Genomic DNA, 59,369 nt, shown 5'->3' with positions numbered 1-59,369 from the left:
GATGTCGAAGTGGGCCGTCCGTTGCTTCCGGTCCGGTACCTCGAGAGGCCCATGCAGCTCTCCCCCCTCCGGGCTTCCTCCGACAGCCTCGACGCGCTCATCTCCCAGCTCCAACGTTACGCTAGCGTTCAACGTGACGTGTCCGCCTCCTTCCAGTCCGAGGTTCAGCATACCCGCCGTATTCTCTCCGGCCTGGCGTCCAGTGTTGCCGGCGTGCACGATCGTCTTTCGCGTGGCCGTGTACGTTCCGGACGCTGACTATTCCGGCATTCCGCGTCGCCTTCAGTTCCCTCCGGCGCGTACTAGTGACGATTTCGAGGATGCGGGTGTCGAAACCGAGACCGAGACTGATTTTGATGGATGAGGGGAGAGTGTGCGTGAGGAGTAGTTCGTTCCTATACCCTCCGGTGCCGTCCAGGGCTGCCTCCGGTTGCCCTAATGAGTTGCTTTCCGGTTGTGCTGCCTAGGTAACCTATCCTTCGACGTCCCTTCCGTGTAACGCCGTCCGTTGTCCTTTGTAGTTGTTTGCCTTGTATCCGTTGTGGGGCAGGGACGTAGCCCAGCCCCGTAAGGCAACATATAGTACAAGGAAAGGAACGGCACAAGGAACCGGCGTTCATTCAGAGAGCTACGAACGACTACAAGCCCAAGGGTACACTCGAAACAGTGTTCCCTCCGTCGAACATCTCCGGAACGGTGATGTCGATACCTTCCGGGCCTCCGACCGAACTCTCCTCCGGATCGACGTTCCCTCCGGCAGCACCCCCGAAAGCACCTTCCGGTTCGGTGATCAGGCGGACGGAACGGCCCAAGTCGTAGATCTCGCGGACTACAAACCCGACGTCGTTACGGATATGACCGGCAGAGGACCGCTGCTCGCTCATCAACGCGCCCATTCGAGCATAAAGGGAGTCTTGGTTATCGGAAGCAAGCCGGAGGGAAGATAGGCGGAGTGGAGGGTCTATGAACTGAGGGGGAGATGGCGGGGGAGGCTGTCCGCTGGACGGGTCGGCATGGACCCTGTGAGGGGACCACGCGATGGCAGGATACAAGGCGGTCCGGTACCGATATCGGAGGGAATGCCCTCAAACACGGCGTCAACGTAGGCGAGCAGAGAGGCCACGGAGGGAACACTGCGGGGACGGGAGCGACGCGTTGCCGTGGGCCGTAGCCAGGGAGAACGAGTCGAAGAGCATGCGCTAGGTCGAGAGTCAAGCGGCGGAAGGGACAAGCGGGGGCATGCGTACCAGAAGCCAGCGGACGCCGTGACCCCATACGAGCCAGGTCCCGGGCGAGGTATAACGCCCCTTACTCACGCCGTGATACGCTGCACCCAGTCTCTATTCCAGAGTGGTGCGGTATCGGTGACGAGTGTAAAGGAGCTGGAACTCCCACACTCGCTGGCGCCGTCCTTAAGGGACGGCGCCTACGCACGCGATCGTAGATACATTATCTGTCCTAATTTAGTAACTACGTGAATGTAACGTAGCCACGTTACACTCTCCCCCCTTGGACCCGTCCACGGTCCACAGCGATGTACAGTAGAATAAAAATAGAAATACAATTGGAGATGCGACGACCCGACGGTGGTAGCGAATGGTACGATGAGGACGACGCTGTACTGTAGACAACGACTCGCGAGTCGCGTCAGTGAGCAGCACATCCGCCATCGTCGTCACACATAACTCGAGGGAGTTATGCGACCTTGGATACGTAGCGGGCCAGCGGCCGCTACATGTCACGCTCCGCACCCGGGTCGTCCGCCTGAGTGTCGTCGTCCATCTCGACGTCGTTGACTACATCCGTGGGGATGTAGACGTTCGCAGGGATGGGGGGCATGTCGTTGATGTGGACGACATGCTCATGGACCACGTCGCTTCCTACGGACGGGTACGTAGCATACGGCGCCGCGGTATCAATCGCCCGGCCCTCGTGCTCGTTCCTCCGACGCCGATAGAATTCCTCGAGGAATCCTACCTCGTCCGGATGGTACCCCATCCGCGAGAACCAACGGGCGACATCAAATATAGTGATGTCGGCCAGGCTCGCGGGGAACGTGACGGTAGCCCGTCCAGCTCCCAGCGGGTAAGCTCCTTCCTGTACCAGTCGTCGGTACAGGCCCGGGATGGAGAACAGCCGTCCCGTAGCGACTTCCCAAGGACGACGCGACTGCGTCGTCGTTGGGGCCAATCGACGCGTGAGGTGCAGGGCCTCAACGTCGTCGACGTTCGGCCGTCCTCCACGGTCGACTCGCATACCCAGCGGTATGCGGTCGCGATTGACGCGGTACCACTCGCGCCATTCGAGTGCCGTCGACTGGTTCGTCGGCTGGGCCAACCCGCCCCTCAACTTCTTCTTGGGCGGGGCGGTGGCCGCTCGTCCCGCCGGCGACCTGGCCCGCCGCTTGCTCGACGTCGCTCCCGTATTCGACCACGTCGCCGTGGTCGTCGACGAGGCGGCAGGGGCCGTTCCCGCTGAGGGTCCCGCCGTTGAGGCCGCGGTACGACTCCCCGACGGCCCTGCGCCCGCCGTTCCGGCTGGCGGTGCATTCGCCCGTCGTCGATGCTCCTCGCGGCTCTCCTGCATGGCCCGGGCCATGTTGCCGACCTCCTGGTCCTGCGTCCGACGGGGGGTTGCCATTGCTGCATCAGCCAACGCGGCCCCTCAACCGCTCCTATCCTCTGGTCCACCTGGGCCTGGTGGATAAGGTCCCGCACCCGGAACCTCGCCTGCTCGTCTACCAGGGCCCGTCGACGGATGATCTCCGCCTCGGCACGACTACGAGGGATGTAGTTGTGCCACTCGCCCGCCTGCAAGACGGTCGAGTTGTCGGGGAGTGGAGCGGACAGCGGCCAGTTTGGGGGTGCCTCCGGTGGTGCACCAGTACTCGCCAGAGTACTGGTGTTAGTCGCCCGCGCCTTGCCCTTGCCCTTCAGGCGATGGCTGACGACGGCTTTCTTGAGACAGCGACTTTCTTCGTCGGCGTCGGCGTCGTCGTCGTCGTCGTCGCTCGGGTGAAAGTTGTCCCAATCCGCGGTCATTGGGTCGTGCGGATGGGCCGGTGGCATCTGCGAAGATGCCTCCAGTGTTGGCCACCTCGATGGCTGCGGGGGCAAGGCTGGGATGGGCTGCGTCTGCGAAGACGCAGCCTGGTTGTCCTGTCGAGCCTCCTTGGCGGGCTCGTTCGTCGCTGCGGGCTTTGGCGACGGAGGAGGGGGGCTTGGCGACTGCTGGCGGTCGTCCAGTCGTCGTGGAGGTCCTCGATGTCGTCCACGAGACGGCGGGTGTGCTCGTCCCTTCGTCGCACCCAGGCTTCTTCGTCGGCGAGCCGCCGCCGCATCTCCTGCTCGGACTGCGCGGCGTACTCCACCTGTTCGCGCAGTCTCGCGATGATTTGGTCGTTGACGACCGCCTGGTTACGCAGTGCGTCGACCAGGTCCCTCCCCCCTGCAACCAACCCTCCTGTGTCAGAGAGTGTGCCACGTCCGCCCGCATGTGGACGGCCAGACTCTCCGCGACGCGCTGGTACTCAGCGTCGCCACCACCTCGGGGCAGGTGGTGGATGAAGGCCTCGCAGACGCTGCAGAGGCTGGTGGGGTGTGTCGCCAGCGGCGTCACGGGGAAGTACGGCACCCAGTTGGTGCCAGAGGGTGCAAGCAGCAGGCTGCTCGTGGTCGCAGTACCAAACTGGTACTGCGACGATGCGGTCGGCCGGTTACGGTCAACCTGCATCATTGTAGCCGCCTCATTGCTGAGGACGACCGGCTCGTCGAGGTGTGGGGGAACGCGCAGCTCGGACAGCGTCGGCGACGTTGGCGGCAAAGCCGACGACGGCGGCGACGTCTGTGCGGGCGCACCACCGTCAGGTGGTGCGTCCGTGGTGTTGTGAGGCACGGTGAAGTCGTTGGTGCTCATGATGAGGCGAGGTGCGGTGAGCGGTGAGGTGGGTGGTAGTTTGAGTTGGGGAGTGGCGGCAGCAAGAGTTGTGGCTTTGTTGGCGCCTGCCGCGGTCACCTGACTCCGAGCGACGTGTCCGTGCCCAATCCGGTAAGAAGTCCCGCCTTCGAGCGTCTCCAGCCACCAATCGCCGCAGCCACGACCACCACCTCGGTGGTCGTGCCGCCCTGCCTGGCCATCGCGCACCACTACTTTGCAGTGGTGGTACGTCTACTTGGGACTCTTCTTTGGAAGAGTTCGCCATGATTTGGCGCCATGTAAGGTGAGGTACTCGTCGAGTGCCGCTAAGTCCTTGCAGTGGGCGTACGGCTCCCAAGATGTGTCGCCGAGCGTCCATCGGACGTGGAATTCGACACGGTTGCCGTCCCATCGATGACCCAGTATATCGTCGACCAGCCATTCCTGCTGGTCGTCGTTGCCAAAGTCGTAGAACGACTTGGCTTCCCGTTAGGGAACAGACCGTCATCGTTGGGTTCATGTCTCCTAAGCAAGGAGACATGGAACGTCGGGTGTATGCGCCGGTCCTTCAATTCCTGCGGCAACTCCAACGTATAGTTGGAGGTGCTTGGATTGCACGCCGTCACTGTATACGGCCCAATGAATTTGGGCATCAGTTTCCGAGCACGACCCTTGGGTAGTGCTAGGTTCTGCGTGCTCAGGTACACTTGAGATCCTGTGTGGAACTCTGGTTCCTCTTGTCGATGTTTGTTCGCGTGGAACGTTTGGTGTACCCAACTCTCAATTAGAGCGTCGTGTGCCATTTCCAGATAGTGCCGTGCTCGCTGGGCAAATTCACGGACTCCTGAGTACTTGGAGTCCGTGGAGAATCCGGCCATCATGCGGGGCATGTACCCGTAGTTCAACTCGAACGGCGCGAATCCAGTGGATGCACTGGATGCTGAGTTGATAGCGAACTCCGTGAGGGGTAAGCTATCTACCCAGTCGAGTTGGTCCGGTGAGACCATTGACCGCATTATCTGGGATACCGAACGTATCGCACGCTCAGTCATGCCATCCGTCTGAGGATGGAAAGACGTCGACATGAGTAATTTCGCTCCTAGGAGCCTATGAACTTCACGCCAGAATTTTGACGTGAATTTCGTATCTCGGTCGGAGACTATGGACTCAGGGAGTCCATGTAGTCGTACTATCTCGCGAACGTAGAGTTCAGCGAGTTCGGCGGCCGTAGTCGTCGTTTTGATAGGTATGAGGTGTACCATGGACGTGAGGCGGCATACAACTACCCACAGGTAGTCGTACCCATTGACTTGCGGGAACGGTCCTACGAAATCCATGGACATGGAAATCCATGGCCTCGTAGGAATTGGTAGCGAGTGCAACCACCCTGCTTGTAGGTGGTTGCGCGGTTTTGCCGTCTGACATGTTCCGCACGTTACGCAGAACATGTCGACATCCTTACCTATTCTCGGCCACCAGTACCAACGTCTGATGTATTCGGACGTTTTCTGCGGCCCGAAGTGCCCCAGTGTGGTATGTGCGTGGTCGATCACTACCTCAGTGAGCGACCGTCGTTTTAACGGCACCCTCGGTACACATAGAACCTCCACTCCTTGGCGGTTCTTTGTGTAGATCAGACCGTCGCGCACTGCGAAGGTCTTGAAGTGCTGGGGATTCTCCAGCACTTTACGAAACGTATGGTCGTTTCGGTACCCCGACTTCACTGTCTTGATGAAGTCAACGTCTCGTTCCACCTTCGTCCGCAAGGGTGGTCCCGACGTCAAGGCCTCAGCCACCGTTGGGTTGCTGAGGTCGATAGCTTCGTTGCTAATGTCCTTGTTCTGCGCCGCAGCCATTGCTGCTGCCTCAGTCTCACGTTTGTGACGCTTCTCGTCCAACCTTTGAGCTGCCATCTGTCCCATTCTCAGTTCGAGAATGCGATTGGAAGGCAGGTCGTCTCGCATGGGGTCAAGCCGTTCGTCCGCATTCACCATGTGGTGAATGGGGACCACGTCGTCCGGCGTGTCGTTCTCGTAGTACCTCGACAAACAGTCGGCAACCTTGTTGTCGCTGCCTTTGATGTACGATATCGTACAATCAAAGCGGGAGATGTACTCATACCATCGAACCTGCCGGTTCGATGGATTGGCGACGCCGTTGAAGAACATCAGGGCCTTATGGTCCGTGACAATGTTGACTTTTCGGCCAAGCAGCTTGTCCTCCCATTTGAGGAGGGCTTCCATAATTCCGAGTGCCTCCTGCTCGTACGTATGGTACGCACGTTGTGCACTCGAGAACTTCTTGGATAGGAACCCTGCAGGTCGACACGTCTGCCACTCGGGTCCTTGACCATAGACGGCTCCGACTCCGAAGACGGAGGTGTCTGTGACGACCCAGATGGGCTCATCGACCTTCGGGTCGATGGGCTTGAGTATGGGTGCGCGACTGGCAAGTGCTTTGATGGCTTCAAAACACTTGTCGTGCAGCGCACGCCATACGAATGTTCGTTCATTGCGACACATCTCTGATAACGGAGATGTGTAACCACTTATCTCGGGCAAGAAGTGCGCGAGGTAATTGACCAGTCCAAGGAAGCGCTGTACTTCCTTGTACGATCGCGGGGCTCGCCATGTGCGAATCCTCTCCATCTTGTCACGGTCGGCGTGTAGTCCTCGGTCATCTATTAGATGACCCAGACAGTCCATGCGCCTCGAGTAGAGGTCGCATTTCGTTTGACTGAGGTAGAGCTTCGCCTTCCTCAGTCTCTCGAATACTATCCTTAGATGTTCTTCGTGTTCTTCGATTGTATCGGAGAACACGAATATGTCATCTAAGTATACGTGGACGAACCGGCCGATACAGTCCCGGAATATTGTAGTCATCAGCGACTGGAAAGTCGCTGGTGCATTGGCGTCACCCTGTTGCATCACCAGACTGATGAACGTGCCGTATGGGGTGGAGAACGCCGTCTTCCAGACATCCTCCGCCACGATACAGATCTGTTCGTACGCGTCGGACAGGTCAATCTTTGACCTGAACTTCGCCCGGGCCACATCCATACGGATCTGGTCTTGGTCAGGGAAAGGCGTCACGTCTTTCCGCGTGTTGTCGTTGCGTTTCCTCGCATCGATAACTGTACGTAGTTTGCCCGACTTCTTCGCTATGCAAAGAAGTGGGGCTGCTTGACCATTCGGGATCTGGGACGTCTGGATGGGTTGCCACCATCCTGCCGCCGTGTACCGTTCGATTTTGTCGAGCAGTTGCGGTTTCATGGCCTCCGGACACCTGGGCAGGTGGTACCGGAGGGACAGGTCAGGGTCGATGAGAGGTATGCGGTGGTTCACATCTCGAAACGGCGGTAATTCGAGAGGTGGGGAACACATGATGTCCTCGCACATTTTCATCCATTGTTCCCTGTTCGCGACGACCTGCGGGTCGTCGTCGAGTGTCTGCCGAACTTCCTCATCCTTGAGGAAGTTCAGTATGGCTCGGTCTACCTCATCGTTTGTACCCAATGGGTCCAATCGACCAAGTGAGTCCCGACGCGGTTGTTGTGCTGAATGTACCATAGGTACATTGGCCTCCGCAATGTCCGGCATTGCGGTGTCGTGTCGGTTACCTGTTCGCACCGGTACCTTCCGACGGTTCACCACCTCTGGTTTCAGACGTGGTGGATCGGGTACTTCACGAACTTCCAGTCCGTTTTTTGTAATGTTGGGTACCACGTCCATACTAGGGCGTGGTACTTTCATCTTTTTCACTGTTTTCTCTGGTACCACCTCCAACTTTGGACGTGGTATCGATTCTTTCGTTGCTATTTCCACCAAGGAATCGACGGCGACGTCGATCCCTTCCCCCCTTGAGACCATAGGCCCTTCCTCAGCGAAGCGAGACTGGGGGGGTTGCACCGCGGTGGATCTCGCCGCGCAACCCTATTGCTTCGATGATGACGCGAGGCGGAGCTGTGCCGTCAGTCGCGCACTCCGTGTATCCCGCCGATGCTCCAGAACTTCCGCTTCCTGGGCCACCGTGTAGGCCGGCACTGCCACCCCATCGACCCAGATCTGGTGGGTGCGGAAGTCGAGGACCACGTTGTGCTTGATGCAGAACGTGGTTCCCAGAACGACGTTGTACCTGTCGATGTCAACTACGTCCATGTAGTTGACACCGTTCACGGGGCCGACCTGGATACGGGGGCGTGCTCCATAGTTGATGGTGGTGCGACTACCCTTCGTACCTAGCTGTAGATTGAGGGGCTCCCTCAGATCTACCCTGTCGGCCTTGGCCAGGAACACCAGTTCCGGGGACATGGCATCGGTCGTACACCCTGTGTCGAACAGCGTGTACGCCTTCACGCCATTGACGTCGATCTCCGCGCAGAGCGTCCGAGTCGCTTCGGGACTGTGTTCTGGCTGGTCCGCCGGCTCGGAGGTCCTTCGGATCTTCGAGTCGTACAGCCAGGCCGCCTTCATGGTACGGGCTGGCGGTAGCATTTGTATCGCACTCATTCGAGTAATGTCCGTCATGGCGGCATTATACGATGGGTGTGCCAGGTTTTCCTGGCTCACCCGAGTCGACGATCGGTGTTCCACGCGCATTGCTCGGAATGTCATGAGCCCGAGCTGCGCTACAGCTCCATCCTCATCGTCATACTCGTCCACAGGAGACTCGTCTCCTGGGTCGTCGTATGCGTATTGCGACCCGCCATACTCAGATTGAGGATGGTCGGTCACATTCCCGTTGTCGTAGTCTGGCACGTCCACCGTCTGGTCGACGTGCTCGTTAGACTCGGGCTGGACATGGACGAATCCATCATCCTGGTCCTCCCCACTGTCCTCCGCAATCCGTGCCGCATACATGCGACCCGTCTTGCTGGGCGGCATTCTGCCACCGTTCTTACACTTCTCCTTTTCTCGAGAAGTGTGTCTGGGCTCGCCGCAACTCCAGCACACTATGGTGCTACCACTCGCGCCAGTGGTCGTTTTCCCTGCTGGCGCTGGTGTGGATTTCGGCGGACCCTTGTCGCTGACCACCACCGCTTTGGACACCGGTGGTGCTGGCTTCGACACCACCACGGCCCCCACACTTGGTCGGGTCATGAATCGAGCGAACGGACCAGTCGTCCTGGCTCGACCGGCCAGGACTGCTGGGGCAACGGGCTTCGATGTACCACCACCATCTCTGGTGGTGGTGGTTGACGGGGTCGTCTTAGAGGCCGCCGCCGACAACATCGCAAACTCGTAGTCGCTTGCTGCCTTCACCATCTTACCGAACGACGATCGTTCGGGCGAGATGTAGGAGACCTTTCGTAAGGTCTCCTCCATGTCTGAAGGTAGTGCCGCTAGGAATCGTCGCTTCCATTCATAGTCCCCAGGACGCTCCGTCATGCGGTCGGCGTACTGGGACATCCTGTCGAGTAATTCGGTGACCCCACCACTCTTGTGGTAGGTCACCTTATTCCACGATTCGGCGGCCTTAATTTCACCATCTTGGTGAATGAATCGCCGGTGCAGTGCGGCGATTGCTTCCGCGAACCGCCAATGTCGCCTCGTCCGTCGAGGAGACTGTACATGACGGAAATACCAATCTTTGGCACCGTCAGTCAACACATTCCCGGTGAGCCGTAACCGGTCCATGTCTAAACGTGGACCCGTTATCCGGAGCACTGAGAAGTACGTTAATAGTTCGAAGAGCCATTCTTCGAACCGGTATAGGTCATCGGTGCCGGCCCAGGTGGACGGCTTGTCCATCTTGGCCGACCTCAAGTAACCTGGTGCTTCACCGTCTGGATCGTCACTCACCAGTTCCTCAATCATGCCTAGGCATCGATCGAGGGAGCGACTGGTGTTGTGCGCTGGGCCATCCATGTCCCTTTTGGATGTGGATGGTCCGTGTTCATGAGTACTACTACCTTGCATGTAGGAGTACATGCCTTGGTAGTCGTACTCATGGCTCGTCTGTCCAGACGACGAACTGGAACCCCCTACTCCGGGTGGGAATGATACTCGTACTCCCTCTCGGGAGTACGTGGATCTGTTATCAGGTTTGGGTACTTCCCCGCGGAAGTACCTCCTGATTTCTTCGCGAGCAGCGGTCTTTTGAGATGCGCTGGCCTGCGGTCGGACGCCCTCCGTACGAGGGGTCGTACCATGCTTCCGTTCCGCGGGGGATGGGGTTACTGGTTCAGTGCCCTCATCCGTCCCACTGCTGCTCGATACCGACGGTCGCCTGAACGGTGGGACCATGGTAGGAGAGGGCGATTGCGGTGGGGCCCGGTAGTGATAATGGATCTTATCATACTCAGGCCCTGACGTCCGGTAAGGTGATCTTACCTGGCGACTACTACTCGGGGTAGTAGTCGTCCGTGTCGGTATCGGGATCCTGTCCCTTGCCGCCCGACGTTGTTGGTACTCCTCTTCTAACTCTCCTCGCTGGCGAGGGGAGTTGATGGCCTCCGCGGCTGCCTTGAAAACCGGGTCCTCCTGGTCCTCAGGTTGGGGTACTGTGTCCCGTACCCCTGACGTCTGTATCGATTCCGTGTCACTTACTGCGTCGGTATCGGACATCTCAGCTGCCTGGCGGACAGTTGTCATTTTCTGGTTTGCGTCTTCCAATACTGCAGCCAACTTCGCGTCGAAGTTGGCCGCATTCTGGCGAGACTCCTCGCGGAGCTGGCCCAGCGATATCTTGAAGTCGTCAAGTACGCTCAAGGCTTTCGCCGCCTTACGGGATCCCGTACGGGATCCTGTTCGAGAACCGGTTGCACTGGAAGCTCGGGATCGAGGTTTGTGCTGTTCTGTCCTCGATCCAGCAGAATGCTCCTTTGCAGGCGCATCCTGTGTGTTGGTCGTATGGTAGAAGTCGCTCGTCGAGATGACTGAGCCCTCCTGCTCGATACCCCTTCTTCGGGCCCTAGGTCCTCACGCTCCTTCTTGGTGGAAGGAGACGACGAGGTCCCATGTGGTTGCACTGGGGCCTCGACCTTACTGGTCGAGGCCTCATCACTTGGGTTGCCTTTCGGGGCAGTTGGTGACGACGTATTGGTCGTCATCGAGGATGCTTTCTTTTGAAAGCGGCCGCGGCTATCTCTTTGTGGTAGCGGCCTGCCTGTTCGGTCGTACTCCGTGATGGAGTGATGTTTTGTTATGATAGATCGCGCTCGACGTTCTCAACGTCGTATTCGACCGCACGCACTTCTGTGTAGAAGTTCGAGCTTTCGAAGGAGCGTAAAAAAGTATAACGCCCCCTTACTCACGCCATGATACGCTGCACCCAGTCTCTATTCCAGAGTGGTGCGGTATTGGTGACGAGTGTAAAGGAGCTGGAACTCCCACACTCGCTGGCGCCGTCCTTAAGGGACGGCGCCTACGCACGCGATCGTAGATACATTATCTGTCCTAATTTAGTAACTACGTGAATGTAACGTAGCCACGTTACAGATAATGTTGAGGAGTCTCTGATCTATACGCGTGATAGCCATAGTCGAATAAGCGGAGGGGATGGGGCGAGCAAGCGACTGAAGCAGTGATGAGCGACCGTAAGTGGTTGAAAGAGACGGAAAGCGCGTGGGAGGCCGACGCGCGTCTTATTGCAATGAAGCGCCCGTGGCTGGCCCACGCGGTAGGAATAAGTAGAGATGTAATTTCGAGCGCAAGTACTCACATTTATGAAGAATAATTGTGTGATGCTGGATTGTGTACCTGTTCTGGGATTACTCTGACGTAGCGGAAGCAGGTTTAAGCCCTTGACAAACGCTTGCAGCTCATTGATCGGCTCCAATTATTTGAGAACGACATTGATTTCATTCATCACATTTACACGCCTCACTCACTAGATACATGGAACAAGGAAGCCGTTTCGCCTGACCTCCCAGACCTCCACCTCCGAGCGCTGAAGCTCTTCAGCAGCCCTCGCGCTCTCGACGTACGGGATCTCCTTGCCTCCTGGGAGAACCTCCCAGATTTCCACCGCGCCCGGCTCCTCTATGCCATCAGCAACAGCCATTGCGCCTTCACCATCTACCGCGTCTGATCCGTCTGAGTTCGAGTCCCAGTCCCAGTCCGAGTTTTCCTCTGGCGGAACGAGGTCTTCCACCGTACACCCGTCTTCGCCCATGAGAGGTCGCACTGCGACCGTTCCTTGGGGGCTGCCACGGTGCTCAATTCTCCAGTCCGCCTTGAAGCATTGGCGGCGCTGCGGCATGTCCACGGGGAAATAGAAGTCGAGGGCCGTAAATTCCGCCTTCATTGAGCACATGGGATGGAGAGATTTCATGCCGCGAGCGTATTCGGTGGCATGCACGGTAATGGATACCGCCGTGTCTTTGAATACAGGCGTGTACCGCAGAGGTAAGGTGAGGCGGAGGGAGACTTGGGGGCACAAACACGCGGGGATAAACTTCTCGGTGTCGACGTGGAAGAAATCGAAAGTCGCGTCAAGTGGACCTCAATGACTCTTCCACACGTTGAGCCCGCGGAAGAGCTGGATGGTGAGGGGTTGATCAAGTGAGATTTTGATCTTGTCGCCGTGTATCTCCCATATGAGAGGGAGCGACATAGGAGCATGTCCGTCCTGAGTCAAATGGCACAGCGTGAGCTCGACGAAGCTAGATAACAGAGTGTGACTCACCATTGAAGGCAAATACCAATGTCTCCACAACTACTTTCACAGACGGCCCCTGCAAACACTTCGGCATGAAAGCCCCGACGTGACTCTCTAGTATCGACCCCAAGAGTACCCATCCGCCAAGCGTTGCTGGAGGATCCAACAGGTCTATTGCGGCCAGAGCCTGCATGCGATCCTTCCTCGTCCCTTGCTCGTTGCTGCGCGTGGCCGGACAGACGGAGCAGTCGTTCTTTACGCACTAGAATTCAATTGCATGTCAATTCATCCGAATGTACAGAACAAACTTCACACACGTAGTCAAACAAAACTCCGAAATTCCTTCTCTGCAGGCACACCACGGTGACGTGATTGAGTTCGGGCCCAACTCGCAGACATGGTTGGGAGTAGTGAGCAGTGATTGCATAGGTTGGAAGAGCAGGAGCGAGCAGCCGGAGCACTCGCGGATCCGGGCGAACCATGACGGTGAGGAAAGCAAGCTGAACAAGTGATTTGGATTGTAAGCACGAGGGTTGTTGTGTAAGCAGCACATCCAAGTCTCAAGAAAGACGAGCTGTCTGCTGAAGTGGGAAGTTGCCGGAGGAGTGTAAAGCAGTGTCTCGCACTATGATGGCGGCGAAGTTGCGGTCACAAGCGCTCGCAAGCAAACCTAGCGGTTTCTCAAACAGTAGAATACAATTATGTAGATACAATATACTACCACAGTGTCTGATAAGCGTACATCCCAGCCCAATTATTCAGTAAGAGTCGGTTTGCCTCGTCTAGCACGTTCTCCGAGGTCCAATTTTGGGGCACTGTACCTCGGGACCCGTCGGGGAAGGCGGGCACAAGCTGACACGACTGACGTATCTGTGAGAGCAGAATAATCTGCCCAGGTGGAAGGCCGTCAGAACGTAGCGGTGGTCGATTTACAGTGTACATGAGGTGGATGGGATCCGCGGCACTTGCAAATCTCGAATACCACTCGACGTAAGCCAGTGGTCCTTTGGGCCACCATGAGGGTGAACATCCGCCGCCTTGGCGAGCCAGGAGCTTCTCAGGCAGCCTGAATATTACCTTCAGTCTTCCAGCTTGTGTACCTACAACAGGCCTTGTGAGCAGCACACCCGTGACGATTGAACCGCTGGTCCTACCTCTAACCCCTGTGGATTCGGCTTCCCCGTTCTCAAGAGCAATGACGGTGTCAAACCGTGCCTTCCTTCCCTTGATAGCTGAGCCGGGGATAGACTTGACGATGTCTTGCTCCTCTTTACCGTCGGACAGCGCGAAAGGACTGAAGCGGGCTTGGTGGTAGACATCCAGCCGATCGAAAGGTAGCCACGTTCGAGAGAGGTCGTGGCGGTTCAGTCGAAGTTCGGATGGCTGTATATTGTTAATGAAGGCGGTCAAGGCGGTGGAGAAACCAGGAGCATTGTGCCGCTCCTGGATACGAGTTAGATGCTGCTGAGGCGCTGGAGGATACTTAGCTGTCTTGACATTGTTCCCAACGTCCACAACCTCTTCTGGACAAGAAGCTGCCCCTTCTGAGTCCTCAGGGTTGCCGTCTAAGTCCTCTGATACCTCCTCCACTAGACACTCCTTTTGAAAGGCCTCGTATGCGGCCATCTTCTCTCGACGCGTGATCCATTTCATCATTTGGGGGAACTCGTCCCGGTGATTCGAGGTGCGCCACACCTTTTTCGCGAAGTCGACGTGGAGACGTTCGAACATCTCCGTGTTGTAATTGTCGGTGGTGCCGAACTGGCGGATGGAATCCACGTAATGCATCAGCGAGTGAAACTTAGGGATATTGAAGTGTTCCCGGATTCCAAGCTTGATCAAGACATCTTTATTCTTGTGGTACGTCTTCAGAGTGTCCGTCATATATCCTAGAGTGGTGTCGTCGTGAGTCGGGTACTGCGCTAGGTAGATGAAGTCGAGAATGGACCGGAAGGTGAGCATGACCGCCTTCGGTATCTTGCCAACAAGACAGGCTAGGAGGATGCGCACCATTTCCTTCCTTTCCTTGCCTGACACCTGGGCCAGCGACGAGATCCCGTTCTTCAAGTGCCGAATGCCGTACGCGCCTGGGAGACAACGGAGACGGTTGTCGAGCTCCTCAGGGCTGAGGAGATCCTGGCACCACGAGACCAGGTGTTTGAACACCCCCTGGTACAGCTGATGCAACACATCCGGGGTGATGGACATGTGGATGTCAGTGTACGGCAGGTCCGTCCAGAATGGTGTCTTCACACCGCCGCTGACCTCTTGTTCCATGCACAGGGTGTCGGCGGCGGCGGGCATGTTTCCCTCAGCTCGTGCCTCCCTGATGATGCGCTCCGTCTCCTCGGGGGTGCGCGGGTCCTTGAGGGCATCGTCTTGCAGCTTGTCTGCGGGGCACATGCACTTCGGACAGGTGCCGTACTTTGAGCACGCCACCAGACATTGTTCTGGATAGTCAGCCACGTAAGAAGCCAGGATGGGGTGCACATGGCGGACGGAGCCATCGCCTCCGGTGACCTCGATGCCATCCAAACCTGCGCGCACGAGAGGCTGAAGAATAATACACATTGCCGCATGAAAGAGTCTCTGACCCCTTGCCTTGCATTCCCGCTTGCCAAGCTGCTTCTTTCCGATCTTGGTCACAGGGAGATATCCCAATAGAATGCAGGTGTGCTCTGTCGGTTTGCGACGGATGGCCCGAGGGATGTTGCCAAGTGTGAGATAGACCGGGTACGCCGCTTTGTTGCCCGCAAACTGAGTGAGTTGTGTCTTATCGGTGGAAATGATGATGGGGGCGACGGCGTGCTCCCGGGGAATTAACTTCTGTTACTCGCTCATCAGAATTGTCTGTAGTAATACAGATAATCAGATTGCAACTCACCTGCACCGCGTTCCACCACAGTCCTGTCCACATCTCCGTGAAAATGTGCTTTGTCCTCGACCGATCCGTGAAGACATGCTTCAGGCGATACACGATGTACTTCGCGTAGGACGGGTTGCCCAGCAGCGCCTTGATTGCTTCAAGGATGTCTCGGTATCGAACGAGATGCTTCTCATCCGGCCTGTCCGGGAATGCGAGAGACGATGTCTTCCACACCGCCATCTCCGGGATGGCATCAATCTTCATGAAGAGCTCGCGTACGTCTTTGAACGTAAGACCGAGCTTTTCAACCACCTAAGATCCATCACTCGGAGTTAGGGCTGGTCCAGCATAGTGATATGGAGAGACACGTACACCCGGTATGCTCAGAAACCGATTGAGCGACTTCTGACCGACATCCTCTCGAACAACCCACATGGCTACTCGCCAGTCGAGCTCGGACGCGAAGGGTCTCCATTTTTGGTTCGGGTCTAGCGGCTTCTGAGCCTCATCTTCGCCGTCCACGTCCATTCGGTCCTCTTCGTCCAGGTCCACTCCTTCTTCGTCCTCTCCGAAGTAGGCCCTCCATGTCTTCACTATTGTTTCCTCCATTCATATCACCTTGCCCGCGAGCTCGTCCTCTTCTTCAACTCTGGTATTGTCATCATCGTCCAAGGCAGGTCCGGGTGGATTGGGAAACGGCTGAGCTGCAGGGCCCCTGTGGATGACGACGACGAGGCTTCACCCTCAGTTGGAATGGGTGAGTGGACCGAGGTGGGAAGTGTGAACCGGAACAAGTCCCTCATCTCAAGGACGTCGCGGAAGTCTTCCACGTCCACGTCCATGTCCATGTCTGTAGCAGGAGCAGCCTCGTTTACCAGCACTGGGATTTCGCACCTTGGTTCCGGATTCTTTCCTTTCCTGTACCACTTGCAAGACTGAGCGGATGATAGGTGGGCCATGAGCCCTTGAGCCGATTTGAGAGGCTTGTCGCACACTGGGCAAGTGTTGTCCTCAGCGTTACCAAGGGGAATATGCGTCGAATGGCATGACTTTGCTTTGCCTCTTGCCATGAGCTTGAAATATGGCTGTCAATACAAAGAAATATTAGAACACGGGAGTGTAGTCGCTGGAGCGTGCTCACATGTGGTATGGAGAGGTGTTATGTCCTCCCAAAGGAATACATAGCGATGCTCACCACTCTCGGAGCATGGTAAAGTCGCTTGTACCGGTGTCTGATCCCCATTCATTCGAGTTATGAGGTAAAGGTCGCCGTGCTTTCTCGCCCATGTCATACTTCCCTGGTTTCCGCATCCCATCCATGCCATTACCTTCTTAGCATTCACTGGACCGTCTATGAGCGTGTTCCTCGAGTCTGTGGTAAGTCTTTCATCCTGTAGGGATCGTCAGTATCGGTTCAGTGACAGCGTCAGTTATTCAGTAATTCACTTGCATCTACCATAGATGGACTATGGTCTGTACTCATGAAGGATCGTCTGACAAGCCACGCTCATCAATCGCTGCACCAGTAAGTAATGTTGCTGTCATTTGCCAGGGTGATATTCGTTGAGGAGAGTTGTATAGTACGCACTTGCCTTTTATGGTGTGTGCAATGTGTTGCACACTCTCAAGGGACGGCTCATGAGAGTCCATGCATGGCCCCACGGCTTTCCCATGGCCCGTGTACCCTCCTTAATACTCATAAGATGGTGACTCATGCATCTTGTGCACTCAGATGGGTACGTGCTGATCTGTTATTGCAGTTGAGATACCAACAGTGGTTCACAGCGGTACGGCGGACCTGCCTTTTTTGGCCTGCATGATGCGTCAAATGTCGCGCTACCGCGATGCCCGACTCCCGCCCTATTCCCTTGACATAACACATCGCCGATGATTGTCGTGAGGCAAGCATGCCGCGAGCCGTAGCAAGGCTGAATCGGTAAGTTGCATTTCTGAATACCTTGACGGAGAGACTAAGACCGTGGTGGTACATGTTCCGGTTTCGGAGTTGTAGTGTGTTTTCCCCGGGCTGTTCCCATGGCCCACAAGTGGCTGACGAACCTACGCTCTTGACTTCGACGCAGGCTGCCGACTCTCACTATGTCTGGCCACCACGATCCCCCCGGCGCGCTAACTACGGAAGTGATTATGACTCGGACTACGGGTCTGCGCCGTCGGTCCCTGACACAAACGACAGCATTCACTCCTATGCGCCGGACTCAGACATCTATTCCCCCAACACCTCGTTCGGTGCCAACACCTCGTTAGATGAACATGACCCCCGCGGTCAGAATATGCAGGTCATCCGAGACCTGGAGGCCTATGGTTCTGCCCAGAAGGTTGGCGTGGCCTCCGCTAACCGGGGGATCCCAGACGATTTTGGGACCTCTTCAGGCGGGTCCTCCCAGATGGTGATGAGCAGGAGGTCGTGCGCGAGGCCTTCATGGCGATTTGGGAGCTACAGAATCAGTGGGTGGCTAACAATCGAGACGGGCTTTTGATGAAGGTAGGATAATCCCATCATGAATCAACCAATTCTCGCTCATTCATCATGTATTTCTTCAGTCCATTACGGGGATGGCGGAACAACAGTTCTGGCTGATTCAAGATGTTTTGGCGAGGAGCTGGCAGTGGGACTTGCACACCGGCATACTGAAGCACTGGATTTCTTTCATCTGTTGCTTAACGTGAGTGGGCGGAGTGACATGTGTTCATGATGCTTGACGTTAATGTGACACAGTCTTGATTTCTGGCCGCAGGAACACAGAGCGGTCGCTGTAGTGCCAACGTTCGAGGAGGAGTTCGCCTTTCCCATCGCGTCCACTGTCAAGAGATACATGTCCGTCAGCGGGATGGGCTGGTCCAAGGTCACGATGAGTGTTGCACCCCGGACAACAATCAAGAACTCTGACGTGCAGTTTCGCATCAAATATGGCGCGGTCAGGCTCAACGGACACGAGAACAAACTCGGTAGGGAGGTCTTCCTTGTTATGGTGGCTCAGAGCAGAACAGAGTTCTTGTACCAAGCAAAGAAGGTAAGCCATCTTGTGGCGCGGCAGCTTATGTTCTCACAAGGACTATATAGATGGCCGCCGCCGTGCCGTCCCTCAAGAGGCTCCAGGGCTTCATGATCGTCATTATAGGAGATCTAGGCGAGGGTCATGACGGTCTCGAGTTCATACCGGCCTCGAGCTTCGACCCCGGTACACGGATCGAATGCTGCATGCTGTCGTACGAACGACAGGAGTTCGTCATGTTCAATCATCGAGCTGCGAGTGCAGTGGGGTTCCAGGATTGGGAGAACGATCCCAATTTCATGGTCAGTTCGAGAGGTCATATACGCCACTTGCACAGCCATACTCATCTCGTTTCGAACAGCGGTGGCTGGATCTCATTCAGCCAGGATCAGCTTCACCGAAGACGATGCCTCCTGACGCATTCCTCACATTCAACGCTCGCATGCAATCTATCCTCACCTGGCACTACCTCCATCAACTGAAGCCGCAACAGTGGACGAAGCATCCCCCTCTGCAGACTCGATCGAAAGATTGGGGAAACGTTGGCGCAGATCTTATGTCCATGATGCACGCGGCGTCGCAGCAGATCGCCGGCGGACTTAGTGGCATAGGAGGCCACGGTGGCAAGGCATTTTTAGGCGGCGGTATCGGACCATACGGTGAGGTCGGTCTGTTCAGGCAGGAGATGTACGACGGTGAAGATTGAGGCCACTCACTAGTCATATGTATATTACTACTCATATCCCATCTTCACTGATGCATGTGTATCATTATGAACCGAGTTTACGCGTCTTGCCAGGCATCCCAGTGGCGTGTGCAACGTGTTGCACGCGCGCTTACCTTAGTCCCGCGGTCCGGAAGCGCAGAATACAAGAAGCAAGGATGGACCGATACAACAAAGCTGTCAATTGTGTCATGGATAACGCCGATGGGAAAGGCGTGTAGATGTAGGTGAGTACAACTCCATCCCAACACTCTTGTACTGAACTCAGAGCCGCCATGCCCAGCCATACTCATGAGGGGCTCATCTCGTACTTTCAACAAGTCTTCCACTTCCTCTATACCTATGCCTACCTTCATGCATCCAATAACGCCCATCTCTACTCCTCGGGTCAGGTATCCGGCCTCACCTCGGCCAGCTCGTACTTACTTCAAGACGGCTCGGGCGGGTGGATCAAACCCGATCTGTGCCTGCTCATTTTCTTAGGTGCAGCGGCGCATGTCTTGGTCTTGCTCGAGGTTTGCGTCTCCCAGTCCGCCCCCAATATCATGGGCAAGGTGAGTCCTTGTACCTATCGCTCATTCACCGCTAAAACCATCCTCTGCAGATGGAGAAACTCCTGGGTGTTACGGCTCAGCCTGCCCTCTCGATGTTCTTCGTCTTCGTGCGAGAGTCAAAGATCAAGTCACCTAAGCTCCTCACACACGTCTGGGAGAGAACTTGGGTTCACTCCAAGACTCGCATGGCGACCCCTAGTGGCCTCTTCAAGTACAAACCCGCTCGCAAAGGGTTGGGGAGGCGATGGGGAAGGGGGACGACACTGCAGAGAACGCTAGTGTCTGAGGCAGGCGGGTTTCGACAGATTATCAGGACCAACGATCTCACCTTCGCCCCCGCCGTTTACTGGAGGAGGGGCACTGCAAGGCCGGCGGTAGATCAGGTGGAGTTGGACAATCTGGTTCTCCACGGAGCAGCTCGAGCCTATATCGTTCTGGCACACCCATGGGACTTCCACAAGGTCCGACGCGCCAGTATAGAGAAGCATGCACTTCCCCGAGTACTGCAAGACTTTGTTTCTTTGGTGAGTTCCAATGCCTCTGTACTCTACTAGATCTCACTCCATCTGGACGTAGGAGATATCCCGTGATGTTGGCAAACCATGGGTTCGCTCCCCCTATGCCTCCCGGGCAGCTGTAGCTCGTTTCAGGGACGAGCTGCTCAAATCACAGGTTCTTGCTGTCAAAGTGTTCGCTGCCATGGCGGCGCATCCGCCCACCTCGAGGATGTTCTACTCGCTACACCACGGCATTAATGCCGTCATCCTCAATTTTCTCAGTAGGCACCTCCTGGGCTATCCAAACTAGGAAGTCGACCTCAACACGTATCCCATTGCCCAGCAACTCAAGGGTCGAGTGACGATGAAATATGTCAAGTCCATGGTCACACACTGTGTTGCGGACGTCAGAATGGCGGTTATGACGACCGCTGGGGATCACTTGAGGGATATCGTGAAGGGGGAGCCCGCGGTGCAAGGTGTGTGGGTTCCAAGTGCCTACAATGTATAGGCAGTGGCAGCTACGAATATATAAAGGACACATTACGTATAACAAATCTTCGTATGTATGTACATCGTTTTTGCCAAGGTCAATCCAATCTTCTTCCTCTTTCGCCTGGGTGAGGCTGTCGGTATGGGCATCAACAGATGTCTTCGCTGACCATGTCCGACGACCCACTGGCAACAGATCCCTGCCCACACCCCATGATTAATCTCGTTCTCTCCCTAACTGAGGCAACTGCTCTCGAAGCGGTTCTAGAGCAATGTCCACTGGCTGACCGAATTCTCCAATCAGTTCTGTGGTGTCTTTGGGACTCGGCCAATGCCCAGGGAAATTGGCTTGGAGCTACGGGCCGAGCAGCACCCTCGACACGCTCTAGTACACCCAGCTTTCCCGACGACGAAGGAACGGGAGGGGTGACAGGAGTAGAGTGGGAGGAGACAGGACAGCCTAGTGAGTGCACGTCTCGATGCATACTCCGGAGTACAAGCTAAGGACACTCCAAGATGCGAAAGAGGTGACAGGAACAGAGGATGATGCACCGCCTGAGACCAATGGTGAGTGCACAATTGTTTCCATATCAGTACTGCTTGCGAACAGACTACCAGTCTCAACAAGGCACACCGCGAGTCGCGCGCGTCATCAAGCAAAGCCCAAGAAATCCAAACATCATCGACGTGCTGACTACACTTTTGGAGAAACTTGTAAAAAGAAGACAGGCGGAGCAGCAGTCAGAAAGTGGGTTCAACGCAATAGGACGGCGATGGCTCTGGCCCCGTCTGTAGCACCTTTTCTGGCACGACTTGGAAGCGCGGTTGTTGCCAATTCACTGCAAGAATGTACAACATCTCTCGCTGGGTTGCTGAGAGATGGGGACGTTGGCGAAGGCTTCTTCGATGACAGTCTGCCGTCCATCCTGCAGCGATGCAAGCGAATCGAACGCAATGGCACCACAGTGAGCTTTCTAACAATCATACACTATCTCCAATTGCTATGCAAATGCACAAGGCAGGTTCCGTCACCGTCACTGCAGACTCTCATCTGACAGTTGATTCAGTCTGCATTGTCGTGGTTCGCTGACCATATCAGAAGTTTATCGCCGTCATGTCCGGGGACTTGCTGGAGCCCCGCCTCGTCGCACATTCATGTATTGGATTGCGGCGGCCAGCAAATTTGCAGCCGTTGCCCTTGGAGGTATATTGGCTTTACCTGTTAGATCTGGGACATCAGGAAAAACTGCCCGCAGGGCCGGAGCTCTTAGAATTGATTTGAAGATAGCCAAACCGGTTTGAAGCGACCAAACCGCTCAAACACGACTCAATACAAGTACCCCTGTTTAAAGGTGTCAGAAATCTATCAAACCAGTTGCAAGATTGCCTCGTTTGCTTGAATCAGGTTGTTGTTGTTTGGTCCTTACTATGAATACATCCATAGCAGCGCTCTCCGCGGGGAACATTTGAGTTTGGTATGATTGAAATGTCTTCAGAGAATAGCAAAAATATGTTTAATGACTTTCTTGTTCTCTCTCATTTGATTCAAAGCACACGGTTTCAGGGCCGCTGTTCCCTCAGGGTTGTTATTCCTCAATTTATTTACCCGCCCGGATAACGCACATTCATGAATTAGCTGTCATAAATATATCGATTTCGTACATGGGCGTGATGGGCGACGGTACACAGCGGCAATCCTACACGACGGGTATGCGAATGCGGTGGACATGGATACAACGTGAGGGGGCTGGATATCATTGGAGGGCAGCGGAGAGCGGTACAACAACAGAGCACAATAACGCCAGCGGAGATGATACGCATGAGGATGACGCCAGCAAAGACGATGCCAGCAAAGATGAGGAGAGAGGGGAAAGACAGTATCTTACAAGCGACCCTCCAACATTTGAGCCCTGTGGATAGCTCAGTCTTGCAACCTACTGATGAGATAACCCACGCACCTAGGCCTTATCCTTGGACGCAGCATTGGACGGCCCAGCCTGAGCGTTGTCGGGAGCACCACCCCTCGACCGCCACCTCGCCTTCACCTTCCCAGCGTTGATGAGAGGGTCTAGGTCCGCATTGGACTTCTCCTCGCCTTGCCCACTCTGCGAATCCACCCGAAGCCCAGCGAACACCCTGAACGATTGTTAGAAATGTAATCAAATAAAGTCAGCCGCCTACCTGATGTTCTTGGACAGACTGGCGTTCAGGGACTCCGAGAGGTTTTCCCAGCCCTCGTCATAGTCCTTGTTGTTCGGATTGGCCAACCGACGGATCATCTCCACGCCAGACAGCAGGCGATCGTACCTATTGAGTGTCAGAACTATCCTGTGAGATGACTGTAATATGTGGCCTACGCTGGGGCGTACACCTTCTCCTGGAATTCCACCGTGTTGTTGTCGTTCATCCACTCGTCCAAGGCCACGAGAATCTGACATTCGGATCGTCAAGCTTGTTAATGGCACATCAGTAGGCATAATTACTCACCGCACTGCACGCCAGGGCAATCATGTTGCTTGGGATGGTCTTCAACGCACCGTCAAGGTCAAACCGTTCTTTGCACGCCGGGCGAAACACGTCCGGGTTCTGTCCGCGGAACCATTGGTTAGCGATGACCTCGGCCACGCACAGACCATGGAACGGCATGTCCAGGTCTGGCTCCTCCCACAGCTGAGTGGCGTCAGTTAGCAGCACACCGCGAGCTCAAGATCGAAGACTTACCGATGGGTCAACCTCGGGATCCGGTAGCACAAGCTGCCCGTAGTGAAAGGTGTTGTTGTCTTTCAAGAACTTGATGCGATTCTCCCGGGCTTTCTTCACCTTCTGGTTGCGCTCGACAGCATCCACCGGTTTACCGTCGGCCCCAACCTCGGGCAGCCTGATAGACAAGAACTCTTTCTCCACCACGCGCTTCGCCTTCTGCTTGAGCTCCTGCCGAAGCTGGGGTGCAGCCTTGTTCACCTGGAAAACGTGAATATGGTTAGTACTGAATGATGAGGGGAGCTAACACGTACGTATGCGATGATCTTGTTCTTTGTCTTCTGGAAGGCCCAGTTGGGCTCGAACTTCTTCTGGAAGTCCTCCCTCTGGTACCTGACATTGCTCGTTATGAGCCGCTCAACGATGTCGGCAGTCGCCGCATGCTTCTCGGAGACGCCTTTCTTCATACGAGGCCAAGCGTTCTCCAGAGCAAGGTACACCCTAAGCTCTTGTTGGGCTTTCCCCAGAAGACTGCGGACGTCGACGTCCTCCATGAGCTTCTCATACGCGCCAGCGGTAGGCTCATTCTTGCCCGCATCGGACTTCTTCGCGTCGGCCTTCTTCCGCGGTTGCCTCCTCTTCTTGCCCTTCGACTCGGACTCTTCCTCCATCTTCACAATCATCTGACCGAGAAAGCTTCAGCCCACAGTTCAACTGGCGGAGATGGCTTACCTCGTTCGGAGCTTCCTCGTCTTTCGACAACAACTGGTCCGCGCTCTCATCCTCGTCCTCGCCATCGCCGTCCGAGCCCTTGTACGAAGAGCCTTCTCCGTCCTGTGAGTCATCCACGTCCATGGGAGATGGCTCTCTCCTGCTGGAGTTGCCCTTTGCCACACGTTTGCCTGTCAAACGTCTCTCAACCTGTCGACCATATGGAGACACCTTCTCCGGAATGTGTTGTACTCACCTTCAGCCTTCGATGAGCGTGTCTCCTTCCCTCGGGGATCCCCCTCCTTGTCGCTGGTCTCCAGCTCATCCTCATCTGTGCTGTCAAGAACGATGGGAGCGGCTTTCTTCTTCGCCTTCGCAGTCCTCGAGCCTGATAAAATGTTAGGCTACTGAAGTGCGGACGCTATGCTCTCTCACCAAGGTGTGCGGTCAAAGATTGCTCATCTTTCGGAGCCTGCGTTTTCGGCGGAGAAGTAATCGTGACCTCCACGATCTTACGCTTGTTACCTGTTGATAGCTCTTATGAATGATATCTTACCAGCACATGCGCAATCCTGAAACTTATCTGACAAACTCACCCGCTGCTGTTGCCTGTTCCGCTGACTGATCCTGACGTTGAGTCCTGGTCTTCTTCTTCTCGGGCTTCTCTGACCCAGATTCGCCATCGCTGTCCTCGTGGTCGGAAGAAGGCACGTTTTTCCTCTTGCGCGGCCTGGTAATGGGTGTGGACTTGCCCGGTGACCCTGGAGCAGCCTCAGACCATCCCTCGCCACTTGAACTGATTTTACTTACTTGGTTTCTTCCCTTCGCTCTTCGGCGGTATCACTAGCTCATCGGTCCCAGACCCAGCACCGTCGTCAGATCCCCCAGCCTTTGACCCTTCCTCAACAACGTCCTCATCCTCCTCCTCGGCCATCATGGCCTTGCTCTTGGCTTGGACATCTGCATCTCTCTGTAGCGCTGTGTACCGTGACAAAGTAATGTAGGGGACGTACCTTCCTGACGCTCCTTCTCACCAGAGACCGCCTTGGACCCCTGAGCCATGGTCGACCGAGCCAGTGCGTCCAACTCCTTCTCCGTCATGTGCGAGAATGCGGGTCGCAGCCCCTCCTTCGTAACCTTGAGCCGAGCTGCATAGCTCATGGCTGGTACAGCACCAGCTTGAGAATCAGCTTTGCTGGTCGAAGACTTGGCTGCCACCCCTGTGCCAGCAGACTTCTTCGCCGCAGGGGTCTTCGCCTTGCTCGCCGCCGGGGTCTTGACCTTGCTCGCGGCCGCAGATGATCGGGTATTGCGCGAACCCATGTTGTGAGACGATGAGCGTGAAAAGATTGAGCAAAGATGATGAACTAGGGGTTGAAAGTCTACCTTCAAACTTTGGCCATAACGCTAAACCTTGAGCTTCTGAACCGGAGACGCGGAGATGCGCGGAACTGAGGTCCGCTCTCTCCGAAGGACCGACGAAGGGCTTATAGTCTCAAGCGATTGCAAGAGCTATGGGCAGCGGCAGAGCATGAGGGCGGTTTTCCACAACATAGCCAACGGGCAAGGAGACGTGGTTTCATTGCAGGGCAGGTAATCAAGGTTGCCCAGGGCATAACGTACGTACAGGGCGCTAAGGTTACCGAAAATGTGAATTGCCGGCCCAGCCGTTACGGCCTTCCTTTGTCCACCTGTCTATCTCTCTGTCCGTGTGCAGAACAATGGACGCGCGACACCCGGTAAAGTGGAGGTTGAAGTGAGTAATGCGTGACGAAGGAAATGCAACAAAGTCGCCATTTCGAAGACCGAGGGCTAGGCCGGGCTCGTACAGACAGAGCTCGCCTCCGTCGAACTCTCCAACCGCCAAGACGACACAGAGTGACTTATCTTGCTTGTCTCTGTGAGCCAGAGTGGCCACGTTCAGGTTGATGACAAGTGACAGGAAGGGATAGACCAGAGAACTGGCATTCCCAGGTAATACCTCCGCGTCCATGCGTAGGTCTTCATAGTCCAAGCAAAGCGTTTCCTTGAGCTGTATATATATTTAACCACTCAGTTCAGTGGGTAGATAGAGCCACATACCTGCTCTGCCATCCATTCAAACAGGTTTTGGAAGACGGATTGCAAATTGTCGTAGATGTCTTTGTATTTACCGGTGTCTTGAGACGGGTAGGGAAGCATTTGGCCGTAGTTCGTTCGAGTATTGTCGTCTTTCTCAATGAGTATTGGGTGTGCGTCGACTGGCACATCATGGCCCTGTGATAGCCTATCCTCAGCAAGAGGTATCATACGGACATTAGAGACTTGAATGGAGGCACTGACCCTTGTCCCGTGCCGGTTATACCAGGCGAAATGAAGAGCGGGGAAGCTGAAATCTCTTCCTTCCGATGAGGAGCACGTTTCTCTGAGATTCTCCCCCTGATCTTCAAACAAGCAACCAAGTTGGATATGAGCATCTCGCGGATCTCTTGCGGCATGTTGGTGAACAGGCATGCCACGAGAGACCCCCTACTGTCCTGGATTCAAATGGGACCCCTTTCAAACCGTGAGGTACACAGAGTTAACAGTTGGATATTCGCTTACGGTGCGAGGCCAGGCCTAATGGCAACATATTCCTTGGCTTTCCGTCCTTTAGTGCCATCTTGAACAGTGGGAGACAGCTACAGATAGGTTGCAACCGATGAGAATGAGCCTACACGGTTGCATGATCGAATGAAGGGAACATACCAGGGCTTGCAAAGCCTCCGGCGTTTCGGGTTTCAGCGCTGCTGCAGCCAGCAATCGCTGAGTCTCCGTCCAAACAAATGCTTCTTCATGGTCATTAGGCACCGGGTACGCACGATGCCCATCGAGGCTGAGATTGACGTCCGTCATTACGATGCATGTGCCCGGTATCTTGTGATTCGTCATCTCAACATCGGGCTGTTCGCCGTGGATTTCGTCCTCATCTTTGTACACATCAGACAACGGAGAGGGAGGGTCAATCGCGCCTTCGACGTAGGCATCTCTGCGGAAGAGATTTTGACTGGCCCGGGTGAGCGGAACCACGTCGCTGGGGGGATTGGCATTGGGAAGTAGGCAAGCCGCCCACATTTCCCTGTTCCTATCCACGGAAGTGAAGTTGCTAGCACCATATATAATCAGCATAGCGCGTTTCAAACGTCTCTGGAAACTCACTTGAGTATCAAGGAGCCGAACAATTTATCTGAGTGCTCGAGATTGGAGCAATCAAGCGCGTCCGACGACACACCAAGTTCTAGCAGCATCTGAGGAGAGTACAGCGCGTCAAATTGCAGAGGTAGCTGTCCTCGTATACGCTCTATAGCCGGAATGATACGCTGAATGACTATATCACCTGCCGTAGTATCTGAAGACCTATGTTAGTCACGGCGAGCTGCGCCGCCGCCCAAGTGACCGCGACTTGTTGAAGTACTCACTTGGGTCGGGATCACGTAGAACGTTAGCGACCGTCCAAGCAAAGAGACCAACTGATTGTACGAGCTCTTTACGCTGATCAGCTAGAGCTACCAGCAGGACAGCGTAGATAGATCCTGCCAGAGAGGGCGCATGAGCCATATTACTTGGTCGCTGTAATGTCAAGCAACCTACCCCCTGATGCGATTGCCGAGAATTTGCTTCCAATCTCGTTCCAGTACACAAATGTTCGTTCGCTCGGCGCAAACTGGCGACCCTGGATATACTTCTCATACACCTGGGTGACGCTCAGGTCGTTGGCGCGTCTTATGCTGTCCCAGAGACTTCAGATTAATAGACGGAACAATCAAATATGTTTGAACTGACTTTGAGGTTTTGCACACCAACTGCATGTAATGCATGATGAGGAGGAAACTGACGCATTTGTCGGCAGTTGTAATTCGTGAACATCTGTGAACAATCGATTCCAGAGTGTTGTCGAGGAATCCGCTCCCATGGTCTCCTTGTTTTAACAGCACCCGTATGGACGAGAGCTGAGAGCGGCTGCCGTCTGAGCCTAAGTCGATAGATGCAGAGAGGCGGGCAAAGAATGCTCCGATGGCTGGCGTCGACTGGTTGAACTGGTCTCGACGCTTGACCCATCTCTTGACTGAGGTGCCGCTCTTACAGTGCGTGGGAGGGAGGACTTCTCTGTCTGCTCTTCTCCCAGGTTTAGTGGGTTGCTTGTCGAGCTTTGCCGTCTGAGTGACCCGGTGATGCGTCAACTTCTTGGAAGTCTGGCAGCGCTTTGAACGACGCAGACCGGGTTCGTCCTGCCCATTTGAGTTCGGAGTATCTGCAACATGTTGTCAGATGTATCTGCGTACAGCACAAGAGACAATAACGCTCACCGTGTATCTTCTCCCCATTCCCATCCAAGGCATTGCCGTGTTCGTCTGACTGGTACGAGAACTTGTCCGCGTCGGTGATAAGTTGTAATCTGTCTCGAACGGCAGGTAGAGCGGCGTGGAAATCTTCGTACTGGGTCAAGAGCAATTGAAGGGCCTGACTCTCCTCTTCAGAGAGCGTCAGGACGTGCTGTGGTCCGGGAGCCATGACAGGGGGAGATCACGGTGGTTAGGCGCCGATTTTCCGAGCTCAGTAGGAGTTGGGATACGTAGCTTGTTCCGGGTCTGAACCCGTTCAAACGACAACCAAGATCAGGCCCCCGTCCCGTCCCGAGCCTCGACATCTACGACCCGGCCCTGGAGACGTTTGGTCCACCAAAGACGAGCCGATTCTTCTGTCTTCGTCTTCCCCTCCCTCTCACCAGCGTCCCGGTGCTGAAGCTCTCGAGCATTGCGATGACACCGTACGTGATGGACTACGCTGCCAGAGCGCTCACAATGCCGCCCATGTGCTCGATGAAGTGCAACTTCATCAAAGTGGACTGGATCTGGCCGGTAGGACTTGCCAAGCCTCGCGAATACCTGGAGGCAGAGTGGAGGGTGGTGAGGATGCCTGATCCCATGGGTCTGGTGGCAGTGCGTCCGCGACCTGGACAGCCGGGGTGTCAGGTGCGACGGGCAGGCGAGGGCAAGGAGGTGCGCTGGGAGAAGCTCATTAAACTGGGCTCGGACGCGGAGAACCCCATCGTTGTAGTCTGAATGGGAGAGGGGTGTAGGGACGGAAGAGGTGCGGTTTGTGGGGGGAAAGCTAAGATTTTGTAACGTCTATTGTATTGATTGCTTTCATTGAAATCTTACATGCTTGTGGTGAACAACAACCTACTGAGACATAAGACGGCAGGCCCATAAGAGGCGCACAGGTGAATCAAAGCACCAAACCGGAGCGACGTCTCAAGATCTCAATGCTCTTCTGGGCGCCTGAGATGTGGCCCAGCGCCTTGTGTGGCTTCGGCGCTTGAAGGTGAGAACTTGCTTATAAACGATTATCTGCAACTCAAACGTCTTCAAAGTGGTCGCAACCTTCTTTCGACACATCCCAACACTTGCTCACTCCCCATTCCATCTCACTATGGTTGCATCGCCAATCGTTGACAGTCGCCTTCTCTCCATAATTGCGGACGACACGCTTTACGGATTTGAAGCCAACTGCAGATACGCAACACCGTGCCCCATGGCCCCAAACGTCGACCACGTTACGGTGCTCTGCCTGGATAAGGATCACTTCGGGGAATACTATGACTATGTGAGTACTTCTGAAGTATCCGAGCAGCGTCGTGCTTCATTCTTTTCCCTCCAGTGCCTAACCGATCAATGTCCGATGAGTCTCAGTTCTTACCAGACGAATCCAGACGACGTGGACACGATTCTGGAGCGCGCCGTCGAGCTGCGCGACCCCCAGCCAAGTTTGGGGGATGGATCTTCATGGGCGCCGTCCCTTCCATGTACCGGGACGGTAACCTCCTACGTCGTCTTCTGAGTCCGACGCCAGTCCCCGGGGCGCGAAGGCAACCGAGAGCAGTGTTGGTTGAGGGGCTGTTCTTTGTGTCGGTGCGTCTCAAATGTCTTGCGACATAGCTCCATTGTTCACAGTCATGTCTTTGGCAACGTACAGGACGGGTCTGACCCAGTCTCAGTGCCTCTCATTGGGGTTGTCGACGCCACTGGGAAGGAGATAACCATCCCTGGGCCGCTCGAGCAGCCCATCCTGCGTCAGGGACTACGGGACGCAAACAATGATAAGCCTGTGCCGAAGGGGAAGAGCCTTGCAACCTTCGACCTGTACGACCCCGCGCTGCAGACGTTCAGGCCGCATCGCATGGAGGAGACGTTCCCCATCCGCCTGACGCTCCCTCTGCGGAGTGTGCCGGTTTTCAGGCAATCGGAGGTCCAGATGACCGTTTTTGCGCATAGGTATGCGACGGGCCGGCCGATTGTGGGCAGGAAGCCCATGTGTTCCATGAAGTACAACTTCATGGGCCTGGACTGGATTTGGCCGGTGGGTCTCCCCGAGCGCCGCAGCTACATGGAGGCGTCCTGGACACATGTGGTGCGGGGGTGGCCTTCGTACAAGCGGATTGCCATTCGGCCGGAAGTTGGAGAGGATGGGTGCATTGTGAAGTTGGCAGGGGAAGGCGTGGAGGCGGGCGTGCAGCCGAAAATGGAGGAGGATATTGACGGCGATGAACTGGGGGGAGAGGAGGTCTGGGAGCTCGGTTCGGATGGGTTGTACCACATTCAAGTTGTCTCTGCCTAATTTACTTCACGTTTCTGTTCTACCGTGACGTATGTGTTTCTATTCTTCCAAACTGCATGCATAGTATAAAGTGTCCTACGTCCGTCTATTTGTACCAGTCCAGTAGTTCTGATTGTATATAACAGTGTATTACTTGCCATTGATGCGTGAGATGTTCAATGCTTGGACTTGATTTGATGAATGATTGAACTTGGTTGGCCAAAGCGCTTTATAGTGCACCAGCAGCGGAAACATTTTAAACCTCAAACCAGATGGTAGAACCAGTTATCATTGCTATACAAATGGCAGAAGCTGCCTCAAGACGTTACAGAACCTTGCAACCACTCTCGACCTGTTCCAATACATTGAAAGGTGTCCCAACGGGTTGAAGGTTTTTCCAATCTGTTGGGCGCCCCAAGTGTTTTTCCTGATGGAGGGTTGAACGTACTGATGTCTTGTCAGGTTCTATCTACACTCTTGCAATCGTGGCTATCGCAAATATGCGTGTGCCCCTGATGAAATCCATAGGGAACTTCGCATGGCAAGTGTCCAACGTTCTTCGAGATCTGGATCCCGGTACGTGCTCGAGACATGCCTGATATTGGTATGTGGTGTAATGAGTTTCGAACTAGCTACACCCGCAGGTCAGACGGTTATTGAACACATCATTCCAGCTGTCGCCAGCCTACGCCAATCAGTTCCATTGACGTTCGATACTCTCTTCCATAAGGATGTCCTGACCGAACTCTGCATGTCCACGGACATGATTGCATGCTGGAACTTAGAGCAATCCGACGAAGCTCTGAGCTGGCTGGATCTCAAGTAAGTCGTTCCAGAACTCTACGTATCAATTGGTGATACTGTTATTCACCAACTACAATAGCACGTTTACTCCCATCCCCAGAAATCTTGCTGTGGGCCCCGTGTTCTTTGATGCTCCAAGACCCTCAGAACCTCCACCTAACGTCCATTAGCCAGTGCCTGTTCCGACATGAACGTCGCAACATGGACATTGTTGATCCTCCATTGCCTCTGACTGAATTGGATGATGTCAGCGACGATGAAATAGAAGAGATGGGACCCTGCGCCAAGGGCAAAACCACAGAACACCCTGCTCAGCTGACGGAAAAGGTCACACTGCAAGGGTACGAGCTGGGACTGGACAAGAACCTCACTTTCCCAGTGCCGAAGGACGAAGACGAAGTGTTTACGTGGACGGAAGAGCAATGTTCTCTCGCCGAGGCAGCCGCAGAGCCTCAGAGTATTTCTGAGTTGAGGATCAAGGTACGCCTTTCCGCCAAGCACCCGCATTTCTCTGACCTGTCCAAGCTGTCGGGGATGTATAGGGACGGTGGCCGTGTTGATCGCAGCAAATACGTGAGGGTTTTGCCCTCCATTATCAGGTATAACATATCACTGGTTGCGCACATCTGGAGAGCTTAATTGCATTGAAGCGCTCCGCTCAGAATCGAGGACGGCCACGGCTCTTTGGTGGCATGCGTGTTCCCATCCATGCCCAATCATATGCAACAGATGCTGATAGCCTACTTGGTGGCAGCCTTCGAGGCTCAGTCCGCAAATCTTCAGGAAACTGACTCCGCGTCAGAGGGCCAAGAGTACTGCTTCCCAGCTCTCCACTTCTCATGGTACAATCGTCACGGAACAAGGGTATGTGTTTGACACTAGGTTCCTCTACGTAGGCCCAAGGCTGATAAAGGGGTGCATCAACAGGGACATGAAATTCCTACGAGCTCCCATCCCATCCTCTCAGAGAAGGACGATCATTCGCGGACTAACTACACGCAGATGCTCCCCTACCCCTCCCGGGACATGAGCAAGTTCGAGGAGATATATCAGAATCTAGAGGAGATATTCCAAGGTGTTTTTGAATGGATGGCGGAGCATGCAAGAGTTTCATTTTTGACATTCTCTGATCTGGGCTGACAAAAAGACAATAGATCAAGTGCTGGCTGCCCGAGGAGTACCACGACCTTAGTATGGACGCAGAAGTGCTTCCGGGGAATGCGCACTCAATAGTGCATCCATTCCTGTTGCTTGTCGTAAACCTCAATGTCACCACTTCAGCTCACAGGGACCGGCAAGACAAAGCTCTGTGTGTCGTGCTTGTTATCGGAGATCACACCGGTGGAGAATTATGTATGTACGAACCCGGCCTCGTCTTTCCACTGTGCAACAGCGACTTTGTAGTGTTTCCATCATACCGGATTACTCACTTCAATCTACACTTCGTCGGGTGCCGCGCTTCTATAGTATTCCATACAGACAGGGAGATGGACAAATGGACGAATGGAGGGCGGAACGGTTGGGAAGGGAACAAACATTTCCATTAATATTGACGCCTCTGTCATTACATCTACGGGAATATATTCCAATACATTGACGTTGCCGCTTAACCTCCCCTGACTGCCGTGCTACTGGGCTGCTCAAACTTCATTCTACACTGACGTGTTGTGCTCAAGTCTGAGGCCTAAGTTTTAGTCTGGACAACTCGGAGCTACCAGAACGATGCTTGGCGACAGTGGACCGGAGTTCGGCGGCTGCTCCGCATCTCCGCAATCGTCAACAATCAACGGTGCGTTGCCACCACATCTTGACTCTCTCTCTGTCTTGCTGCCTTCTTCATTCAACTAGTTATGGTCACACGTCAAACGAGGGCTGGTTCAGCTGCCGCGGCCAGCAAGTCGAAGCCGCAAGCCGGCGGAAAGAAGCAGACGACCTCCAAGGCGGCGGCGGCGGCGCCTGCATCTGCGACCTCGAGCAATGCCGAAGCTCTCAAGCACATGAAAGAGGTGGTGAGGATGACGAACCCAGATGCCTCGGAAAAAGAGGTCACAGCAAAGGCTCGTCGCCTTCTTGCGGACATGAGGAAGGCACCCACCGAGGAGAAGGATCGCCTGCAATGTACGTCACAGCGGTCGTCACTGCGTCGACTTTCTAACTACCCCCTGTGAAGCCATACAAGCAAAGAGCAAGGTTATGATGGAGGAGGATGCCGATGGTGAAGATGACCCTGAAGTTGTAACGGCTGATGAGCAGCCGGGCAGCGGAGACGAGGAGGCGCGTTCGACTCCCTCTGAGCATGAGCCGGCTGCGTCGAAGGTCAAGGGCAAGGCAGTGGCGAACGGTGAGTTGTTGATGCAGACGGTCACTGAGCTATCTCATGATTATACAGTTGAGTCGCCTCCCAAGCCAAAGCCCCGCCCGAGGCCGCACAAGAGAAAGGCTGACCAGGTGTCAGACAAGGCAGACAGTGACGCCGAAGTTGTTGGGAGAGCTCCGGATGGGCCTGATAAGAAGAGGACGAAGACGCAGAGCCCTGGCAAGTCGGCTGGAGCTAGGCGGGTGCCATCTGGGGAGCATAGCTCCCCTACTACATCGCGTGAGTGGCCAATAATCTTGTATTGACACTTGCTTCTAATGTACACAACTTACTTGAAGCGGGATCGCCCGGGAAGAAGAGGGTCGAGGTCGTCATTCCGATGGATCCTCCGCTGCGAAACTTGTCCAAGGAGGAGCAGGATGTGGCTGATCGACTCCGTAAGCCAACTTTACCACTATACACATCTTTGACAGACTTATTGCGTTGTGCGAGACAGGCATACGTAGTGGGAAGAAGGTTGCGCGGGTGCAAAGTGAAGAGGAGAGCGAGAAGGATCAGCTGCCCGATGACGATGCAAGTTTGGAGAACTGGGAGTCCCAGAGTGAGTTGCCTTGCAGAGTATACATGGCTAACTAAATAACCAGTTGTGAGACCCCCGCGAGTCAGCTCGAGGGGTCGCCAAGAATAGACGGCATACCGAGGACGGCTCGGGGGATGACAGCGAGTCGTACCAAGTCTCCGACAAGGACCCTAAGGAAGACAGCGACCAGAGCAAGGCCGAGGAGAGCGGCTCTGACATCGACGACGACGAGGTATGTGGAATATGTGGATGGATTACAGCACTAACGTAGTCAACAGATTATTGTGAAGTCGGAGGAGAAGCCGCAGCCAAAAGTGAAGGTTGCGAAAGCCAAGGCTCAGGGCAAGAAGAAAGGCTCCAAGGCGTCCAAGGACGAGGACCCATATGCCGAGCTCGACCTGGAGCCGATGAAGAGTTTGGTGCAGCACACCCAGCTCGAGTTCAGGGTTTATCTGAGCCTCGAGAACGCGTGGCCCCGCAAGAATGACAAGGTCATCGACAGGTGGGACGCTCTGTTGATGATGTACGACAGGGTCATCAGCAAGCACAAGAAATATCGGGCACCCAAGTTCAAGGAGAGATACGATGAGCTGATCGAAATAGACTCCATCAGGAAAGAAATGCGTAGGAGGGTGAGTGTTAGCCTTCAATTGTGATATCTGGCTGACTTCCACTTTTACGGCTTCAGGTCTACAAGCTGGCAGCGCAGTTTCGCCAAGAGGTGAAACAGAAGGCCAAATGTGTCGTGGAGAAGGAGTTCTTGTCCCTCAAGGTGTCAGACGTTGGTCCCAACGGTGACCGGTTGAGCTCTGTCACCCGTGCGGACAAGCTGCAGAATGCCCTGGAGGCGCGTATTCGGTTCCTCAAGGACGGGGATACCTTTCACCACGGCAACCTCAAGATGCCGGATCCTGAAGTTGAACCATCGGTGCGCAGACCATCCAGATGATAACAGAATGGTTTGCTCACATGGAGCAGCTGTGGGTGGCGGAACGTGACGCCCCGTTCCACAACAAGGCTATCGCTGAAGTCATGGCTCGTCAATGGTGGCTCGGGCAGCATCCTGAGGCACTGCGCCCCGAGAACCGTGAACACTTCGACATCAACACGGTCCCTTTATCGAGCAACATGATTGCCCTTGCGTGCAGCACGGTGAGTGTCCTAGTGATGTAAACAATGTACAGTCTGATTTAGGAGTTGTTAGATACTTGTGACTCTGGACGAGTCGCTCAAGGGCAACATCACCATTAACTTCAACGAGAAGACATACACGCCGGAGTGCGTCGAGCCTGCAGATCAATTGATTGATTCAACATTGATACTGACGTATTTATTTGCAGGCACGACCACTTCAAAGCTGGTATCGACATGCTGTGACGGTTGGCTGATCCCAAGAGCCCAGCTTTCAATGAGGGGATCAGCAAGCTGGTCAAATCAATGAACAAATTGCTGGCCAATGGCATACGGTAGGTGCAGTATTTTCTCAAAACACTTGAACTACTGAAGGGTCTCTGGCCAGAACTGTTGCGCGGATCGCCGAGCCTGAAGTTGCGGAGCAAGATGGATCACGCGCCGCGGTCTTGAACCTCAACCTCGACATGGATCTTCTGTCGGCTCGCTGGCGGAAGAACGTGCAGGTGCCTTCCACGAGTGCTAATCAGGAGGCTGCTGGTCCTTCGTCGAGTACGCAGAGTTCGCTGCCGGCGGCTTGAGGATGGGAGAAGCAAGGGCATACTCTGAGGTGAGCATAGTGGTATTGTCTGACGTTCATTTATAACACAACATTGCCTTCATGTCAACAGACGGTGTAGGACTACCCTGATGTCTCCGACCTTGCTGGTCGATGGTAAATACTTGTCCGTCATGTCTGTATTCGTCATGCCTTGCCAGGTCTCCTTTTGTATCATTGCCTGCCGTTCACCCCTCCAGCTACAATACCTCGTGTCTCTCTGTACGTCAACCGCTGGATGTTTTTTTACATATCACAATTGTATGCAATGCCCAATTTGATGAATACCATGAATTGTGAACCCTATGGTCCTCTAAGAGTGTATCTGAAGCAATTTCTAAGCGCTGCAAAATCATTCAATTTATTTAAACATACTATCAGAAGCTCTGAAAGCTCTCACGAGAGTTACAGAGTTCTCACCAGTGAGCTAAATCAACCCCAATAGGGCATCTGGGTGTCATGGGCGCCTAATTACGCCTCTTGCAAGCGCTCCGCGGAGCGCCGTTAACTATTCCAAGTGGTTTCCGTCAAAACCTCGGTCTTCAGATTAAGGGACTTGTATTGGAAAGTGATTGGGCTTTTCCAGTGCTGTTTAACTGCTCAAGAACTCTTGTTGACACTTTTGGTTCTCCTGGAGTCTAGGCAAGTGCTTGGTGGTTTGGGCGGTTTTCCCTGATGAAACTGCCATTCTGGAGGAATCACTAAGGTGTTTCATGGTGGTCCATCATAAGAACGATACCTTCGTACCTCAGGGATCGTAAAGGTTCCCCTTTGTGTTCCAGAAGTAGCTGTTGAGGTTCATATGGAACATATCGGGGATACTGGCTTCCTTGGTGAGTGATTTCAGACGAAATGATAAGATCACCACTGGAGCAGTGGAGCAGAATGCGTGCTGAGGAGCCACCATGGTGCCTGTCACACGGGATGGCTCGGAGTGTACATTCCGAGACCCGTTATGGCTGTGAAAGGCCTACACAATGCTTAGACGTGAATGGGACACATCAAATGTTACATACATGGTATTTGTCGGAGTTGCCAAGGGTCATCACATGACAAGAAGGACACAGGAAATGCCAGTCTTCCTGCACGGTGGCAATGTCAATGTTTCCAAGACAGTCTGTGCAGACGTCATGGTGACAAATGTCGCAGTTGATGAGGCCACCGCCATTGTGGCAAATGACACAGTTCTAGTGTCACAGGATAATCAGTCTGTGCATACCCACTGAAGGAACAGACACATCACCATGGATTCAAAATCATCCTGCTCATCATCAAACGACATGTCATCATTGTCAGACTGGTCCGTCACCTCATCTGGCTGCTCGTCTTCAATGAGGTCGTCTTGTGCCAAGGCATGAATTCCCGCCACAGAGAGGTTGTCGTGGTACTCCATGTGGGACAACCCCACGCTGCGCTTTGCATTTTGCTTTGTACGGGCCATTGCTATGATAGTACTCAATCATAATCAGCATAGTACAAGGGACACAAAAATGCCATTATACTCACAAGACAATGTAGGGCTTAGGCAGTTGATGGGATGAAAGGGGAAAGGACAGAATCTCTTGGGGTAACACACCCATCCTTATGCCCGTTGTTGCATCAGCTGAAAAGATCAGCTTCTGATGCCAAGGTCTGATACACATGTCCATGCACATGGTATGGGCTGCAGATAAGCCACGCACATGATATGTGCTGCAGATAAGATGCATCATTTCAATCACGTGACCTTCTCATGCTTCCGACATGTCCGAGTTTCAGATCTTCATTACACGTCACACAGACAGAGTCCACAGATTGTACACCGGTGCAAATAAACCAAATAAGCGAGATCAGCCATGAATGCATAAAGACTGGCCATGTCTTCATACAGCCATGGATGAGAGGAAGTGGGAAAACTGTACATAAAACAAAGAAACAAAGAGTGACTATGTAGTTCCATCTATGTGTTCAATAAGTTCAATTCATATTATGAGACTATATGATATATGTACCTTGAGTGAATGATCCTGTGTTGTGCCATACAATACTACATACAGATGCAGAAGCTGACAACCATCAGCATGACATACTACATATATGGAATGCACCACTCACCCATACCACATGTTTACTGCCTGCAATATGCCACGTCACCAAGGTTCAATATTGGCCCCTACTGGAAACAAATATCAGTGCAGTATTGCATACAGATTGAGAATGTACCAGATCATATGCATCTAGAATATGGACATGTGTGTAGCATGACCGTCAGATCCAAAGTACCCATACAAACAAGAGATGGTGCACACCAACCAAGTGTCAGTGCGGAGGCCCTCTTATGCCCAAATGACATATGCTTGTTTGTTATGACAGAGTCACAATGATGCCCCCAGAACCCAACAACACTGTAAACAAGTGACAGCACACACCAACCAAATACCAGCGAGGAGGCTCCCAAATACCCAAATGGTATATGCTTGTTCTTAGTGGCTGTAGTCACAGGAAAGCCCCTAGAGCCAAAGTAAACCCCCCAGAACCAATTACAACAGCAACTTCTAGAACCGAGTAGGTCAGCATTGTACACTCAAATGTGTACATACCTTATGTCAACGAGCAAAGCCAGGCTACCTGCATGCCCATGGCAACATGCAGATAGTCTGTCTAGGCTGGGACTGTTGCAAGGGCCAGGTTTTAGCAATAAAAATGGAGGGGAATGAGATGAACATGGGGGTTGGGAATGAGGAATGCAATCACCCACACCCATTATATGTGATAAGAAGAAAGGCTTGGCATCAGAGCACGTGCCAAATTGCTCTTAGCTATGACTCATCCATTGGCTTGTGAACAAGAATACATCTACAATTGAGTTAGTATGTGGAGATGGCTGATTGCATATATATATAGAGTCAGTCACACTATACAATATGATTAAGTGAACCATACTGTAGAGTACATTAGTAACATACATAGCATATGCAACAAAATCACTGAAATATGAATGTGTGTCCACAACTCAATTATTATGTCCATCACCACATTGGACACTAGAACAAGACTGTATATGTAAACATCATACATGACAATTTATTTTCAAACAGACTTGGTACACGCTGAGTACCCTGTGTGAAAGATGTCTACCCAGAGGCCTGGAACCCTTGCCATTTCAAAGGAAACAGTTATGCTGGGCTCTCCCAGCATGGGAGAGCCCAACCCAGCCATTCTGCACCGCAAACAGGCATGGGACAGGGCAAGTAGGGGTAGGTGGGTAGTGAGCATCCTGGGTCAACGGAAGTCGACCCAGAGGCATCAATCTGCTGAATGTTTGGGCAGAATTGATCGTGCTGGGCTCCCCCAGCATGGGAGAGCACAACACAAGTGTTCCGCACCTGGAACGGGCGCAAGACCAGGTCCGGCGGACGTGGTAGGTGGGGGCAGTCTGGGCCGAAAGAACTCAACCCAGCGAGTCCATATGTGTGCGGAAAAGCATGGTAACAATTGGGATGGGCTCTCCCAGGCATGGGAGAGCCTCAGCCAATCGCCACCGTGCTCGGCACATGGCACAAGGATGACGTGGGAGATCAAGGATGGGTGGTGGGCTGGGTGGACAGAAGTCCACCTGGCAAGTTTGGACCGACACACATGCGCACGGACCGGGTCGCGCTGGGCTCTCCCAGCATTGGAGAGCCCTACATGACCACTGCACACTACGAATGAGCGCGGGACAGCTTGGGCGGAAGTCAGCGGTGGCCAGCAGCCTGGGTTGAATTCTGTCAACCCAGCTGGACGAAACCGTCGTGCAAACACACGGTAATGGTTGCACTGGGCTCTCCCAGCATGGGAGAGTCCGTCGCAACCACCACCGTGCGAGACACATACGGCAGGGGTGAGGTATGAGGGTGAGGAGGGGCTTGAGGGCTGGGTCGACCAAAGTCGACCCAGGGAGAGCGAACTGTTGCGCGCACACACGGACATGGTCGTGTTGGGCTCTCCCAGCATTGGGAGAGCCATGTCCGTATGTTCCGCACGGCTAGCGGGTGCGGGACGGGCGGATAGAGGTTGAGGAGGTGGACGTGGGGCTGAGTTGGCAGAACACCGCCCAGCAGCTTCGCGCAGGCAAACATTTGCGTGGAAATGTTCACGCACAACTCTCCCATGCTGGGAGAGTCGTGTCCGTACGTTCTGCGTGGGCAGCGGGCACGGGACGGGCGGGTAGAGGTGCATGTGTTGGGTCGCACCCTGGGTGTACAGATCGTGCCCCAGGGGCTTAGCCCGGCTGGGCGTTCAACTGGAAACATCGACGCACGACTCTCCCATCATGGGAGAGTTGTGCGCGTATCATTATGCGGTGCACGGTTAGCGGTTGCGGGACGGGCAGGTGGAGGTCAAGTGAGTGAGTACCACCCTGGGTGCACAGATCACTACCCAGGGCCATCAGATGGCCGCGGATTCGTGCGCAACCGTTCGTGCATGACTCTCCCCTTTATTACTCACCTTGTTGTTCCCTTAACCCCTCCTACTCCTTCCCGTCTCGTTGGGGGACGTTCAACGCACGTTGTTGGACGCGACGAAGCTGAGGGACACTGCTCGAGCGAGGAGGATCGCTCGAGCACCCTCAGCCACAATTCTGGCAGGCCATATAGGCATTTTCTTGTATAAAACACCAGTCGTGAGCACAAAGTGATCATACATAAATGCCTGTACTTACCTGGGCCTGTTCTCATACTATATCGGGCCGGGATCTCGGCCACCTTAGCACTCGATGAGCCTTCCTCGCTGTATGTGCACTGTATGTATCTCAGGGAGTGTGTAGGGCACTGTTAAAATGTCCAAAGAACACAGGAAAAATGTTAGAAAAAAAATAGACTCACTGAGTAGAGCACAGTACACAAATTTGCGTCGAGAGTAGGGTGAGCCTGTCCGACTAGGAAGTCGGTCACACCACCAGAAACAGTTCCATACAATGCCTACACCCACCTGCATAGGCCGCAAACCCTGTAGAAATGCTCTAAGTGTTTACAAATGATCATACACTAGGTTGCAAGGCTCACAAGCGCTCACATTTAAGTGTGGTGCCAAGTTCAATTGAGGGGTCCGGGAGATTGAGCCATTGCTTACCATAAATGGACATCATCTCATTGAATGATTTCTCCTGAACCTAGATCTCAATGTATCGACCTCAGATGGTGCACAGGCATTGATTGGATGTTTATTAATGCACTCAAATTTATTCATAGCTATAGGAGGGGTGGTGATGAAGTGAGAGTGCAGTGACTGACTACCTAGGGGTGGCTGAGATCCTGGCCTGATATAGTACATGAGCTGCCACTTGCTCATGTGTGAGCGAGGCGCCGTCATGTATGAACAAGGCGCCATCAGTCGTTACCTGATATGGCAGGTACCCCGGGGCAGCCCCGCCCCTTCGTCCCTGGCAGGGCGGTACCTCTGGCGTGCGATGCAAGGCTGCCCCATATGGGTGCACATCGGGGTCAGCGCATCTGAGATCAGGTACAATCTCGGATCCCCTGCGCCGCCGACCTGCCCGCTGCGTGGCATCTGTCTCGGACAAGCCCGGAAGGCCACAATGAGCCGAGCAAGCGGCGAGCGGTTCCACCCGCCATTTGCGACCTCCTGCGACCTCCACCATGCCGCATTGACCACCGTCGGATCGCCAATGTCGCAAGAGCACCGCGCGTATGACGATGGCGAGCATGTAGGGCCACTGCCTTGCACGCAGGTGCAGCCGACAAACAGAGGGTGAGTGCAGATGCACACAAGCAACAAACGAGCTGACCATGCTTATAGGACGCGGTGATGCACAGCACATGCACGTCGACCGTGAGCGTGCAGGGCCAATGCCTCACGTGCAAGCACAGCCGACAGTAGACTGCAGGCACGGGTGCAAGCACGAGCGCGTGAGCAGGCGGGCAGGTAGGTACGTGAGCAGGCGGGCGAGCAGGCTGAAGGGCAGGACGGGTGAGTACGCGGATGCATAGTAGAGCAGACAGATGAGCAAGCTGACAGGTAGGAGAGACGGGCAAGTGGGCAAACAACAGCACATGCCCACTGCGAGCTGGGCAAATGCCCATCGTGCAGACACAGCCGACAGATGCCCACGCAGGCGAGCAAACAAGCTGGCACATGGGCGCACAGGCGGGCATGCAGGTAGGTGACCGGATAGATGAGTGGGAGGGCAGGCAGACAAGCGGGCAGGCAGACAGGCAGATGGGTGAACTGACGGGCGGACAATCGGACGGGCTGGATAATGGGGAAAGCAGGCCGGTGAGTCACAAGTGGATGGATGAGCGGATGGGTGGACAGACGAGCGGGTAGGCAGACAGGAGGGAACAAGAGGGCGGACGGACGAGAGGGCAAGCACCGAGCATGGACCAACACGCACAGCGAGTGCTGCTTTAGAAAAGAGTACTAGTAGTAGTAGGAACATAATTCATATCACTGGAACATCACCAATGAATGACAACAACCAATTTAGTGTATATCACACCGCAACACTCAATATGACTCGAGACTCATAGAACCAGTTCAGTACACTAGTGTAGAGTCTAGACATCCCTACCGTACACGAGAACAGCTTGTACTGCATCTCACCTGTTTTGTAGATTCTGTTAATATGTCACTCTGCATACGTCTGATACCTATTCTAGCTTACAAGGGATGCATACACGGTGAAAGGCACCCAGAACGCGAGTCACGTGTATGTTGCAGGGCTAAGTAGGACCGTTAAACATGTTCTGATTGGCCAGGAACAGCCCAAGGACATTGGAGTTGGCCAATTTGGTGGGGCAACAAATAGATACAAATGTTGAGTTAACGGGCACCCACAAGGCTCGCCCACGTACTGCTATTGCTCTACTATCTACCCACCCTAGGCCAACCCTTGGACCAGCACGAACAGCGGTGCGTCAACCGGCACAAGCAGCGGTGTTTTGACCAGCAGGAGTGTAAGCAGGTACAACTGCGGCCGTTTCAGTGGGTACAAATGGTGGCATGTTGACAAACACGAACGGTGCATCAGCAGGTACTACAAACGGTGCGTCAGCGGGTACAATTGGTGCATCAGCAGGTACAAACGGCAGTGTGTCAACCAGCAGGGCAGCCAGGGCTCCTGTGGACTACCTGGGCAGTGTTATGTGTACAGTGATCATCGACGGTGTCAAGCCTCTGCAGCCTGTATGTCCCCTCCACCTCTTCCCAAACACTGTCACTAACATATCAGTTCATCCCCTGGAGCCTACGAGCCACTGTCTACGCCCACGAACCCAAGCTTGGCAAGTACAGCACGGAGCATGTCAAACACACCTGCATTGGCGCGGGTTCAATGGAGTTGAGGCGGATGGGGCCTACCCACCTCTCCAGCTACTGTGGCTCGCACACGCACACCATTTACAACCTCACTCTTCGCCGTCCCGTATGTAGAGTCACTCGCATTTGCGAGCACGACCGGCTCCACCTCTCGGAACCGTGGCTACATGCACCACCATCTCACCACCACGCACGCGCTCCTTGCACACGCCGCGGGCACACTGAACTGCCGTCGCACCTCCCCAAGCACGTCGTGCAGGTCGTGGAAGGGTGCAAGCGTGGGACGAAGTGCACGGAGGACGTCGAGGTCAAGCATGTGGGGCTGCTCGCTTGGGACCTTATCCGTGCTCATTCCAGAGTACTTGTCATAGTACTGTACATTGACATTGCATGAATACATGTCACCTTTATGACTGCAGTGTTTGTGAAAGCATGACGAATTGTCGGGGTGTCAAACATACCAAATCGGGAAGGTGTACCTAGGCCCAGAAAATGTCAGATTTCACTGATTGTACATTGCAATTGCATTCACCCGATGACAGGACCCAAAGTGGAAGAGCACGCAACAGCACCTATTTTGGGTAGGCACTGCCACCGTGAGCTCTCCCTGGCGCCAGGTGACCTGGGCTGTCCATAAAGGGCAACTGCCCTTTTGGGTAGTGAGCGGGGCGCCAGCTGCAGTGATTACTGTGCCTTCATACATGAAGGTGGACTGTAACTTCTGGGATTTATGTATGACCTGTTTGTGCTAACAACAGGTATTCATACATGAGCATGCCAGCATCTGGTGATTCTGGACTCCGCTTGAGCGCGCGTCTCGGCACCGCACGGAGTCTGAACCTCCGTTCAGATCCCGTCAATTTGGCAGGGCGGCAGGCCCGTCATGCCGTTTGGAGGTGCAACCGTGCGGAATTTCCGGACGGTTGCACCTCCGAACGGCACACGGGCGCCAAACGCAGAACTCTGTGGTTTTCGCTTGAATGACCTCCATCTCCTCGACTCTCCAGCCTCTGCACCCCTGTATTCTTGCCATCCAGCCCAGATTTTCGAACATCTGTCATGGTGAGTGCCTAGATATGCCATCCCTGTAGCTTTTCTGCAGTGAACAGCCTCTGATACCGCTTTTTTTGCACTATAGCCTCAGCAAGACCAACCAGTCCTCCCCAAAGGTTTCCCTGGAGAACTTGAGTATTCTGAAGGCAAATGGATCTAGTAAGTGGTCAATCCTTCATTATGACATACAGTACTAACCATTTCTAGCACCTCTGCTGCATATCCCTTTGGGATCCCTGCAAGCATCATCTTGGATGTACCTGGGGAGTGGGTCCCGGTGGCTAACTGCCCCGAGTCAGCTCCTCTGCTGTTCAAGGTGAATGAGCACCTGCGTAACCCATCCAGCGGAGATGCGAACACGATGTGCTACCTCACGTTAATCAATAACAGCGAGCGTGCCGCTGCTGTGACGACCGCGAGGAAGCTGCCGGATTGGGATCTCCCACACGTCTTGGAGGACAACACACGGGACAAAGGTAAGCATGCAATCCATGTCATGAATGAGAGCTTATGTATTGCTAGGGTGGCACGTTCTGCGCCCATGTGACTCGCTGTTCGCACTGCCTGTCTACATTGTGTTGCCGGCCGGCCCAGGCTGGGACGATGACATCCTGCGCCAACAGATCTTTGCCCAGAGGTAAGTATTTCTGTTTCTATATTGTTTTTCATGCTCACTGCTGCGTAGGGACATGCCCTTGGAGCTGCAGGAGCGCTACCTCAGCCTCCGTAGTGAGATCATTGGTCCGGTTGACCAGTGTTCCCGTGAGGCGCCTGTCAAGGAGGACAGGGGCTGGGTGAAAGGCACCAAGTTTGAGTGTCTCGTGCTCAACAAGGGCCTGAGAGGTACCGCTGACCGTAAGTGTATCTATGCTATCACCCAGTCCCAGCAGGCCCAGAATGGTGTCCTGTCCCCCAATGTGGAGGCTAAGTCCTTCGTGGGTGGGGATGGTAAGGATGCAAAGATACGTAGGGAGCTTGCAAAGGTAAGAGTTGTTGCATCTCACATTTTTTGACTTATCATTTTGCAGGTGGGCGGTGAACTTGGAGTTCATGTCATCCACACCGTCCAGCCTGAGCTTCACCACCGCATGGAGCTGCAGGCCAAGCTCCTCGGGTACTTCCGCCCGGGGAGTGTGGACAATGTATGCTTTGGTGGGAGCCAGCTCAACATCTCCACGCCTGATTACCTGACAGAGCTGCAGAAAGGTAAGTCTTTTTCTTTATTTGTGTTCACTTCTGACACGTGTTATGCAGGGCCCATGAACTTGTCAGAGTCTCTGGGCTTTTTTGGTGGGCTGCACCAGGATCAGCATGATTCCATAGGTGCGATGTCTGTCATGACCGTCTTCTCGAAGTTGCACGCGGGCATCCACCCCGGGCTCTTCCTGTTTCCAGAGTCTTACACGTATGTGAGACTCCCTGACGGTTTCGCAGAGGACGAGACGGAGAGGTCTAGCCTACTCACCGTCTTGTTCTCTGGCCTTCATTGGCACATGGGGATGAGTCCGTATGTCACGGACCCCTCTGTCGAGATTGCAGAGGACGCACTGCGTCTTAACCATATCATGTACCCCATGAGCCGGGTCATGGATGGTCAGTCCATGCTTGCGCTTGGTGCGCTTGCGCGGGACGTGCTGAAGGTCCCACCGGAGATGTACAATCCTATGTAAGTCCTGGACTTGTTGTTTTTCAGCATACTGATGCATCTTCAGGTATGACCGGGACTTCAAGACGGATACCAACAAGCTCAACTACGCTGTTGATGGTCTCAACATTGGGGACAGACGTACCGTTGCGTCTTTTTTGGTGCGCCAGTTGTACAATGTTGTCTTCTCTTTGTGGCGTCAGGCCGATGTGGGCCCATCTCTTGACCCAGACGCGTTCTTCAAAGCGTTCTCTGCGGTTGATGAGGAGGGCCAGCCCATCACATTCTCTGACACGGAACTTGTTCCTGTCCTTGAACATCGGCCTGACGAACCTGAGTACGTTCATCCATCCATTGATGAGCGCAGTGCTCAGGTTTGGAGGGAGCACAAGCTACACTAAGCGGCTGTCATTCCATGTGCAACGTATGACAAGCACATTGTTGCCCTCCGCCATGAATTGGAGATTCCCGACCCAGTGCCAGTGACGTGTCCTGGACGTAAGTGCTGCATTTAGGCATTTCTGGACTTGTTCTGACTTGGTTTTCAGGGTCCAAAGCACACAGTAAGTCTTGTATGTTCTCTTGTGTTGTCTTGCTCATTTGGTGATTGCAGTGAAGTCCTCCAAGAGTGGACAGAAGACTGCGCAAGCCAAGGGCAGCGCTAAGCCGAAGAAGACCAAGGGCAAGAAGTGTGCGCACGATGAGGAGGATGGTGCAGATGCTGATAGCAGACCTGCACAGCGAGGTGAGTAGTCTCATAGTTGTACAGTTTGAGCACAATCTCATGGCTCTCACAGTGCATCTGGACTTAGGAAACGAAGATGGTGCGCTTTTTTTCGCTTTTTTGTTAGCTTTGCAGCACTTGTTGCGCTTTTTTGCGCTTTTTTGCGCCTTTTTTGCGCTTTTTTGGCTTTACTGACAGTTTGTCTTATAGCTCTTCAAGTCATAGGCCGTCCACGTTGTTCAGCACGTGTGATGGCCTTAGCAGGACCTGCAGCTGGTCAGGCTAGTGGGTCTGCTGAGCCAGCTCAGCGTGGAGGTGGTAGGACTTTGCGACCTTGCCGTGCCAGTAAGAAGTCAGTTGCGCTGTAGTAGTTCCAATTTCATGCTTTCTTTCATAGCTCGCCATGTTTCTGATGGAGAGGATGATCAAGCTCAGCCCTCTGTAGCTCTGGATGACCTTATGGGTCCACCTGCAGCGTCATTGCAGGGTGTGGATGATGAAGGTACACCATTGACTTTGCATTTTATACGTGAATTTCTCACTCAGATATGTTCTTTTTCAAAGTTGATGAGAGTGTTGCTGAGTCTGATGCAGCGGGTCCCTCTGGAAGTACAAGTGCAAACCGTGAGTCTCAATTTTGTGTCATTTGTTTCAATCACTCACATTGGACTTAGCGTATGCGGCGGTTCTTTCTCTCTTCACTGAGGGGAAGTTCCATGCCATGAACAAGAGTCTAGGCAATGTTGCACGTGTTCTGAACGTGCAGCAGCCAGACTTAGCCTCTGTACCGTGCAAGATGCTTGACCGGCTCTTTGACGCGATGGAGGGTGAGGACTCTGCCGCTGCATGCTCTGTTGAGTTTGCAGTTTTGTTGCAAAGTGCAAGTCCTTCAGTTTTCTGATGCATTCAGAGCATGTCTGACTTTGCATTGATCTAGAACTGGTCTGCTCAGACCCAGTTTAAGCACGCTGATTGGGTCCAGCACCTTAAGTGTGCCATTCTGTGGTCTGAAGTCATGCTCATGAACTACTATGCATGGCTGTGGCTGGACCGTGTTGCGGTCAACTACTGCAACAAAGTCCTTGAAGGTGACTCTGACACTGATGACTGGCTTGCACGTCTTGCACGTGCTGTGGACAAGGGCTTCCAGTCTTACAACTCTATGAAGCTCCAGTGCGAGGACTTCCTCCCCAGTCTCCCACCGCGCTCTGCCACCATCCCACAGACACGGTACCAGTTGCCTGATCTGCGTCGTGGTGCATCTATCACTTTCATCCATGCAACCCTGCACACGTGGCTCGACTTCCCCACAAAGACTGCTTCCTACCTCCACTCTCTCTTCATCCGCGCTATCATCTCTGCCTTCCGCACCTCTGATGTCCTCCTTCTGGATGGCATCTGGGACATCTACCTGCGCGTGGAGGCATCTCTTCTCCTTCCTCATGAGCACCATCGTCTTGTCTCCTCCAACCGTCTGGATGTGTTCTACTATGATCTCTGCCAGCTCCCAGTTCTCTCTCAGCCAATGTTGCCCAATGTGCATGCATTTGCTGAGTTCCTCAGACTTCGTGCCGGTGTCATCCCAGCTCCCTCCACTCCATCTTCCTCTGCTCCCCCTGCGCCTACCATTCCCCTGCAGCTCACCAACTCTGACACTCACGGTCTTGATGCACTCTTGGGCTTTGTCATGGACTGCTATGGCGTGCTCCCCCATCTCCTGGAAGGTGCAAAGTTGACCAAGTCGCCATCTGTTCTTCAGTGCTGGTGTGCGCAGAACGATGACAAGTGCTTGCCTTTCCGGGAGCTCGCTAGGGGCCGTCGCGCGGTAACATCTCCCTCTGGCCCCTTCCATCCTGACAACATAGGCAAGGTTGGCACCATTGCCAGCGGTATCCTCCACTGCTGCATCACCTTTGGAGCCAAGGCCTCCTACCTCTCTCCCAACTTCTTCCCTTCTCTGGAGGACTTCAAGAAACTCGTCGCTGCTCACCCGGAGGACTACCTCTGTGACAAGTCATGCTATGGGACACACCAACCCCACTGGAGTTTGAAAGTCCAGTCCAGTCCAGTCTTTTGACCCCTTGGAGGAAAGACTGGGACTGGGACTGGTCCTAGATTGACCCCAAAATGGTAGGACTGGGACTGGACTGACTGCGACCAGTCCTTTGCAGTCCAGTTGCCTCCAAAGACTGGTTGCAACTGCACATGCAGTCCCAACTGGTCCTGACTGGTCTTTTGCCAGTTGCAACTGGTTTTTTCAAGCAATTGTGTCTGACAAAGTGACTTAAGCTACTGTGATATGGTATATGACCGCAGGCAATGGTGTGTATCCCATGGGAGCATCACAGTTCACTGAGTTCAGTCCATAATGACTGATACAGGCAAGGCATATGATGTCAGTAAGGGTGAGACAGGTATACCTACCGTATTAGGCATAGGTGGAGGTGCATAGACAGATGATACATGTTGCCTAAATAGGCCACATCATCCATGTGTTACGATCCCTGAGGTACGAAGGAATCGTTCTTATGACTGGAGAGAATGTAACACTTAGCATGGAGCCCAATGTGGCAGGTTTTTCCCACAGTGCATATGACTGTTTGAGTGCCAGATAATCAAAGATAAGTAACACTTACTATGCCATCATTAGCTGAGTTTCAAATTTCAGACTTTCAGACAACGTGACTTGCACCAACACCTGCAAACAAATGCTGTGGCTGACAATTCCCCATGGACTTGGGACTCCTGTAACATCTAGCTTGGAGCCGAATATGGAAAGTGGTGAACATGGCATGTGACCTCACCAGCAACACTGGGCTCCAATAGAATCAATCACTTTTTGCAACAGTAAGCACCCACAAATGGATATGGCAATTATATAGTCAACTTGTAGCCCTTGTTTCATAGAGTCTACAGTAATTTTGTTGGGCCCCAATAGTGGCTAGTTAGGCCAGGAAATGCAAAATACAAAAAGAAAAACACAAGAGACTTTGCAGAATTTGAACTGCTTATTTTCACCCTAGATGTGGAGCACATGACCTATACAGTATAGCCATGTGTGTCAGACATCATGAAAATGTTTTATGGTGCCACAACAGAGCTCAAAATGGGCAAGGTTGGCTGATTTCATGCTTGTACATGGTATTATAGCTTACCTTCCATATATGGTAACATATTGTAAATGGCACATCCCTCATAAACATGTCATAGTGCTCTATGAATATCTTCTGATTTATCTGCAATTTATGAACCACCAGACATTCACTTTATGAAGAATTACTGGATTTGGAAGGTTGCTCACCATTTAGGGCATTGTGAGCTTTTGTGATACTTCTTGTGCAATAAGCCCTCCCACAACTTGCCTGAAATGTACATTTCCATGGTTCACATTAGCTACACATCACTATCTTTGTATACATGTCTCTTTTGTACCAGAACAGGCACAATAGCCACTAGCCAGTCACATGACCAATGATGTGGGGTCGCAACACTCTTTTTTTTTTTTTTATTCTCCATGTTTACCCTCCGTATGCTACGTACATGTGGAGCCATATATATTGTAAGCCATACTTGTTCACCCGCCCTGTGGCGACGGAGTGAGGTACAGCGGGTCACGTTGGGCATCGGGTCCGGCGCCAATCACAGTCATGCGATCACGTGCCACTCGCTGTTCCAACGTATCTTGTGACACATCTAACAACTGACTTGCCGAGTCTGCAACTAGTACAAGCTCGGGGTCTAGCAGCGCGTCTAAATCCGGCGTGGGGATGCGTGGCAGGGCACGCATCCCGTGTTGGTCACCGGGAACATCACCGGCAAGGGAGAGCTCAAGCTCTTCCGAATCTTCATGCAGGAGACCACCCTCAGCGTCGAAGGCCTCCCACGTGTTGAACAACTCGAGCGCAAAGCGCTCGCATTTGGCATCGATGGTCTCAATGAATTTTTCAACCTCTTTGTCTGATATGCTGATGTATTGTGGGGGTTTGCCCATACGGTTCAGCACTTCTTTCCACTTCCGTTGTTTCCAAACGGTGTGGGTGTTAAGCCTGGCCCAAGCAATTGTGCGCTTGGATCCGGCAGCATGGTCGTCCTTGCACTTCGCAAGAATTTCGGTCCATTCGAAGGACCCGACCCATGGATTCAACTTCAAGAAGTCGAGAACATCAGACGGCTTCCAAGTGCGTTGGAACCGTGAGTAATATGTGTCCTTCTTTGTCTGGTGCCACCTGAAGGGGCCAATGAAAGGACTTTGAGAAAGAGGGCACTCGAAGAGCATATGGTCACGGGTTTCCTTATGTCCACCCTGACCGCATATGCAATATGTGTTCCCATCTCCGAGGAGATTGAAGCGCTCTCTGAATTCCCCACAAGGGAAGTGGTTGGTGATAACACGACAGAAGCGAGCTGCGTCTGCATTGTTACCCCATTCGGACAACCCCTTTTTGAAAATAAAGGTGCGGTTGCGAACATTGGTGGGCGTCAATTCCTTGTGCCACCAGAATTTTTTGCCTAGGTAGGCATTGGGTCGCGCAACAATGGACGAGTCTGGAATACCCGCCACGTTGGCTCGCTGTACATGATCCGGATGCTTGTAGAGCTCCGCCCATGAGTGCAGCATTTCCTTCCGAATTTGTTGGAGTCGGAAGGCAAATGAGATGTGCGAGGACACAGGTATCCTCGCATTTCCAGTGATTTCGGAAGCCATCTGGTCGACTTCTTCATTCCACGTTATGCCCACATGAGATGGGCTCCACAAGAAGATGATCTTGCGATGCTTAAGGCCATCGCACATCCGCTTCAATGATAGATTAGCCTTGATTCCGACCAATTGACTTGGTCCGTCTCCAGGCTTTATGATGTGCCGCAAGTTTGATATACTATCACTTGCCAGCACAATAGTGTTGTCCTCGTCCTTAATTAAGGTTTCAAGAACTTCTAGCCCTTTTGCCGAGGCCATGACCTCAGCATCAAAGCTCGTTGAGCGGCCTGCATTGAATGCCCGGCCTTCTACCTTTCTGGATTGACGTGTGATGACATACGCCGATCCAGTTCTTACACGGTCGAGATCACCGTCTTCTGTGACTGCAGACCCGTCGGTCCACACCACTACTGTGTTTGGATTGGCCTCAAGGTGATTAACCTTGGGCGTCCAAACATTTTTTACCCAGTCTTTGAAAGCCTGGGAAACTTTTCCGTCTTTGTCTTTTTTCTTTGGACCAACGTCAATGTCTTCACGATGCTTGTCTCTTTTTCCAAGCTGGAAGAACATGTGGGTGATCACGTTCTCATCGTCGATGTCGACGAGGCGATCACCCGGTCTGGCTACATCACTAAGGAGTGAGAACTCCTCATTCGATGCTAGCCCCATGTTGCCAAGGGCCCTCAACGGGGTCTTGGCGGATTTGCGCTTCCCTTCAGGGAAGGGGTGCTCGACATTGGTGGCATTGGTAATCCACTTGTCCCCGAGGATTGCCCTTGTAGGGTGTCCCTCGTGTAATTTCCTGAACCGGAGCGCGTAGTGCTCCATGTACCGGGTGATATTAACCATCACCGGCACTAATCCGGCTAGAGTTTCCATTGCACCGACGGGCGTGGTGCGGAAGCACCCCGTGATCCATCGGGCGGCTCTGGATTGGGCAGTCTGCATTTCTTTGCCAATCCACTTAATCCCTTTCCACTTTGGCTTCCACCAAAGTTGGGCACCGTAGCACATGAGAGGAATCACATGTGCAATGTACAGTTGTCTTTTCTGTGCAGGCGTGAACCCACGCACAGAGTTGCCCAACATTGATATCGATGATACCGTGCTGGCTGCTTTGCTCGCATAAAATTTGACGTGCAACCGGAACGACAACTTGGGATCCAGCCAGAACCCAAGATACCGCATGTTGCCGGTTGGCACAAGGCTAACCGGCTGATTGTTAATATGCACCACGAGGTCCGGACCAAAGGGTCGATCCACACGCCATGGTGCACGTTTTTTCCAGAAGTGCATAAACTCCAGTTTGTCCGCTTCCACGCCTAGGCCAAGCCTGACGAGATCGCAATGCAGTTGGTGGAACATGTTCCACAAGTAATCGCAGTTTAGTTCCACCTGGCTCTTGCCTGAAACCAAAGAATTCTTCGGCACAGCAACCATGAGCGCTCCGTCATCAACGAAGAATTGAATTGTCCCATTGCCCGGCAATAGCTGGCCAACAGGATAATGTTTGTGAAGTAAGGGTGCAATGTACAACCCCGACTTCACCGGTGAGAGCGCAGATCCCTGTCCCACCCCAAGGGGGTCAAGGTTGGCTCTGTAAGCTTCCCATTGAAGAGATATCGCGTGAATCTCCCATCAAGGTAATCAGCAAAAAATTCGCAGAGATCATCCGCGAACCCTTGCTTCCTCAGCATCGCAATCATCATTGTATGATTGATTGAAGGATAGAACTGAGACACATCCAGCAAAAGCAAAGATGGCGTCAGGTCCCTGGCCCAGGCTTCTTGCACAAAGTGTGTCACCTGCATTCCCACATCAACAGTACTGTGTTGTATAGTACCGCCAAATTGGCATGGATGTAAGATGCCGTATTTCTGGCCATCAAACTGCATGCGCTTGGCAAGGATCTTTTTGAAGAGCTTGCCAAAGACACTGAGGAGGCATATCGGACGATATGCCTTGGCTTTAGAGTAATCCGGCTTGTTGGGCTTCGGAATCACTACAGTAATGGAGCACTTGAACACACTCGGGAATTTGTGCATTTTGATGCACGCATTGTAGTACACTTTGAAGAAAGCATACACTTTAGGGCCCCAATGAACAACATCAACGACATTGCCATTACGATCCCTGACCTCTTCGATCATGTGGAAAATGTGCTTAGCCCATTCCCAATTAACGTGATCTTCACCCCCAACAGACGTGTTCGACGTGTCTGCCAAGTTCTCTGATATCTCCTCATTGGAGATATCCGGGAATGAGCGCTTCTCAAAGGACCAAAGTTCTTCCAGGATTGACTCATCAATTGCCTTCGGGACAGAAGGCGTGAATTGTTCTCGGAACTCCTCTTGGAGTTCCGCTTGTGAATTGATCAGTGTGCCGTCGGCGCGCTTAATTTGCGCGCCGGCATCTAGCCGTCTCGGTTTAGCCCAGCTCACAAAGTTGGAGATGAGCTGAGGGTGGGCCTTTGACAACACATTGTCAAAGAAGGTGCGTTTTGCGCGGCGGGACGCCGCTCGAACCCATTTGAGTGTCTGTTTGAGGCGCTGTTGCACATGTTTGTGCCACTCATAATAGAGCCGGAATTGCTGGGATTGATTCCCGAGCGTACTTCCTGCATGATGGACCATTGCACGTGAGATTTTGCACTGTTTGCGCACTTTTCTGGCGGCCTTGCTTGCTTTACTGCATTCAAGGTTCCACCAAGATTTGGATCGTCCGGTGCGGTCAGGTTTGGCTGCCCCAGCTTTCCATTCTGCCGTGATGCCATTGAACAGGGCATCACCAGTGTGTTCGATGTCTTCGGCTGTTTCCCACGAGGTGGGGAGCTGTGATATCAGTTTGGCAACATTTGTACAGAAGATGTGCACCTTGACGCCCGTCCGCTGTATCGTCGCTTCGGGTTCCGGTGGAGATCCGGATACAACCACCCATGTGAGCGGCGAATGGTTGCTCATGTGTTTGGCTTGAGTCTGGACCTTGAAGTCCACGACCTCATGATCACCACGGTGCCAAAGAAGATCCAAGGTACGCGCTGCATTCATGACGTTGTTGGACTGCCAAGTGGCAGGTCCATTCTCTGAATTGCCCAGCAAGAGCTGAAGCTCCGTGGCCAAATCCCATAATTCCGCAACTTCACGCCCATGCGGTGGGTGTTCGTTGTGGAGACGCGTCCGTTTATCCCACGAAGGATGACAGAGATTAAAGTCGCCGACCATCACAGAGACGGCTGGCAAAGCGTGAGTAACATTCAGCAGGTGTTTCACCGCCGCATGCTTCTCACTGTTGTTGTACACATTCAGGACCAAGAATGGCCCTTCCGGCGTACTCATTTCCACAAGCAACGTGTCTTGATGTGACATGGTACCTGTGATCATGTGGGGGCTAGCCCCCTTCCATTTCCGGTTGACATATGTTGCCACCCGGGATTTAGCTGACGCGCCAAAGCACGTAAAGTTGCGATGGGCAACAGTATTTTCATACTCGTCACCATCCTTGGACTTACTGGACGGTACACTTTTAATGCGACCCCAGAAGATTTCTTGGACACAGATCACGTCGTGATCTCTGAACTTTTCCAAAAGCTGATGCGTATTCTCAGCGGATTTCTGTACATTGGCAGAAACAAATTGTATATGATATTGTACACGAGGGACTACAGGGTCATCAACACGACTCATAGCAGCTACAGGGACGGCCAGTTGAGGGTCCGCCACCCAATCTTCGAGGAACACATCAAGCGCCTCTTGGATATTCTCAATCGGGACACTGAAGTCGCTGTCAGGGTCTGGGGGAAAAGAGCGAGCTGGCTCCCCCTGGTCAGCACGTGCTTTGGGTGTATTACACATTAGGCAACGTACAAATTTAGGATTGATCAACGGGCATGCCCGTGACCTCTCCGATGCGAGCCTCAAAGGTCTCACCAGATCCAGAAGCAACATCGTCAGCGGCAGCTTTCGCCACGCGCTTAGCCTTGGTTCTGAGGGTGCGGATCACGTTATCAACGTGCTTCTGTTGGTCGACCACCTTCTCAATGCCCTTGACCGCATTGTCGAACCAGGCCTTTTGCATGTTCCGTTTCCAGAACTTGCAACACCGGTCAGACGGACCATGCCCACTGACTTGACAGTTGGGGCAATACTTGTGTTTGTCGGGGCAGAGATCAGGGATCCCGCCCGTCACGATATGGTGTTCAGCGCAGCACAACACGGAAGCATTGTGTTCGTCTTCGTAATGCGACTCGCCGCAACGAGGGCAGCAAGCACAGAAGGAGCACTGGGCGGCTCCATGCCCCCAGCGCCAACAGGTCGAGCACGGGTTTTGCTGTTAAGCGGCGCCACGATCTCGAGATTGTGCCTTGTCAGCACGTCCCGTCCGTTACCGTCACGTTCAGCGAGGAGGACAGGTTTCTTGGTGAGCGCGATAGCGCGTCTCCCGCTGTGAGCATCACGAATGGCACACACAATGTTGCCTCCTCCGTTTCTGCCTTCCAGCCGAGCGTTCGGCAAGTTGTGGAACGGTATGCATGCCTCCACGAAATTGCGGGTGTGCTTATCGACCTTGGCAGCTTCGTTCAGCGTGTTCCAGAAATAATCTGAGCCGCGGTTCTGAAGCGTGTTCCGGGCGTCCTTGTAACTCCACCTGCAGTCACGTATTGCCATAGACGTGAGCACCGTCTGGTACTCGACCTGAATCCCAACATCATCGTGCGGAATCAGCGCGCGAAGCTTCTCGGTAACCGCCGCAGTGATCGCCTCGAACTCATCATGGTCAGGACAGTTCACACAAGCGACAAACACGTCCCGATAGCCGGATTGCTTGATGTTAGCACCGACAGCCTGATTGATCTTCCCCTTAGCCTTGAGGGCCAGGTTGAACCAATTGACGAAGTCCTCCGTGCTGATGGGTGTGATGGACTCGGAGAGGGACTGGGTGAGATGAATGATGATCGTCTTCGCTCCGTCCTTACTGTTGCCCTGGCGGATATGCGCAGACGGGGGAGGCTTTGGCTTGGGCGCAGTGGCCTGAGCTGGGGCGACGGGGGGCGCGGCCTTGGCGACCTGTTTCGAGGACGCCGGCGCAGCCGGGACAAGCGCCTGGGAAGCAGCATCAAGCTGAGACAGGGGCTGGAAAGGGTCCGTGGCAGAGCCAGAACCGAAGAAGGACCGGAATCCCATCCCGAGACGGTGAGCCTGATCGATGGTGAGATCCGGGGCAAGCATACCCACAGTGGACGTGTTGCGGATGTCAATCCACTGCTCGCGAGTGGTCGGCACTGGGAAAGTGCTCAACACTTTGGGAGACGAGCCGCGCGCCTTCTTGGAAGACGGCTGCTTAATCTCTCCTTCCTCGGCACCGGAGTCGGCACCATTATCCTTGGCCGCCCAAGATGCAGTCCGCTTTCACGGGTCCTTCGTCGTGGGCGGTACATCGTCGGCCCAGCTGACCTCCTTCTCCTTCCCCTTGCGGCTGAGAGCGGGTCCACTGGTCGTGGAAGTGTTGGACGCGGCAGCAGCGAAGCCACCGGGTGTTGAACCGTATAGGCGCCCACCGGGCCGCCGGGTTCCACGGGCCGGATCGCACCGCACGTGCTGGATCCGCACTTACCGCATAGAGCAAGTCATGCGTGGGAATGGACTATACAGTAGTATTAGTCAGCATCTCTCAGATGTATATAAGACCCACCAGTAGCGTAGCTCTCTCTCCAGTTCTTCCCTCACGGAATAACTTGTGTGCCTCAAGTATACAACCTTCAAGCAGGTAAGTTAGAGCGCGGTCCACTACGTGTGACCTTGTCTGCTCAACAGGTTATGAGCCCCGGTCGACGCCTGAGTACTGCGCCTTAATGGCTGCGACTCGGTGCGCACTGGCTTACCTGCGGCATCGCCCTCACAGGCTTGAAGCCAGGGGGAGACTATGCGCGGAAACACTGCAGGTCTCAAGCGCGATTCACGTCGCTGCTAAAACCCCATGAGGACACTGAGTCCATGTGTGTGGACAGCACCTTTTGGCTGCAGTCCGTTGTGTGACAGGGCGCTGATGTCGCCTTCGTCAAGCAGCTCTTCAACGCTTCCCCCGTTCTACACAACTCTCACACAATGTCCAACACTCTCCTCAACATGGTCCCTGTCCTGGACGGCTCCAACTACGCCAAGTGGTCGGAGGCCATGAAGTCCTACCTCCAGAGCCAGGAAGTCTGGTTCATGATCGGACAGACTCTCGGTGAGCGCCCGACGCTCGAGGAGGGCGGCAGGAACCGTCAGGAGGTCTTTGCATGGACCCAGGCGGACGAGAAGGCGCAAGGCATGATACGCCTGCGCCTCAGTCACTTGGTCGTTCAAATCGTCAAAGACAACGACTCGGCGAAGGATCTCTGGGACATGCTGTCGACGATGTACAGCAAGCAGAACGCCGCCAACCTCTACGCGTCCTTCAGGACTGCGACGACAGTGCGCGTTTCTGCTGATCAGCACCCCGCTCCCTTCCTCGCCAAGATCATCGACGCTTGCAAAAAGCTTGAAGACAATGATCTCAAGCTCCCCGACGCGCTTCTGGCCATGATGGCCCTGAATGCTTTACCGTCGCGGTACGACAACGTCGTGCAGGTCATGCTGCAAACAACGGACGTCAAGAAGCTGAAGATCTCGGATGTCCGCCACGCCGCCAACCTCGCCTTTGAGCAAGGCTCGGGCAAGAAGGGGTCTTCTTTGCACGACACGAAGAAGATCTCGGCCGTCAAGCGCAAGCAAGGCGAGCCGAGCTTCCAGCAGCAGCAGCAGCGCCATGACGGCGGCAGTGGCAGTGGCGAGAAGGCCGACAAGGGCAAGGGCAAGCAGCGCGGTAAACACAGCAGCAAGAAGGCCCGTGCCCAGAAGGACGGCGGCAACCACGGTCACGACCACGCCCACATCGCCTCGCAGGCGTCTGTGGCTGGTCCCTCCACGTCCCACGTCGTGGACATCGCGCCTTCGGGCAGCAAAGTCCGCACTGTCGAAACGCGTGCGCCTGTGCAGAAGCGCCCCATGCGCAACTGCCAGTGATGGCTGCAACGCGCCCTCGAGTTGGCCGAGAAGGTCGACGTGTCTCCTACGGTCGAGCGCCTCAAAACGCTCACTCAGGTCGTCGACAATTCTGCACAGATTGAGGAGTACCTCTCTGACGCAGAGTCGCGTACATCCAAGCGCCCTCGTCTCTCTGACGACGACGACGACGACGATGACATGGCCGAGAGGATCGACGAGGTGAACGCGGGTTACAACTCGTATGACGACGGCACCTGGGCCGAGACCCAGGAACCCCTTAACTGGGGGTCGGACGATGAGGACGTCGGCGAGAATGTCGACGAGGACATCGCGATGGCCGCCGGGCTCGATCTGGACGAGGATGCCAGGTCAGTACCCTCATCTTCACATTCCCAGCGACACACTGACAATGCGCTACCCACAGCCGCATGTAGTGTAGCATCTATGTCGCGTACAATGAACGAATGTATCGGTAATTCGTTGTACAAATATATACATTGTTGTCACGCGCAAGAATTTGCTGCGTGTTCAAAATGTAAGGGAAAATGTAAGATTGAGAACGTCCTAGAGGGTGGAAATGGAGCCTACCCTGACGGAGACCCAACTTGGATGTTGGACTCTGGTGCTTCAATGCACTTTACCAACCGGATGAGTGACTCGCTGAAGTTGAGGATCTCAGCGAACCCATCCTGGTGCAGACTGCGAATGGCACGGCCCGCTGCACAAAGCGCGGGACTGTCTTCATCAACTTCTTGGGTGGAGACGGTGAGATGATAACAACTCGTTTACATCCCGTCTATTATTT

The 59,369-nt window shown here is 53.9% G+C and overlaps 16 protein-coding genes across 16 annotated transcripts; 8 read left to right on the top strand and 8 right to left on the bottom strand.

Moving 5' to 3' along the window:
- Nucleotides 1-11,745: 11,745 nt before the first annotated feature.
- On the bottom strand, nucleotides 11,746-16,230 carry B0H18DRAFT_1127217 (uncharacterized protein; the record flags this gene model as incomplete). Its single annotated transcript, XM_048035265.1, has 7 exons — nucleotides 11,746-12,315; nucleotides 12,379-12,486; nucleotides 13,594-13,616; nucleotides 13,671-15,342; nucleotides 15,401-15,694; nucleotides 15,755-15,962; nucleotides 16,001-16,230. 7 exons carry the CDS (start codon nucleotides 16,228-16,230, stop codon nucleotides 11,746-11,748), a joined length of 3,105 nt encoding a protein of 1,034 aa, XP_047885438.1.
- Nucleotides 16,231-17,114: 884 nt separating this feature from the next.
- Nucleotides 17,115-21,945, top strand: B0H18DRAFT_961096 (uncharacterized protein; the record flags this gene model as incomplete). The annotated part of the gene is made up of 19 exons (XM_048043032.1): nucleotides 17,115-17,118; nucleotides 17,284-17,318; nucleotides 17,464-17,848; nucleotides 17,945-18,066; nucleotides 18,139-18,414; nucleotides 18,465-18,698; nucleotides 18,758-19,060; nucleotides 19,196-19,347; nucleotides 19,389-19,674; nucleotides 19,725-20,198; nucleotides 20,251-20,346; nucleotides 20,482-20,650; nucleotides 20,683-20,737; nucleotides 20,761-20,791; nucleotides 20,820-21,126; nucleotides 21,180-21,230; nucleotides 21,274-21,411; nucleotides 21,459-21,628; nucleotides 21,763-21,945. The coding sequence occupies 19 exons, from the start codon at nucleotides 17,115-17,117 to the stop codon at nucleotides 21,943-21,945; spliced, it is 3,471 nt and encodes a 1,156-aa protein (XP_047885437.1).
- Nucleotides 21,946-22,621: 676 nt separating this feature from the next.
- B0H18DRAFT_961095 (uncharacterized protein) lies at nucleotides 22,622-25,397 on the bottom strand (the record flags this gene model as incomplete). The annotated part of the gene is made up of 12 exons (XM_048043031.1): nucleotides 22,622-22,799; nucleotides 22,845-22,970; nucleotides 23,033-23,094; nucleotides 23,151-23,333; nucleotides 23,385-23,624; nucleotides 23,678-24,046; nucleotides 24,096-24,265; nucleotides 24,331-24,462; nucleotides 24,510-24,599; nucleotides 24,671-24,835; nucleotides 24,885-25,052; nucleotides 25,088-25,397. 12 exons carry the CDS (start codon nucleotides 25,395-25,397, stop codon nucleotides 22,622-22,624), a joined length of 2,193 nt encoding a protein of 730 aa, XP_047885436.1.
- A 1,850-nt stretch (nucleotides 25,398-27,247) lies between these two features.
- On the bottom strand, nucleotides 27,248-27,650 carry B0H18DRAFT_890065 (uncharacterized protein; the record flags this gene model as incomplete). Its single annotated transcript, XM_048041290.1, has 2 exons — nucleotides 27,248-27,441; nucleotides 27,512-27,650. The coding sequence occupies 2 exons, from the start codon at nucleotides 27,648-27,650 to the stop codon at nucleotides 27,248-27,250; spliced, it is 333 nt and encodes a 110-aa protein (XP_047885435.1).
- Nucleotides 27,651-28,894: 1,244 nt separating this feature from the next.
- On the top strand, nucleotides 28,895-29,155 carry B0H18DRAFT_1127212 (uncharacterized protein; the record flags this gene model as incomplete). Its single annotated transcript, XM_048035264.1, has 2 exons — nucleotides 28,895-28,999; nucleotides 29,066-29,155. The coding sequence occupies 2 exons, from the start codon at nucleotides 28,895-28,897 to the stop codon at nucleotides 29,153-29,155; spliced, it is 195 nt and encodes a 64-aa protein (XP_047885434.1).
- A 472-nt stretch (nucleotides 29,156-29,627) lies between these two features.
- On the top strand, nucleotides 29,628-30,710 carry B0H18DRAFT_961093 (uncharacterized protein; the record flags this gene model as incomplete). Its single annotated transcript, XM_048043030.1, has 3 exons — nucleotides 29,628-29,699; nucleotides 29,786-30,004; nucleotides 30,069-30,710. 3 exons carry the CDS (start codon nucleotides 29,628-29,630, stop codon nucleotides 30,708-30,710), a joined length of 933 nt encoding a protein of 310 aa, XP_047885433.1.
- Nucleotides 30,711-31,150: 440 nt separating this feature from the next.
- Nucleotides 31,151-31,515, top strand: B0H18DRAFT_890076 (uncharacterized protein; the record flags this gene model as incomplete). The annotated part of the gene is made up of 2 exons (XM_048041291.1): nucleotides 31,151-31,265; nucleotides 31,322-31,515. Coding segments are annotated over 2 exons (309 nt in total), but the record flags the coding sequence as incomplete, so codon positions are not given.
- Nucleotides 31,516-32,150: 635 nt separating this feature from the next.
- On the top strand, nucleotides 32,151-32,779 carry B0H18DRAFT_818828 (uncharacterized protein; the record flags this gene model as incomplete). Its single annotated transcript, XM_048039277.1, has 3 exons — nucleotides 32,151-32,357; nucleotides 32,421-32,600; nucleotides 32,654-32,779. Coding segments are annotated over 3 exons (513 nt in total), but the record flags the coding sequence as incomplete, so codon positions are not given.
- A 436-nt stretch (nucleotides 32,780-33,215) lies between these two features.
- B0H18DRAFT_961091 (uncharacterized protein) lies at nucleotides 33,216-35,767 on the top strand (the record flags this gene model as incomplete). The annotated part of the gene is made up of 12 exons (XM_048043029.1): nucleotides 33,216-33,282; nucleotides 33,342-33,611; nucleotides 33,664-33,834; nucleotides 33,883-34,089; nucleotides 34,149-34,247; nucleotides 34,307-34,411; nucleotides 34,477-34,622; nucleotides 34,669-35,022; nucleotides 35,079-35,306; nucleotides 35,327-35,542; nucleotides 35,595-35,668; nucleotides 35,731-35,767. The coding sequence occupies 12 exons, from the start codon at nucleotides 33,216-33,218 to the stop codon at nucleotides 35,765-35,767; spliced, it is 1,974 nt and encodes a 657-aa protein (XP_047885430.1).
- A 1,100-nt stretch (nucleotides 35,768-36,867) lies between these two features.
- B0H18DRAFT_961090 (uncharacterized protein) lies at nucleotides 36,868-38,224 on the bottom strand (the record flags this gene model as incomplete). The annotated part of the gene is made up of 7 exons (XM_048043028.1): nucleotides 36,868-37,089; nucleotides 37,136-37,306; nucleotides 37,339-37,562; nucleotides 37,696-37,751; nucleotides 37,802-37,811; nucleotides 38,111-38,145; nucleotides 38,214-38,224. The coding sequence occupies 7 exons, from the start codon at nucleotides 38,222-38,224 to the stop codon at nucleotides 36,868-36,870; spliced, it is 729 nt and encodes a 242-aa protein (XP_047885429.1).
- Nucleotides 38,225-39,228: 1,004 nt separating this feature from the next.
- On the top strand, nucleotides 39,229-40,569 carry B0H18DRAFT_961089 (uncharacterized protein; the record flags this gene model as incomplete). The annotated part of the gene is given in 6 exon segments (XM_048043027.1): nucleotides 39,229-39,359; nucleotides 39,429-39,689; nucleotides 39,824-39,986; nucleotides 40,130-40,270; nucleotides 40,290-40,484; nucleotides 40,513-40,569. The coding sequence occupies 6 exon segments, from the start codon at nucleotides 39,229-39,231 to the stop codon at nucleotides 40,567-40,569; spliced, it is 948 nt and encodes a 315-aa protein (XP_047885428.1).
- A 2,675-nt stretch (nucleotides 40,570-43,244) lies between these two features.
- Nucleotides 43,245-48,917, top strand: B0H18DRAFT_961088 (uncharacterized protein; the record flags this gene model as incomplete). Its single annotated transcript, XM_048043026.1, has 24 exons — nucleotides 43,245-43,286; nucleotides 43,333-43,524; nucleotides 43,678-43,776; nucleotides 43,961-44,014; nucleotides 44,036-44,150; nucleotides 44,200-44,386; nucleotides 44,426-44,480; nucleotides 44,557-44,630; nucleotides 44,679-44,947; nucleotides 44,994-45,108; nucleotides 45,157-45,454; nucleotides 45,500-45,677; nucleotides 45,726-46,137; nucleotides 46,184-46,277; nucleotides 46,320-46,490; nucleotides 46,551-46,614; nucleotides 46,665-46,679; nucleotides 46,730-46,861; nucleotides 46,914-46,940; nucleotides 47,051-47,185; nucleotides 47,238-47,342; nucleotides 47,387-47,464; nucleotides 47,515-47,732; nucleotides 47,778-48,917. The coding sequence occupies 24 exons, from the start codon at nucleotides 43,245-43,247 to the stop codon at nucleotides 48,915-48,917; spliced, it is 4,269 nt and encodes a 1,422-aa protein (XP_047885427.1).
- A 1,800-nt stretch (nucleotides 48,918-50,717) lies between these two features.
- On the bottom strand, nucleotides 50,718-51,836 carry B0H18DRAFT_827343 (uncharacterized protein; the record flags this gene model as incomplete). The annotated part of the gene is made up of 2 exons (XM_048039357.1): nucleotides 50,718-51,682; nucleotides 51,719-51,836. Coding segments are annotated over 2 exons (1,083 nt in total), but the record flags the coding sequence as incomplete, so codon positions are not given.
- A 699-nt stretch (nucleotides 51,837-52,535) lies between these two features.
- On the bottom strand, nucleotides 52,536-52,904 carry B0H18DRAFT_890092 (uncharacterized protein; the record flags this gene model as incomplete). The annotated part of the gene is made up of 1 exon (XM_048041293.1): nucleotides 52,536-52,904. A coding segment is annotated over one exon (369 nt), but the record flags the coding sequence as incomplete, so codon positions are not given.
- An 803-nt stretch (nucleotides 52,905-53,707) lies between these two features.
- On the bottom strand, nucleotides 53,708-54,499 carry B0H18DRAFT_890080 (uncharacterized protein; the record flags this gene model as incomplete). The annotated part of the gene is made up of 1 exon (XM_048041292.1): nucleotides 53,708-54,499. A coding segment is annotated over one exon (792 nt), but the record flags the coding sequence as incomplete, so codon positions are not given.
- Nucleotides 54,500-55,406: 907 nt separating this feature from the next.
- Nucleotides 55,407-57,166, bottom strand: B0H18DRAFT_1127204 (uncharacterized protein; the record flags this gene model as incomplete). Its single annotated transcript, XM_048035263.1, has 4 exons — nucleotides 55,407-55,628; nucleotides 56,006-56,917; nucleotides 56,972-57,026; nucleotides 57,150-57,166. The coding sequence occupies 4 exons, from the start codon at nucleotides 57,164-57,166 to the stop codon at nucleotides 55,407-55,409; spliced, it is 1,206 nt and encodes a 401-aa protein (XP_047885423.1).
- Nucleotides 57,167-59,369: the final 2,203 nt, after the last annotated feature.

This window comes from Fomitopsis serialis (assembly GCF_022376445.1).
Source record: "Fomitopsis serialis strain Sig1Antser10 chromosome Unknown B0H18scaffold_240, whole genome shotgun sequence".
NCBI lineage: Eukaryota > Fungi > Basidiomycota > Agaricomycetes > Polyporales > Fomitopsidaceae > Fomitopsis > Fomitopsis serialis.
The sequence above is the reverse complement of the archived record's forward strand: the minus strand, read 5'-3'. Positions and strand labels throughout refer to the sequence as shown.